At 34.7% G+C, this 72,089-nt stretch overlaps 4 protein-coding genes across 6 annotated transcripts; 1 reads left to right on the top strand and 3 right to left on the bottom strand.

Annotated features, from left to right (window-relative positions):
* Nucleotides 1-26,743: 26,743 nt before the first annotated feature.
* LOC104877958 (disease resistance protein RUN1) lies at nucleotides 26,744-32,442 on the bottom strand. 2 transcript variants are annotated; one of them, XR_002029274.1, is made up of 5 exons: nucleotides 31,770-32,433; nucleotides 28,633-29,734; nucleotides 28,236-28,547; nucleotides 27,416-28,142; nucleotides 26,744-27,307 (listed from the first exon to the last, which is right to left on the bottom strand). XR_002029274.1 is itself a non-coding variant. In XM_010647533.3 (5 exons), exons 2-5 carry the CDS (start codon nucleotides 28,753-28,755, stop codon nucleotides 26,888-26,890), a joined length of 1,632 nt encoding a protein of 543 aa, XP_010645835.1. In that variant the 5' UTR covers nucleotides 28,756-29,734; nucleotides 31,770-32,442; the 3' UTR covers nucleotides 26,744-26,887. The 2 variants fall into 2 exon arrangements, 1 of the variants encoding a protein (XP_010645835.1); XM_010647533.3 differs by having other exon boundaries at nucleotides 27,366-28,142; nucleotides 31,770-32,442.
* An 11,526-nt stretch (nucleotides 32,443-43,968) lies between these two features.
* On the bottom strand, nucleotides 43,969-45,137 carry LOC100242663 (V-type proton ATPase subunit G 1). Of its 2 annotated transcripts, XM_002278536.4 has the most exons (4): nucleotides 45,082-45,137; nucleotides 44,503-44,604; nucleotides 44,316-44,416; nucleotides 43,969-44,242 (listed from the first exon to the last, which is right to left on the bottom strand). In XM_002278536.4, the coding sequence occupies exons 2-4, from the start codon at nucleotides 44,588-44,590 to the stop codon at nucleotides 44,099-44,101; spliced, it is 333 nt and encodes a 110-aa protein (XP_002278572.1). In that variant the 5' UTR covers nucleotides 44,591-44,604; nucleotides 45,082-45,137; the 3' UTR covers nucleotides 43,969-44,098. The 2 variants fall into 2 exon arrangements, with proteins under 2 accessions (XP_002278572.1, XP_019073415.1); XM_019217870.2 differs by lacking the exon at nucleotides 45,082-45,137 and having other exon boundaries at nucleotides 44,503-44,960.
* A 2,943-nt stretch (nucleotides 45,138-48,080) lies between these two features.
* On the top strand, nucleotides 48,081-50,627 carry LOC100853222 (uncharacterized). Its single transcript, XM_019217866.2, has 2 exons — nucleotides 48,081-50,069; nucleotides 50,286-50,627. The coding sequence occupies exons 1-2, from the start codon at nucleotides 48,081-48,083 to the stop codon at nucleotides 50,625-50,627; spliced, it is 2,331 nt and encodes a 776-aa protein (XP_019073411.2).
* A 9,753-nt stretch (nucleotides 50,628-60,380) lies between these two features.
* On the bottom strand, nucleotides 60,381-60,873 carry LOC100853261 (V-type proton ATPase subunit G1). Its single transcript, XM_010647543.3, has 3 exons — nucleotides 60,785-60,873; nucleotides 60,598-60,698; nucleotides 60,381-60,524 (listed from the first exon to the last, which is right to left on the bottom strand). The coding sequence occupies exons 1-3, from the start codon at nucleotides 60,870-60,872 to the stop codon at nucleotides 60,381-60,383; spliced, it is 333 nt and encodes a 110-aa protein (XP_010645845.1). The 5' UTR covers nucleotide 60,873.
* Between the last annotated feature and the right edge of the window lie 11,216 nt (nucleotides 60,874-72,089).

The raw sequence follows: 72,089 nt of genomic DNA, 5'->3' as shown, positions 1-72,089 counted from the left end.
ATAAAACTACAATATCATTTTTATTGAGAATCTACTTTTTTTAATAAATTGAAACTTGTAATAAATTAGCAACCCATTTGTTTAAAATGTTAAATCATTTTTTTATTAAAGAAAAAAAAATGAAATAACAAACATGAAACCTTTTTTTATAAATTGAAACCAGTTTTTTTTTTTAAAAAAAAATAGATTAAGAACCATTTTCTTAAAACTAAAGATATTTTTAGCAAATATGAAATTACCTTTTTAATAATGTTTTTTAAAAAAAATCATCAAAATCATTTTTTTTAAATAACAAGAATTTTATTTTATTTTTTTAAATAATTTTATAAAAAAAAAAAAAACCCTAAATCCCTAACACTTCTCACTCCCCTCCACAGACGCCCGACCTTCCCTTTTCTCTTTTTCCTTTCTTCCATATTCTCTTCTCCAGTCACAGCTCCTTTATTTTTTTCCCACTCTTTTTCTTTCCTTCCATTTCTTTCATTCTTTTCTCTTTCTTGTCTTCTTATTTTGTTTTTTTTTTCTTTTCCCTTCTCTCCTTGTCCACGGCACCTCCAACGTCAACAACACTGCCCCACGCTTCGTCACCAACGGCAACACAATCGTTGACCTCTCTCTGGCCGCTTCTTCTCCATCTATCTCTTATATTTTATTTATTTATTATTATTATTATTATTATTATTTCTTCTCTTCTTTTTTTCTTTTATTACCCTTTGTGCATCTTCATAGGCACGCCTCTATCTCCATTGTCGCTCTCCATAGCCATCGATCTCACAACGGTAAGTTTTTTATTTTATTTTATTTTGTATCATTTATTTTTATTTTTTATGTTATGTTATTTAATTTCTATAATATTCATTTTTGGATTTGGACTTGTGTTTGATGTGTTTGTTCGACTTTGTTATTCGGGTTGTTGGTTTGTATTAGGCTTTATATATCATTGATTTGGGCTATTGACGTTTATTCATATAGGGTTTTCTTACAATTGGGTTGTGTTTTAGCAAGAGTGGAAAGAGCAAAATGGGAGAGTTAGGGTGGTTGAAGCAGGGATGGGCATGTTGCATGTATTTGTTTTGTTATTATCTTGTGTAAATATTTTATTTTATTTAATTAGTCATCCAATTGAATATATATTATTGATTCTTGCCTTATTTGTCGGAGATAATGCACGAACAATGTAGTATTCATTATTCATTTATTTAGTGTCTTATTATTATTATTATTATTATTATTTTGCATGTACAATGAATCATTAATATTGTTTTTTTGCTTGGAAAAAATGATCTAATAAAATGATTTCCTTTAATAAACTGAAACCTTAATTTAATAAAGATTTTTTTTTAATAAATTTCCTTTTAGGAAAAAAAATAAGAAAGGGAAAACTTTTTGAAACCAAAATTATCTTGTTTAACAAACTCAAATTTGTTTATCTATTTTTTTTTTATTTTTTTTGTTTTCGTGTGAAAGTCGAACTCCTCCAAAAATAAAATCTTTATATATATATAATAAAACTGCAATCTCATTTTTATTGAGAATCTACTTTTTTTAATAAATTGAAACTTGTAATAAATTAGCAACCCATTTGTTTAAGATGTTAAATCATTTTTTTATTAAAGAAAAAAAAAATGAAATAACAAGCATGAAACCTTTTTTTATAAATTGAAACCAGATTTAAAAAAAAAAAAGATTAAGAACCATTTTCTTAAAACTAAAGATATTTTTAGCAAATATGAAATTACCTTTTTAATAATGTTTTTTTTTTAAATCATATTTCAAAATCATTTTTTTAATAACAAGAATTTAATTTAATTTTTTAAAATAATTTTGTATAGATTTTTTTTCTAAATAAATTCGTAAAGAACAAAATTCGTATTTTTTGGATAAAATTGTTGAAATTTTCCTTTAAAATAGGCAAAATTCTTTTTGAATAAAAAAAAAGTAATAATGAATTTGTGAATAAAAATTCCTTTTCAACAAAAGTTAAAAAAAAAAAAATCTTTTTTACTAAAGTAGATTATGAATGATCCTCTTTTAGATAAAATTTCTTTTTTAAAATAATTTGTTATCATCTTCTTCTAGTAACAAAATTATCAAAATTCTTTTCCTTTAGAATAAAACTGTCAAAATGCAAATTTTTATTTTTATTTTTTATTTTTAAGCAAATAAAAGTCCATTTAAAAGAAAATGAGAATCAAATTAGAAAATCAAATTTTGGAGCACTTTTTTGGTGAATAAAATTGTATATGTATGTTTAATAAAATTGGATAAACTCTTTTTTTTTTTTTTTAAGTATTTATTTATTTGTAAAATCCAAATCTTTAAAGACAAATAGAATTAAAGAATTTTTTTCTTTTCTTTTCTTTTTCTTTTATTTTTTTATTTTTTATTTTATATTTGTAAGTTCTAATAAAAAATTGAAAAATTGTCCTCTTCAATCAATCTTTTTTTTAATAATTTTTTATTATTAATAAAATAGGAATGTCTTTTTTTAACATTTTTGTAAATAAAGCTATAAAAGTCTTTCTTTTTTTTTAATTAAAAAATATTTTGCAAATAAAGTTATAATTTTTTTAAATAATTTTTATAAATCACTTTCTTAAATGAAAATAAATTGAAATATTTTTGTAAATAAAATTGTAACAATTTATTTCCTAACAAGGGTAAATAAAAATCATTTTCTTGTAAATAAAAATTGTTTTTAATATATTCTTTTGAGAAAATAAGAGCAAATAATTTTCTTGAAAATAAAAATTGATTGAAGAACTTAGTACCGGCTGAGTTTGACATTTATCTTTATTACTCTTTAATTAGTAACTACTTTATTACATATTCATAATTAAAGTTTTGCAAACATATAGTTGTGGACCCCGCATTTCGGCTCAATGTGTTTCCCACTCGAATGACGAACTTGATTTTTGTTTTCGAAAAATGATATTTCTTGATTAAGAAAAATTGACTTGGAGTCGCCACTTATTTTTGTTTTATTTTTAAAGGGTAACAAAATAAGAAAGAAAATCCTAAGTGTGACTCCTTGTTTTGGAAAAGGTGGTCTGTGAAAAACCTGATCGGGCTCGGGGGTCAGGTTACTTATCGGGAAGGTACGGTACGGACCATAGCACCCCTCTAAGTCCCTAAAGTCGGGTCTCTACTAATACAATGAAACTGACGTGGCAATCAACGAGAAAGTCAATGGATACTCACCTAAATCATGCACAATATGAGAATCAAAACAAGTAATAGAGATTGACTGGAATGAGAGTGGATGCGTACCTCGGCCACGAGCCACAATGCGCTATCAAGAAACGGGATTAGCGCACAATTAATGAATACAAAATATAGCTCATACATATCGAAGTGCAAAATGAAGATCAGACAAAATACATCAAGTGCAACAGTTGACAATCGAAAGGGATCAAACATCGGGCCCCCACCAAAGCCCAATTTATGGTTCATGAATTAATGTTACAAATTTCGTGTTCTAGAATTATGAATAATTTATTTTTGTTTATGTAGAATCAAGAAGATTAGAAGATTATTTAAGAACCAAAATGGAATTAAAACTTTTCGAGTGAAAACTGGATTCTTGGAGTTTATTGGAAAATTGGAGTCTTGGGAATTAAATTTAGAAGATTAGAGCTTTAGTTATTAAAATGAAAATTGCCAAAGAAAATGAGAAATGAACTTTAGGGAATTAAACTGCAAGGACATAGATTTTGAAAGTTGAATTTGTAATAATAATAATAATAAGGAATGAACTTTAGGAAATTGAACTGCGAGAATATAGATTTTTAATAATAATAATAATAATAATAATAATAATAATAATAATAATAATAATAATAATAAATAATGATAATAAGAAATGAGCTTCAGGAAGTTGAACGGCTAGAGTATAGATTTTTAATAATAATAAGAAGTGAACTTTAGGAACTTAAATTGCGAGGATATAGATTTTTAATAATAACAATAATAATAATGACAATAATAATATTAGGAAATTGAAGTGAGAGAGAGTATAGATTTTTAATAATAATACTAATAATAATGATAATAATAATAACCATAATAATAATAATAACAATAAATGATAATAATAATATGGATAAACAAAAGGGATTAAAAGGGCTTTGGAATTAGAAGGGCCTAGGATGATAACAATAATGATAATAATAATAATGAGGTTTTGAAAGTTGAATTAATAATAATAATAATAATGAGATTTTTGAAAAGTTTGGATTAATGATGATAAGAGTAATAGTAAATAGGTGATGAAAGTGTGAATTAATAACAATGATAATAATAAGGTTTTTGAAAGTTTGGATTAATGATAAATGGGTGATGAAAGTTGAGTTAATAATAATAATAATAATAAGATTATGGAAGTTTGGATTAATGATAATAATAAATGGGTTTTGAAAGTTGAGGTAATAATAATAATAATAATGAGATTTTTGAAAAGTTTGGATTAATGATGATAAGAATAATAGTAAGTAGGTGATGAAAGTGTGAATTAATAACCATGATAATAATAAGGTTTTTGAAAGTTCGGATTAATGATAAATAGGTGATGAAAGTTGAGTTAATAATAATAATAATAATAAGGTTTTTGAAAGTTTGGACTAATGATAAATGGGTGATGAAAGTTGAGTTAATAATAATAATAATAATAATAATCTACATTAAGCCCAAGTCTAAAAGCCTAAGCCCATGTCCATCTCATTAAAAAGAGCCCATCTCCATCAAGCCCCAAATCTATCAGCCTAAGCCCATGCCCATAAGATATCAACGGGCAAACCCAAGGCAATTAAAGCCTTCATAAACGTGGGCTTCTCTTCATAGGCTTGGGCCTGGGTTCCAAGTTCAAAACCCAAGCCCAAAACCATCATGGGCAAAATAGCCCATCTCTTCACCATCTGTCTCTCCACCCGCGAAGTCTCCACCGGCGGCACGATGAAGAGGAGAGTCGTGGCAGCGCAGGGAAAAGAGGAGCAGTGGCGGCGCAGGGAAGAGGGGAACCGTGGCGGCGATCCGGTGACGTTCAAAAGGTGTTGCCGCCATGGTGGCTGGTGCAGGTGCGCGCGTAGCCGAAGCAGGTGGTGGCGGTTTGTTGACGTTAAGAAGGTGTTGCCAGTTCAGGGAGCGTGAAGGATGACGACGCCACGCGTGCATGGGAGGTCGTGATACTCTCCAGGCCGCCGACAAACGCGCCTCTGATGAAGACGGGGGGGAGTGATGGCGGAAGCAGCTTACATGTTTGGACCCCATGCGTGTAGAAGGGCGGCTTTGGAAGCTCTCGCGGGGATAGGTATGGCGGTTGGAGGGAGAAAAGGTATGGCATCAAGGATCTTAGGTGGTTTAACTATGGTAGATATAGCTTCCTCTATCATCGATGGGTGGACTGGTAGAAAGGTTCGGGTCCAATGCCATTGGGTTGGCATGAAGCACCCGAAGTAACGGAGAAGCTCATTCATTGAGAGGCCAAGAATGAGCACGCTGTAAATCAACACTGACTGTGCCAATTTTCTCTTCTTCATCTCATCCCGTAATTCACAAGCACAAGTCATGTTCTATATTCCCCATTTCATGAACCGATAAACATAAAAAAAATAATACAATCCAACTAGTAGAGTAGGAATCACATAGTATGAAATATAACGAGTATGAAGAGCGAAAATACACAGGAAAAACCATGATAAACGTACCTAAAGATGATCCCCTCCAGCTAGGTTCCCCCGAGAAAAATCCATCAGCCCCTTTTTTTTTCTTTCTGTCTCCCCTCTTTTTTTTTTTTTTCCTTTTCTTTTCTCTTCTTCTTTGTTCTCCTTTAGTTTCTCCCCCAAGCCATGTTCGTATCCCGTCCCATCTGCCGCCTGAGAGCAGCCCACTTCAGTCCCCTTTTTCTCTGCCCCCAAAAACAGCTTTCCCATCATGTCGAACGGCTCGGGAAAAAAAAAAGGTAGGAAAAAAAAAAAAATAATAATAATAATAAAAAAAAAACTGCCTGTTTCCGAGGGGGTCTACAAATATGTCCCTCTTCGGTAGAGTTCATGAGTGTAAGGAATATGAACACTGAAGTGAAAAGAAGGTGTGAATAGTGAGTGTAATGAAATGAACTCTACCGAAGAACCAAGGAGACCCCCATAGGGACACTAGTGAAGCATGAACTCACTCAGACCAAGAGACAAACACAAAAGTTCTAATCCTAAGAGAAAAAAAAAACCTCAAAATGTCTCTGAAGCCGCACTGAGAACCCAGGCTCCCTCCAGGAATGTCTCCAGAAGTGACTCGAAAGACCATATCAAGGATGAGTAACGGCCGAACCACTCTGAAATACGGGAAAGAATGTGCCAGAAGGAGACTACCCTAAGTGAACTATATGAAAATGGCAAGTGTAGGGCATCTAACAACATGACCGAAGTATGTGTCGTGAACTCAAAGGACATCGTCATAAGCAGTGAGAAGAGAGATATGAAAGGACAATGACGAATAGGCTATAAGCACGAGGTGGCAAGGTGAGGAAAACGAGGAAAAACGCAAATCCATGAAGGCAACATGCGCAATGCTAGTGGATATGAATGTCGGGGCCTGTGACTCTGAATGATACAGATGAGAAGAAATGACTCTGAACGTCAAAACACGAAAAGGTGATGACTCAAGGTGCCTGAAGGGATATGTACAATGGCTCTGGATGCCAAACTAAAGAAAGATGGTGGCATCGAATGCCTGAATGGGCATGAAAAATGGCTCTGAATGCCAAAACTAAGAACGAAGATGGCTCTAACCGCCAAACCGAATAAGCGATGATGGCTTTGAACGCCAAACTGAGAATGATGATGGCTCTGAACGACGAAACTGAGAATAAAGATGGCTCTGAACACCAAAATGAGAAGTGATGACGGCTCTGAACGCTAAACTGAAAATAGTGATGGCTCTGAACGCCAGAACTGAGAAGTGATGACGACTATGAACGCCAAACTGAAAATAGTGATGGCTCTGAACACCAAAACTGAGAAACGATGATGGCTCTGAACGCCAAAGCTGAGAATGATGATGGCTCTGAACGCCGAAACTGAGAATAAGGATGGCTCTGAACACCAAATTGAGAAGTGATGACGGCTCTGAACGCCAAACTGAAAATAGTGATGGCTCTGAACGCCAAAACTGAGAAACGATGATGGCTTTGAACGCCAAAGCTGAGAATGATGATGGCTTTGGACGCCGAAACTGAGAAATGATGACGGCTCTGAACGCCAAACTGAAAATAGTGATGGCTTTGACCGCCAAACTGAGAATGATGATGGCTCTGAATGCCGAAATTGAGAAGTGATGACGGCTCTGAACGCCAAACTGAAAATAGTGATGGCTCTGAATGCCAAAACTGAGAATGACCGCCAAACTGAGAATAATAATAATGGCTCTGAATGCCGAACTGAGAAGTGATGATGGCTCTAAACGCCAAACTGAAAATAGTGATGGCTCTGAATGCCAGAACTGAGAAGTGATGACGGCTCTGAATGCCAAACTGAAAATAGTGATGGCTCTGAATGCCAAAATTGAGAACGAAGATGGCTCTGACCACCAAAACTGAGAATGTGATAGCACTCGATGTCGAAATGAAAACACAGCTCTGAACGCCAAATGGAAAAAGTGGCTCTAAACGCCAAATAGGAAAATGAACAATGGCTCTGAACGCCAAACGGAAAACAAACAATGGCTCTGAACGCCAAAACGAAGCAATGGCTTTGAACGCCAAATGGAAAACAATGGCTCTAAACGCCAAACTAAACTGAATAACCATGAACGTCAAGCTGAGAAGGACGACTCTGAACGTCATAACAAGAAAGGCACGAAAACTCTGAACACCAAACTGAAAGGGAATGATGGGAGGAAATATGCCCTAGTGTAGCGTGTCACCACAACTCTCGATCCATCGGAAGGGTCTAGAAGAGACTCCATAAGTCTCGAAAGATGCTCGACTAGTGAGTCAGGATGATCAAACCAAATGATCCAATAAGGAGCCCCCAGAGAAAACGATCTGATAGGGTAATCACTGTGATCTCAATACAACCCTCTACCGAAGAATCATGGATAGCGAGGCAGTCGCAACCCGAACATCATGCTACACTAAAAGCTCATCTCGATGAATATCGCCAAAATAGTGACCCATGAAGCAAATACGATATCTCTCGATCAAATGATGAAAACTGTAACAGATCCGTGACAGAACGACCATCTCCATAGCTGAAGGAAGGAAATATGCCCCAGTATGGCATCAGATGTATCCGATCTGTCCTGATGACTCATGAATAACTCGATAGGGATGCATAGAAGATCTAACATGTGATCCGATGAAATGATGATGTGAGGGTCCACGAGCCTGAGATGACTCCATCCAAAAATCGTAATGATATCATAAAGTGTGAACCCGATGAAACGACTCAAGGAAAAGTCCATCTGAGAGTCATGACAGAATGAAACCGAATCATCAACCCGACACATCTCGTAACTGAGGGCGATCACGCAAAAGCGGCAAATCTCGATCGAGAGTGAAAATATGCCCTAGTATGGCATCAAATGTGTGACAAGTCAGGAAATTCAAATGACGTCGAATCATGCATCAACAGATATGTAATCTCGGTCATCCGAATCCATAACAGCATCACGCTCATCAAGCTAAGATGCATCTGTCAGATAGAGGGGCAAGATGGCATCTGAGTGCCGAGAAGTGCGTGCCTAACTGGATGACTCCCGAGAGGCTCCACTGAGGAATCATCGTAACAATAGCGAACAAATCATCGTCTCGGCACGTACTCCATAAGTGGGAACGATCATGTAACTCTTTGGAGATCTCCAAACCTCATCCGAAATGGAAAGATGCCCCAGTGTGGCATCAAATATACGATAAGTCGGAAATCTGGTAATACAGAGTCATCTATCATCGGACATGTGATCTCTGTGATCCAAATCAAATCCAAACATCCAGGGACCATCTCTCAGAATAGAAAGTATGAAAACAACTCGATGTCGAGAAATGCAGACCTGGATGAGTGGCTCCACCGAGGGATCATCATAAAATAGTGAAAACGTCATCGTCTCAGCGCATACCCCACAAGTGGGGATAGCAACTCCGTGAAGATCGACAAATCTCATCCAAAACGGAAATATGCCCCAACATGGCATCAGGTGTATAGTAGGTCTGGCTGAATGGCCCCAAAGAGGCTCCACTGAAGGATCGTCATAAAATAGCGACCACCCCATCATCTCAACACCTATATCGTAAATGAGGATAAGCATGCAAACCCGTGAGGATCTGTAAAATCATATCTGAAACGAAAATATGCCCCAGTATGGGCTCTGAACGCCGATATTGAGAAGTGATGGCTCTGAACGCCGAAACTGAGAAGTGATGATAGCTCTGAACGCCGAGACTAGGAGAATAATAGATCTGGAAGCCAAATCAAAAAGCTAACTCTAAACACTAAACTAGAAGAATAATGGCTCTGGAAGCCAAACCAAAAAACTAACTCTAAATGCTAAACTGAGAAAATAATAGCTCTGGAAGCCAAACCAAAAAGCTAACTCTAAACACTAAACTAGAAGGCCCATAGGTGAAGACCTACGGTGGTGATAAATCTGAAACAAAGAGGGATGCCCTAAGCAAACTGACGGTAGGGGAAAGCCCTAAACAAGATGAAAATATGGGGATGTCCTAAACGAAATGACAGTGGGGGATGCCCCAAACGTAAATGACAGTGGGGGGATGCCCCAAACGTAAATGACAGTGGGGGAATGCCCCAAACGTAAATGACAGTGGGGGATGCCCCAAACGAAATGACAGTGGGGGGATGCCCCAAACAAAAATGACAGTGGGGGGATGCCCCAAAACGAGAATGACAGTGGGAGGATGCCCCAAACGTAAATGACAATGGGGGGATGCCCCAAAACGAGAATGACAGTGGGGGATGCCCCAAACGAAATGACAGTGAGGAGATGCCCCAAACGAAATGACAGTGGGGGGATACCCCAAAACGAGAATGACAGTGGGGAGATGCCCCAAACGAAATGACAGTGGGGGGATGCCCCAAAACGAGAATGACAGTGGGGGAATGCCCCAAACGAAATGACAGTAGGGGGATGCCCTAAACAAGGTGACAATAGAGGGATGCCCTAAACAAACTGACGGTAGGGGGATGCCCTAGGTGATAACTCGCAAAGATCGACAAATGCGTTTGTCAATCATGAAATCAACACGAGGCATGGCAAACCCAAAGAAAGGGGTGTATGACCCAGTAAGAAAAGCGCTAAAGGGGTATGCCTCGATATGATGACTCACAAAGATCAAGAAATAGATCGAGTAGTGAGAAAGTACACAAAAGACTTGATAAACACAAGGATGGGGGGTATGCCCCAGTGTGATGACCCACAAAGATCAAGAAATAGATCGAACAATGAGAAAGTCCGCAAAAGATCTGGTAAACTCAAGGATGGGGGGTATGCCCCAGTGTGATGACCCACAAAGATCAAGAAATAGATCGAAAAGTGAGAAAGTCCGTAAAAGATCTGGTGGACTCAAGGATGGGGGTATGCCTCAATGTAAAATAGTAACCAAGATAAGGCGCAGAATGTCATCAAACAAGACACTCTAGGATATGCTCAATGATGATGCAACGAAAAAACACATACATAGCCTCAATGAACAAATGCTAAAACAAGTCCAAGCATCACTGAAACTATGCTGACAAAGCAAAACTAAAATAATGGATCAAACAAATGCTGACCAAAACTCTAGGTCTGAAATGTAAGCAAATCAAGACACGACGTGTCAACTATCAATATGAGAACATCATCACAAATACATCATCAATCTAACAGGCGCTACCATCACGGAAGATGTTGAACCTAATGTCCAAAGACGTGTGGAAACTCAACTAGAAAGCTCAAGACTTGTCCATATCTTCCTCTGATCAAGATAAGAGGATAAGGTCGTGTAAGATGGTGGAATATACGGGCTCAAAAGATGTAAGGCTCTGATAAGATGAGTGTAGGTATAACAGAGTCCAATGTAGGATGTATAGGTGTGTAACAAAGGAAAGTGGGTACCCAAGTCGGACCAAGTACGTCGGGAAGATTGAACCCAGGGTGCCAATGACTCTATAATCCATCGAGAGCAGCAATCATCAACAGGAAGTGGAGTCTCAATGTCAAAATCAGCAAGGTAGGTATGCCCCAGTATGAATGCATCATCTCAAAATGGGTAAGTCCTCAGTGCAAGATAAACCCTGGGAAGTATGTGTCTGGCATAAACTGTCATCTCACAAAATCATCATCGATGAGTGGGCTATGCCCCAGTGTAAGCATCTCTGAATCAAACATCAATGAGAGGAGTACAACCAATCATACATCATCTGATCAAAATGAACATCTGCTCATCAAAGCCATCGTGGTAATGTGAAGAGAATATCTGACCTCCCCAAAAAAAAAGAGCATGTCCCAATGTGAACTGATATCTCTAAGATCAACCGCCAATGAAAGGGGTATGCCCCTGTGTAAAGTACACCAGATGAAACGCGCCAATCATGTCTCATGCTCCAATGTGAAAAAGGACATCTGATATCCTCCCAGGAAGAGACATGGCTCAAAAATCCGTCATCGACTGAGAAGAGTATGTCTCGACATAATGGTCATCCGATAATAAAACTCTCTGAGATGGCTATGCCCCAATGTAAGGTCATACCCTAACTCCCGGTCCATCACCATCAGAATGCTCTCGAATCAATCCCAAGTACCGCTCACATAAGAGCTAACAAACACAATGCATGATGGGTCAAAAGAACCAGATGAGTTCAGATCACCCGTCATCGAATGCGCGATCCAAATCATCCACGTGTACAACTGAATCAGACCCATAGATCAAAAGGGCGTCTCTCGGAAGGAAAACATGATGACATCGAAGCGTCGCGAAGTGCAGGCCTAACTAGGTAACTCTCGAGAGGCTCCACGGAGGAAACATCGTGTCAATGTGTATCTCGTAAGTAGGGATGAGCATACAACTTCATGAAGGTCCGTAAATCTCAATCGAAACGGAAATATGCCCCAGTATGGGCATCGAACGTATGACAGGTCAGAAATCGGGCGACATGAAATCGTTTATCATCGGTCATGCGACATAAGTGAAGATCCATAAATCACATCTGAAACGGAAAATATGCCTCAGTATGACATCAAGTGCGCGACAGGTTCGAATGACAAATGTCATGAAATCATCTATCGTCGCACATGTAACACTGGTCATCCGAATCCATAACTGAATCATGCACATATATCCAAGATGTCCTCCCAGATGAAGAAGCATGATGGCATCCAAGCGTCGAGAAGTGCGGACCTGGCTGGGTGGATCTCAGAGGCTCCGTAAGGTAACGATCATGTCCATGTCTCGGTGAGCATCCAGTAAGTGATGATCGTGCAAGTCCGTGAGGATCCATGAACCTCCAAATGAAATGGGATATGCCGAAGTGTGGCACCAGAGGTATGATAGGTCAAAAAAATCAGGTGACACCAAGTCAATCATCATCAAACTCACGATCCCGGTAATCCGAACACAATTGAATCAGTCCTACACATCAAAGGGGCGACTCCCAGAAGAAGAAGCATGACAATATCTAAATATCAACCAGATCTCAATCGCCTGTCCAAGTAGAGGCTGCCGAAGACGACATCTGATCCCATGGCCTCAAGGTGGTCTTAAGACACGGGACGTAACGTAGGCCAAGGTGATAGGGTGATAGAAACGAAAGAAAACTAGGCTCAAATACCCAATGATCAAAACTCATGCCCTCATATATGAAATGCAACATGTATAGTGAACTCCATGAGCCATGGACCTGAGAATGCCTAACGTGAATATGATATCGATAAGGAGACAAATGAAGCAAAATGAACTGATAGTGATATGCGTAATGATGATGCGAAGTGAGCATCGAACCCGAAATGGGTCGCTGTAAGGAGAGAATAAGACGTGAAGGGAATGAGATGAATCACAAGCAACGATAAAAGCGACAGCGAAACAACGAATATGTGAAGAAAGGTGGTGATCGACTCAGATCAAACATGAAGTGAAGTCACATCAATAATGAATGTAATGATGGAAAGGACAATGACTCAGAGTCCTTAGGAGAAGGTCACTCATCTCTCTCACAAATAGATATGACGAAGCAATACAAATAACATGGGATCTCAGAGAGTTCACATACGAACTCCCAATAACGAACATACTCGATAAAAATGACCCCCAGACGTCAATATACATACCCAATGATCGAGAACACTATGCACATACACACATGTGCTAATAATAATAATTTTCTTTTTCTCTTTCTTTCTTTCTTTCTTTCTTAACAAATGAACCCCAAAGATGATATCGATAACAAATGGACACACCCCCAAGTGCTAAGGTAACAAACAAACTCTCTCTGACAAGATGACCTTCTCAAACTAAGGATCTCTAAACCAGTGTCCGCAAGATAGATGGTGGAAATGATGTGACTACCCTCCATGTGATGAACTGAGAAGGCTCACCACTCAGGGTGGAGAGAATATGAAACCGAAAAATAGTAGATAGGATAAGGAAGAAGAGATGAATAACACAACCAACAAGATGAGATGAAAATGCAGAGGTGTAGTGATAGGAAAAGATAATGAGAAAAATGTGCTCCTAGGTCCAAGGCTCATGAGACCCCCAAACAATGCATGCATACATTAAAGGGCCCCTATTTCGATGTGAAAATGTGAGCAAGGCGATAAGAAAGAAAGGCTATAATTCGCATTGCGAGGCTCAATGGGCTAGCAACGGACTATGTATCAAAAAAGGGAATAACAAGGTATATAGCTAACCGAAATGATGGCCACCCATCCTGCGACCATGGTCTCAAACATAGTACCTCTTTAGCCGATCCACATTGGTCGGCTCTGAGAGTCGGTTTCCATCTAAATCCATCAACCATGCAGCGCCTTCTGAGGTGAACTCCCTGATGAAATAAGGTCCGCTCCAGTTGGGTCTGAACTTCTCTCTAGGATCATGTATCAACCGTACTCCGAACGCTCCATAATAATCTCAAAGATGATCCTCTCAAAGCAAAGTGAATGGTGATCTCATCAGGCACGACTGCCCATCATAAGCCAACTCTCATCATACAATATCAACCTCTGTACTCACGGAAAAAAAAAAATGACAGTCTCATCAAGCAATCGACCAATCCTCACATCGTAAGCCACCCAAAGATCATAAGCCAACCCTCGCCATGCGAGATCAACCCTGGGCTCAAACTCCTCATACTCTACCTGGTCGAATCAGAGAGGGGATGTGTAAAGCTAGAAAAAACCAAGGATGGGAAGGTCATATAATGGTCTCAAGGGTAGTGCTGTGCAAAGCTCACAATGGATGGATGTAGGTCAAAACAGAGTCAAAGTGCGGGAAGTGAGCAAGGCACTGCTCTGATCATAAGAAGCTGTGTCACAGTCTCGAACTCCCTAAGTCAAATCTCTGATCCTAGGCTAATAAGCTCAATATCCTCCATGATAGGTCAAGCCTCAAGACCACAATGTGCAAGTGAAGAGATGCCTCAAGTAAAAAGAACAACACATCATATCACAAAACACAAGCATATGTCCATAAAGGAAAAGACATCCAATGGGATAACCGATGAGTATATCATGCAAAAGAAAGATAACAAAGACAATACTCAAGAATCGAGTTATAGTCTCTAAAAGTCAAAAGTAAAACAAGACTAAACAAACAAAAACAAAAACAGTGACTGGTCCTGTCATCACATCGGTCGAAAATCGAACCAAGGACCAAACAAAGAATGAGGTACTGAGCCCGTGATAGGTGTGCAGTGTAAAAAGATGATCAATGAACATATCCTAAAGTATTGAGTGAGTGATAATCAAAGTGAAGGGGTGTGTCGAGCCAAGAAATGGGAACGAAAACCCTAGAGAGAAAACATGCTAAACTCGTCAAGTGAAAAACACAAACTAAGGCGACCAGACGAAGGTGATCCAACCGATACTCAAACTCATACCGATCTCCGAACACTCTCAACTGGAGACTAAAAAGAGGGAATACTGGATCTAAACTGTAACTAAAGAGGCTCTGAAGGCCCTCAGATGCACCCACGTGTAGGGAGGGAGTCCTAATCGAAGGATCTACAGCTTAACCTACGAGGTCAAGGTGGCTCTAAATGGGTATGGGTGGACTTTAAAGGATCCCTAGCAGAAGCGATCATACCCTCCGACGGTACGCAACCCTCTGCACGCCTCCAAAGAGACGGGGCGCTTCCACGTAAGGTGGTCATCACCTCCACACGTGCACTACCTCGACATCCTAGGGAGTTTCCTATGGTGAAACCTTTCAAACTCTTAACTCTCAATAGTCAACTAGAGTGCACAATGAATGGTGTGGGTGCATCCGAAAACCCTAAGAAGCTAAAGCAGGAAGGGAAACACACTGGCCGCACAAATATCCATGAAACCTAGCTCGGGGCTACACAGGTCTTCAATGATCGGACTCCAATCTGCATCAACGTGTCGCTCTCCTCCAGAATGCTCCCAAACATCGGTATAGCCCGTCGCTAGACCCTATTCCTAACCTCTATCTCGGTCAGAGTACAAGCACACACAAGGCCTCACACTTGCAAAAGTGAGAACCAGAATGAAGGAAATGACTGAGACTAGAGAGTCGGAGATAAGGGGATAGATGTGCTACCCACATAGACAAGCAACATACAATCACGCAGAGAAGGGCAGTCATGCAGCACACAATCAGGCAAAGCTCAGAGATATCATCATGTACACACAAGATAAGCGAGAATACGACAATTAAGACGAATAGTGATACAAACATCATGCTCAAAGACGATCAAAATAGTATACAAGTCACATAATCAACATGTCAAGCTGAGTGATGTACAGTGGTGAGTGTATGCATGTGAAGTGATCAGAACAATCATGGCAAAATCAGAGTCAATATGCTAAGCAAGGCAATAAGATCAATCAATATAATCAGCATGTCAATATCTCAAACGAATATATCAATGAAGCACAGGAGAAAACACGGCATCGGAATCCTCAATCAAGACAAATCAGTCAACATAATCAACATGTCAAAATCCCAAATGGATATAACATCTAAGCATGCATCAAAAGCTCTCAATGTGCAATCAAGAAATGAGCATCCACTGATCGTCCAATCGAATGCCACGTTTGCTTCACTCTAAGTTCAAGTTTGACCCTCTAAATGATCCCCAGTGGAGTCGCCATTTTGTGGACCCCGCATTTCGGCTCAATGCGTTTCCCACTCGAATGGCGAACTTGATTTTTGTTTTCGAAAAATGATATTTCTTGATTAATAAAAATTGACTTGGAGTCGCCACTTATTTTTGTTTTATTTTTAAAGGGTAACAAAATAAGAAAGAAAACCCTAAGTGCGACTCCTTGTTTTGGAAAAGGTGGTCTACGAAAAACCTGATCAGGCTCGAGGGTCAGGTTACTTATCAGGAAGGTACGGTACGGACCATAGCACCCCTCTAAGTCCCTAAAGTCGGGTCTCTACTAATACAATGAAACTGACGTGGCAATCAACGAGAAAGTCAATGGATACTCACCTAAATCATGCACAATATGGGAATCAAAACATGTAATAGAGATTGACTAGAATGAGAGTGGATGCGTACCTCGGCCACGAGCCACAATGCGCTATCAAGAAACGGGATTAGCGCACAATTAATGAATACAAAATATAGCTCATACATATCGAAGTGCAAAATGAAGATCAGACAAAATACATCAAGTGCAACAGTTGACAATCGAAAGGGATCAAACATTGGGCCCGCACCAAAGCCCAATTTATGGTTCATGAATTAATGTTACAAATTTCGTGTTCTAGAATTATGAATAATTTATTTTTGTTTATGTAGAATCAAGAAGATTAGAAGATTATTTAAGAACCGAAATGGAATTAAAACTTTTCGAGTGAAAACTGGATTCTTGGAGTTTATTGGAAAATTGGAGTCTTGGGAATTAAATTTAGAAGATTAGAGCTTCAGTTATTAAAATGAAATTTGCCAAAGAAAATGAGAAATGAACTTTAGGGAATTAAACTGCAAGGACATAGATTTTGAAAGTTGAATTTGTAATAATAATAATAATAAGGAATGAACTTTAGGAAATTGAACTGTGAGAATATAGATTTTTAATAATAATAATAATAATAATAATAATAATAAATAATGATAATAAGAAATGAGCTTCACGAAGTTGAACGGCTAGAGTATAGATTTTTAATAATAATAAGAAGTGAACTTTAGGAACTTAAATTGCGAGGATATAGATTTTTAATAATAACAATAATAATAATGATAATAATAATATTAGGAAATTGAAGTGAGAGAGAGTATAGATTTTTAATAATAATACTAATAATAATGATAATAATAATAACCATAATAATAATAATAACAATAAATGATAATAATAATATGGATAAACAAAAGGGATTAAAAGGGCTTTGGAATTAGAAGGGCCTAGGATGATAACAATAATGATAATAATAATAATGAGGTTTTGAAAGTTGAATTAATAATAATAATAATAATGAGATTTTTGAAAAGTTTGGATTAATGATGATAAGAGTAATAGTAAATAGGTGATGAAAGTGTGAATTAATAACAATGATAATAATAAGGTTTTTGAAAGTTTGGATTAATGATAAATGGGTGATGAAAGTTGAGTTAATAATAATAATAATAATAATAAGATTATGGAAGTTTGGATTAATGATAATAATAAATGGGTTTTGAAAGTTGAGGTAATAATAATAATAATAATGAGATTTTTGAAAAGTTTGGATTAATGATGATAAGAATAATAGTAAGTAGGTGATGAAAGTGTGAATTAATAACCATGATAATAATAAGGTTTTTGAAAGTTCGGATTAATGATAAATAGGTGATGAAAGTCGAGTTAATAATAATAATAATAATAAGGTTTTTGAAAGTTTGGACTAATGATAAATGGGTGATGAAAGTTGAGTTAATAATAATAATAATAATAATAATCTACATTAAGCCCAAGTCTAAAAGCCTAAGCCCATGTCCATCTCATTAAAAAGAGCCCATCTCCATCAAGCCCCAAATCTATCAGCCTAAGCCCATGCCCATAAGATATCAACGGGCAAGCCCAAGGCAATTAAAGCCTTCATAAACGTGGGCTTCTCTTCATAGGCTTGGGCCTGGGTTCCAAGTTCAAAACCCAAGCCCAAAACCATCATGGGCAAAACAGCCCATCTCTTCACCATCTGTCTCTCCACCCGCGAAGTCTCCACCGGCGGCACGATGAAGAGGAGAGTCGTGGCAGCGCAGGGAAAAGAGGAGCAGTGGCGGCGCGGGCAAGAGGGGAACCGTGGCGGCGATCCGGTGACGTTCAGAAGGTGTTGCCGCCATGGTGGCTGGTGCAGGTGCACGCGTAGCCGGAGCAGGTGGTGGCGGTTTGTTGACGTTAAGAAGGTGTTGCCAGTTCAGGGAGCGTGAAGGATGACGACACCACGCGTGCATGGGAGGTTGTGATACTCTCCAGGCCGCCGACAAACGCGCCTCTAATGAAGACGGGGGGGAGTGATGGCGGAAGCAGCTTGCATGTTCGGACCCCATGCGTGTAGAAGGGCGGCTTTGGAAGCTCTCGCGGGGATAGGTATGGCGGTTGGAGGGAGAAAAGGTATGGCATCAAGGATCTTAGGTGGTTTAACTATGGTAGATATAGCTTCCTCTGTCATCGATGGGTGGACTGGTAGAAAGGTTCGGGTCCAATGCCATTGGGTTGGCATGAAGCGCCCGAAGTAACGGAGAAGCTCATTCATTGAGAGGCCATGGATGAGCACGCTGTAAATCAACACTGACTGTGCCAATTTTCTCTTCTTCATCTCATCCCGTAATTCACAAGCACAAGTCATGTTCTATATCCCCCATTTCATGAACCGATAAACATAAAAAAAATAATACAATCCAACTAGTAGAGTAGGAATCACATAGTATGAAATATAACGAGTATGAAGAGCGAAAATACACAGGAAAAACCATGATAAACGTACCTAAAGATGATCCCCTCCAGCTAGGTTCCCCCGAGAAAAATCCATCAGCCCCCTTTTTTTTCTTTCTGTCTCCCCTCTTTTTTTTTTTTTCCTTTTCTTTTCTCTTCTTCTTTGTTCTCCTTTAGCTTCTCCCCCAAGCCATGTCCGTATCCTGTCCCATCTGCCGCCTGAGAGCAGCCCACTTCAGTCCCCTTTTTCTCTGCCCCCAAAAACAGCTCTCCCATCATGTCAAACGGCTCGGGAAAAAAAAAAGGTAGGAAAAATAAAAAAATAATAAAAAAACTGCTTGCTTCCGGGGGGGTCTACAATAGTACTACACAATATTACCTATAAAAATTATGTAATAAATATGAAGGTGTACATATAAAATGATATAGAAATATAAATAGTAAATAATTAATGAAATGAATTTAATATTAAAAATATGGGCTATGAAATTATCTTAACAAACATGATTAATGTATTTAATGACTTAATAAAATTATCAAGTAAAGAAATTCTTCAACAAACTTGGAGAACGACATGAAATGAGAATGAGCCATTATTTGTCCAACAACCAATATAAACGGAGGAAAAACAAAATTTAAAAACAAGAAACATGTGCTGATAAACTACGAAATAACCAAAATTTAAGTTCAATACATTGGAATTTTAATTGGAATGAAATGCATAATTACATGTCCCGAAACGTATATGATACTATTTGATGAAAATAGTTACAATGTAAAAACTTAAAAGAAGGTTGGTATCTTATTATCCAACTCTTAACATAGATTGGCCCATTGTGTATCCCAGTTTGTTCACCATCACATACTGGGGCATACCCTCCTTTCCTGGATCATCGGACCTTCCGTAGGTTTCATTCACTTTTGATCTAGTTGTTGACTCCCTGAGAGTTGCATACTGAGGCATACCCTCCTTCCCTAGGATCATTAGACCTTTCACATGCTTCATTATCTTTCGACCTAGTTGTCGATCCTCATGAGTTGTCATACTGGGGCATATCCCCTCCTGTCGAGTTTGCTTGCATCGTCATCTTAGTATCATCTGGCTTTGAGTCACTCAATCAGATCATCATCATCATCATGTCAGTTCAGTTCGAGTCGGGACCGCACCTATATCAATCGATCATCATCGTGTCGGTTTGAGTCGGGACCGCACCTATATCAATCGGTCATCATCGTGTCAGTTTAAGTCGGGGTCGCACCTATGTCAATCGGTCATCTCCTTGTCATGTTATCGAGTTTTCGGGACCGCACCTATATCGATCGGTCATCATCCTATTAGTCAGTTTGAGTTCGAGTCGGGTCCGCACCTATATCGATCGGCTATCTCTCTGTCATGTCAGTTTTCGAGTCGAGACCGCACCTATATCAATCGGTCATTCGTCGTGTGAGTCGAGTCGGGACCGCACCTATATCAATCGGTCATTCGTCGTGTCAGTCTGAGTCGGGGCCGCACCTATATCGATCGGTCATCTTCCTATCAGTTCAGCTTGTGTTTTCGGGACCTCACCTATATCAATCGGTCATTCGTCGTGTCAGTCTGAGTCGGGGCTGCACCTATATCGATCGGCCATCTTCCTATCAGTTCAGCTTGTGTTTCCGGGGCCGCACCTATATCGATCGGCCATTTTCCTATCAGTTCAGCTTGTGTTTCCGGGACCGCACCTATATCGATCGACCATCTTCCTATCAGTTCAGTTCGAGTCGGGACCGCACCTATATCGATCGGTCATTCGTCGTGTCAGTCTGAGTCGGGGCCGCACCTACATCGATCGGTCATCTTCCTATCAGTTCTGTTTGAGTCGGGGCCGCACCCATATCGACCGGCCATTTTCCTATCAGTTTGTGTTTAGTTTGAGTCGGGACCGCACCCATATAGATCGGTCATTCATTCTTCCTATCAGGTCAGTTCGACGTCCAGGTCTTTGTTTCAGTATGACATTCAGAGTCACTTTCCTCACCTGGCTACTCTGGTGCTTATTGCTTATTCATCAGGCTCTTCTAGATTTCCCCTTTCACTGCACATGACATAGTTCTTTGAGTTCGTGACACATACTTTTGTCATGTTATTGGGCACCCTACACTCGGCATTCTCGTATAGCTCGCCTAGGGCAGTCTCCTTTGAGCGTAGTCTTTTCTATATTCCAGTGTGGTTCGACCGTTACTCATCTTTGACATCGATTTTCGAGTCACTTTTAGAGATATCTTAGAAGGAGCCTGGATTCTTAGTGTGGCTCCAGAGGCATTTTGAGACATCTCTCTCTTTTAGGATTAAAGACCTTGTTGTTCATTTTGCTAGCCTGAGTGAGTTTATATCTCACTAGTGTCCCTATGGGGGTCTCCTTGGTTCTTCGGTAGAGTTCAGTTCATTGCACTCACTATTCACACTTACTTTTCACTCCAGTGTTCATGTTCCTTACACTCGTGAACTCTACCGAAGAGGGACATATTTGTAGACCCCCTTTAAAGAGCTAAGGGGTATTTAGTTTTATATATATATATATATATTAGAGGAGCTGGCAGCACCCGAGAAGTGTGGGGGGGACCCCTCTCCATGCGTGGGACCAGCTGCAAGAGACGCCATGCTGCTAATGAAGGAAGCCATGCTGCCGACTGCTGAAAAATAGAGAAGCAGGTGATGGCTTGCCCGGGAAGGTAGGAACCGACTGGAGAGAAAAAGGCTGGGCTTGCCAAAGAAGAAGAGGGCAGGCAACGGCTGAAAAAAAAAAAAAAAAAAAAAAAAAAAAGGAACCTTGAGAGATTTCTTTTCCGAGAACAGCCGCATGAAGTGAAGGAAGAAAAAAAGTGATCTGGAGAAGGGCACCAAGGGAAGAAAAGAGAAAGCTGGCTGGAGAGGGAGATAGCTTGAGCTGGGTGAAAGAGAGGAAAACGGGTGGCAGTTGGGAGGATTCTTTGAAGAGAAAAAAATCTGGAGAGCAGAACAGAGGAACGGGAAGAGAGAGAGAGAGAGAAGCTGGGAAAGAGGGGTTGAAAAAGGATTTTCAGCAAAAGGGATTTTCGGGATTTTCCAGGTGCGAATCAGAGAGCATATTTAACTGATTCGTGAGTTGCATTGACTGAGCTATAGTTCATTTCGTTTTCTTCATTTTGGTGTTGTTGGAATTATTTTTGTCTCTATTTTATTTGAGTTTGATGCCCGAAATCATGCTTTTCACTTCTATTAATTCCACCCACCTTGGCCACGGATGTCGCCTGAAAATGGGTCTCTCCATCCATAACCAGTCATGCCCAGAAATTTCAGCGTTGTTTCAAAAAAATCAGAAAATGGGCTTCTCTACTGTGAAGGTCTCTAGCAAAGGTTGAAGCAAAAACAAATAAAAAAACAAAAAAAAAAACAAAAAGTCAACAAAGTAGTACACAACCCATTATAAAATATTGAAGCCCGCAGACAATGGACCCATTTTCTTTTTTTATTAAATGCTCTCATCTCTTTCTTAATTTCCACTTCACGTTTTCAAATAAAATTTTTAAAACTTAGGTTTTTAAATCTAATTTCCAAAATCTCAATTCTCAACTAATTTTTCAGAAATTCCAAATTGTTTTCAAATAAGTTTTAAAACTCCAATTTCCAAATTTAATTTCCGAAACTTTAATTCTCAAAATCTAATTTTCAAATCCAATTTTTCGGAATTCCAATTTCCACATTATTTAATTAATCATTATTACTTTCATTATTATTATATCCATTTATTTGTTGATTCATTCATTTTTAAAAGAATTCCATTTTTAAATAATCCCTCAAAATTCCATTTTTCACATTTCTTTATCTAATCATTATTATTTTCGCTATTGTTATTATTTTATTCATCTTAATTATTTATTTTTGAAAATTCCATCTTTAAATAAATTCCAATTTTTAAATAAATCCAATTTGTGAACTTAACTTCCAAAATTCCAATTCTTAAATTTAATTCCTAATACTCCAATTTTCAGACAAATTTCAAAAATCCAGTCTTTACCCGAACAGTTTTAATTCCATTCCGGTTTTCAAATAATCTCATGTTTCTCTTAATTTTACATAAGCATGAATGAATTTTTCATAATTCCATAATAATGGAATCTGTGACATTAATTCATGCAAAATAAATGGGTCTTGGTGGGAGCCCGACATATATGATTTTATAATTAATTGATTGATTGATTTAGTTGCTATGCATGATTGTTTCTATTCTGCCCTATGACATGCTTGAAATTATTCTTTAATTGTGCACTAACCCCCTCTATTGATAGCGCATGGTGGCTCGTTGCCCAGGTATGTACCCATTTTCCTCTAATCGTTGTCTATGCATGTCTCGATTTTTTATGTGTGCATAATCATTCAGGATATTCATTGATTTACTCGTCAATTGCCACGTCAGCTTCATTTTATTAGTAGAGACTCGACTTTAGGGGCTTAGAGGGATGCTACGGTTTTTACCGTACTTTCCCGATAAGTAACCTGACCCCGAACCCGATCCGGTTTTTCACAGACCATCTTTTCCAAAAAAAAGGAGTCACATTTAGGGTTTTTCTTTCTTATTTTGTTTACCTTTTAAAAATAAAACAAAAATAAGTGGCGACTCCAAGTCATTTTCTTAATAAATAAAAATCATCATTTTTCAAATAAAAATCATCATTTTTCAAATAAAAATCGAGCTCTCCATCGAGTGGGAAACGCATTGAGCAGCTGAAATGCAGGGTCCACACCTTCTTATCAATTTTGAGACTTAAGTAACATGTTTTTTGGTTGAATAAAAAAAGTCAAAATATTTGACTTTTTCTATTTAGCCAAAAAACAAACACCACCTTAATCTGAGTGTTGGGCTTAATTCTGTAACATATATGGATCATTTGTTAATTTTTGGGCTCTGTAGGCCCAAAACACAATTCTCCCTTAAGTGAATGGTAGAGGAAAAGTGTCTTTTCTCTCTGCCACCCAATGGATTGATGTGAATTGTGGAAGAAAGTTTCTCCTTGTTTTGTATTCATCGAAATGCACGTGACCATGTGACAATGTCAGAGTATACAGTCTGAATTGTTGAAGTCTTTTCTCCTTATTTTGTATTCATCGAAATGACCATGTGACAATGTCAGAATATACAGTGTTTCTTCTTTGTTTTAATCTGCCGTTCAATCGATTCCCGTGAATTATGGAAATACATGATCATGTTTTAGTCTGCACGTACTCAATCAATTCCAAAAATATTCCAATTGTATTACTTATAAATAACATTATTGCAAAACTATATATCATGTATATGTATTTTATCATGAACATCATATTTTCTACATTGAAGATTATCCTCACCACACAAAAACTAATTTATTTATTTTTGGGTACTTTATGTTGTTTTTTAAGATGAATAATAAATATTTCAACTTTAAAGTTTATTTAATCAAATTAATTTTAAAATGGCAAAGAAACAATTTTTATTTAAAAAATAATTCAATACACTCAAAATTAATAATGAATTTATTAATGCTTCGTCCCTTCTTTATTATAAAAAAAAAATAAAAAATCAGGTGAAATATATAACAACTTCATTTCTTTAAAACCTCTTTAAAATTTCTCATCTACGAGAAGTTAGATACAATATAACTTTATTTTTCATTATCTTATACATTATTTTTTAAAGAGCAGATTTCTTTATCAAAATTGTGAGGAAAGTGATTTTTTTTTTCCTTTTAAATCATTTATCTTAGATATAAGAATTCAATGCAGACAACATTTTATGACAATCTACAACTTAAAAAATAATTAGAAAAAATTGAATTAATTGATTTTTAAGATAAAATTTAAAATTAATTGAACTATAATTTTTTTTTAAAAATTATTGAAATTTATTATAAAAAATAATATATATTGTTATAGTAAAATTTAACTTTTTATTGTTTAATTATGTAAATATATAATTTAATACCATATAAATGTTTTATAGCAAAGAATTGATGTGACCTATACTAAATAAGGTTGCAATATATTAATAAACTCAAAATTAACACAAAGGTTTTTTCCTTTTTCTTTTTTTTTTTTTTTTTCATTTTTAAGTTTATTTTAATGGACTCCGAAGGAACAAAAAGTAATGTTTTGTTGTTCAAATAAAAATTTAAAACTTGAATGAAATAAAATCTATAATGATTTATTTTTAAAAAAAAATTAAAACTTTTCCCCGACAAGTTAAATACAATAAAATATATTTTTAAAAATTAATATAATTTCTTTTTAAAGTTGTGATATTTGCGATCTGTAGGTCCTTGTAACAAAATTAGAATTTTATTTATTCTGAAAATATATTAACAAGTAATATAAAAGTGAAATGGATTGAGTTTTTACAGCTTTTGATTGTGTTTAAGTAAAATAATTGTTGCATAACTTTTATTATAATTTGCAAATAGTTTCGGATTATAAGAATAATTTTTACATACCTTTGGACTGCATAAGAATTTGCGCATTGCATCTACCAATGATAGTATTAAATGAGAATTGAATGTAATTTTTGGCCATAACCAAACAAGATATTGAATTCATTTATTATTAATGCATTTATAACATAAATGATTTATTTACGCTAAAATTCCCTAATATGTTCCATAGATTCTTTTTAAACCTTCTAATTTCATATTCCTCTCATTCTTTCTTTCTTTCTTTCTTTTTCCATGTTTCTTGATTCTTTAATATATAGGGAGAATTATGTTTTGGGGGTAGATGGGCCCCCAAATTAACAAAAGGTCCATGTAACTCTTCAAATTGAGCTCAAGACCCAATGAAAGTATGGAAATTGAGTTGAAGGATATCATTCTTCAGTATTTCCAAAAATGCCCTTTGTTGATTTTGAGAAAAAAAATTAATATTTTTGAAAAATACTTTTATTTAATTTAATATTTTTTATTTAATTTAATATTTAAAAAAAATACTTTTATGTAATTTAATATTTTTTAAAATACTTTTATTTAATTTAATATTTTTTTAAAATAAATTTATTTAATTTAATATTTTAAAAAAATATTTTTAAAAAATATTTAATTTAATATTTTTTTAAATACTTTAATTTAATTTAATATTTTTGAAAAAAAAATTGAAAAAAAAAATATTTAATTTAATATTTTTGAAAACTACTTTTATTTAATTTAGTATTTTTGAAAAAAAATTATTGAAAAAAAATTATTTAACTTAATTTTATAAAATATTTTATATGTGTTCTTAAAGGGTATATTTGTCCGTTACTATTTCATATCCTTCAACTCAATTTGAAGAGTTACATGTACCATTTGTTAATTTGGGGGCCCATCTACCCCCAAAAGATAATTCTCCCTAATATATAACATATCTTCTTCTTCTTTTTTAATAACTTTTCATAAAAATTTAAATAATTACTTATTAAAAATTCCTAATATATCCCTTAAATATTTCTCATTCTCTTGTATTACCTCTTGTGGGAGGGTTTTTCCAGTCTAAAAATTCGATGTTCCTTGTGTTGATTTATTTTTGCCTGCTCATATTAGGATGTTGTCTACTTATTTCGATAGTTGGGGGTATGAATAATGCACAAATTAACAATTTGTTAAATAAAATAATGTATGCATGAAACAAGAAATAGGATAATTGGAAACATGGAAAATCAAAGAATATTAAAAAAACAGAGATCCCTAGAAGAAGAGTTCAAATAATGTTGTGGCCATTGTAGAAGACCTTTCCCTTGAGTTTATCCCTATGGATGGGTATTACAATTACTTTTTAATGACGTCATTTGTAGATAAGATGAAGGCCACACTTTATCGACAACGCATCAGTCACACCAGACAGTTCAAAGGAAGCCCGAATGCTATTCCATGCCTCTGGGTGGCAAATATCGACTCCAGAGCGTGGTTGATATGCCAACCACATGTGGCGATCATTTGATGAATGCTCACCACTCCACTTGTCCCAGTAGGGATAGAAAAATGAAAAATTGTTCAACTGGCATAATATGTCGTTGTGGATCTGAGGCAGTTGATCCTTGAAAGCAAAGACAAAGCATACAGAAAATCCTAGGAACTTGTCACGGTCGTACCAATCTGAAGGCAGCTCCATTGTTAGTGAAGAACCCATTTCCCGATGTTCAAACCATTCAGGAATTCCATCTCCAGGAATGAGAATGCAGAACTCACTCTTTGGAGCGTGGTCCTGCCATGGAAAATCATTAGAGAGGGAGAGAGAGAGAGAGAGAGAGAGAGAGAGAGACCTGAATCCTCTCTAATATAGTATTGTGCAGCGACATCATCCGTGCGGTACCTTCCACAACATATCTTGATGAAGCCAAGGAAGTTTGCAGGGATGCGCATTCGTGTGCATCCAGTTCTTCTAGACTTGATGGAAATTCCGGAATTTCTTCGAGCCTCTTGCAACGCCCCAACACAAGAACTTTTAGCATTGAAAGTTCTGTGATTCTCCGTGGCACCATAGTAAAATGGTTTCCACTCAGATTTAAGTTTTCCAATGAATATAAGCCCCAAAAATCATCGGGTATTTCTGCATCCCACCAATAACAATCACTTAGATCTAATTCCCTTAAGAGGAATAAACCTGATAAAGAAAACAATGATGGGTGAGCTCTTCCTCCTGTACATCCACTAAAGGATAGTATTTGAAGTTCTCTTAAACGACCAATTACAGGAGGGGGCGCTCCTGTAGCTGTTCTATTTGCATAAAGCTCAGTTAGATGTTGCATGTTTCCCAAGTCTTCGGGCAAACAGTTGAGTTCTGAACAGCCACTAAGATAAAGAGTTTTAAGAGATTTCAAGTTGCAGATGCTGTCTGGAAGACTACCCAGTGACTTGCACTCTTTCAAATCTAACAAACTAAGCCTTCTCAGATCTCCAATAGATGGGTCAATCTCGCGCAAGCTTGTACAACCTTCAAGAATTAGTTTCTCCAACTCTGGGGTGCTGGAAAAGTTTGAGACTTTTATGAGGTATTTAGAGTGACTGAGAATGACGGCTGTTAGTTTCTCAAACCGAACCTGTTAAAAAATATGTTGCTCGAATAAATAAGCTACGAATAACACAAAGAAAAGGCGCATATAAAAGGAGACGTATAAAGAAAGTATACATACCATATTCCCTTCCCCAAATTCTCTTATGTTGCTATACGGCATGTTGAGTTCCACTAGTTTCTGAGTCTCAAATTTTGATGGCAAAGAATTCAAAGGGTATCCATGCCAATGGACATAGGATAAATCCCATGTAGGAAATTTAAAATCCCTAGAAATGCGCACTTTGTAATCCTCTTCACCAGTAACAACTTCAGAACCCAAGAAAATTTTGAGCAATCGAAGTCCAGACATCTCTTTCATTGCTTGAGTAGTTAAATTTATGTTGTTTAGATTCGATAAATTTAGGAATATGCCTTCAATTGAATTGGTTCCCTGTCAAAAGAGCAGATGATAAGCAATAAGCATAACGTGCATATAATTTTTCCTAGTTGCATAGATCATCGAGGAGCATTCATACCGTCCTTTTCTTCAATACATCTTTCACATCCACATGATCCCACAATCGGCTGCGCATACCTTTGTTCCTGGGACCTTCATCACGAACGATTTTATGACCCAATCGTTGTATCAAATTATGCATGCCAACCTTTCCATTTGAAATTGTTAGAAGACACCTATTTATGAGAAATCCTATTCCAGTCTCCGCAGGACAATCCCAATCATCTAGTATTTTTATAATAAAATCTTTATACTCTCCCTTAAATTAGAAACATGCAATGTCAAGGAATATTGCCTTATAAGTTGATGGTAGTCCATCAAAACTTACTTTAAGCACATCTAAAATTTTCATGTTAGGTTCTTTATCAAGGTCACGTAACTGAATTTTCCATTCATGGCTTTGCTTTTGGAATAGACAAGAACCCAATATTTTGAGAGCTAAGGGAAGACCTTGACAATACTCTACGAATTTTTTGGAAAGAATATAAAAATCATGATGTGGATAACTCGTTTCAAAAGCATGCCAACTGAAGAGTTCAAGAGCTTCGTCGTTGTTTAATTCTGGAAGCTGATATAGTACATCCACTTTGTGCTGGACCAGCAATTCTTTATTTCTAGATGTTATAAAAATTCTACTTCCTTCACCAAACCAATCATGTCCACCAGCTAAGTTTTGTAATTGCGTCTCATCATTCGCACCATCAATGACAAGAAGAACCTTTTCACGGCAAAGCATGTTCTTTAACACATTAATTCCTTCAGCAAGAATCCTTATTTTTTTTTTGCTTCTGGGTGAGATATCACAAAAAAGTTGTTTTTGCAAATCCAGTAGACGATGACAGTCTTTGGAAACGTCTCCAGCTACTTCTAGAAAGCTTTTGCTCTTAAATTGATAAGAGAGTTCATTATAAATAGCTCTAACCATTGTGGACTTGCCTACTCCACCAAGTCCACATATCCCCACCATGAGAACAAATTTTGACTTATCGCCACTCTTCAACTTCATTATTTCATTCAGACGTATATCCAGTCCAACCAGGTGTGTGCCGACATGTAAAGGTTTTTGATCTATGCAATCTGAAATTTGACTTGCAATCTCTTCAATAATGTTGCCTTCATGTCTATGCACAATTATAAGATACAAAAGAAGATGTGAAGATTTAGAGAGTGAACTACAGAGATGTAAATATTTGCAAAGTAAATTTGATGGTATTCACTTTTGTTCAAAGCAATTAAATTATGAACAAAATAATATAAATTAAAGGAATTGAATCAAATTTAATTAAAATCCATATCTAGCTTCATTTTGTACCTATGCGAAAGAGAAAAAAAAATAAGGAAAAAATAACTGGAATAAAATGGAAAATGTGATTTTGTATTCAGTTATTGCCTTAATCAAGGTGTCACAATGTTATGTCCCTTCTATGGTAAAGGATGCTATTATTAGAATCCTAGAAAAAATTACCACCAGAATGTTGTCTAATCTTTCCAGTGTAGTATATGCAGACTGTAAATTGAAGCATAAACTATCCTCCACTCCATTCATCTTTTCCATTTCAAACAAGTTGTTCATGAGAACACTTCTCTGACATTCTAGTGAATTAAGGCAGCCAAGAGTGTTTGTAAAAGCACTCCTTGCAACTTGCCAATGTATTAATTATAAGGGACTTTTTTACCTTCTCAATTCACTTGCCAAAACTTCAGCTTACCTTAGGGTCTTTGCGTTTCCTCAGTTCCTTATTTGCCAACTAATATGGGAGAGATTTTAGGAACTGCTTAATCCTTGAGTCTTAATCATCTCTATTTTGTGATCATTTGACATACTCTACTCTACAAAAAATATATGTCAAATTCCACTTTATGAATTACTATGATCACAGATTACATTATCACAAGTGCTTAGGATCACCTAAAAAGGACATGTTATCTCAATATTGTAAGATATTATGGTGTCAATCATGAGAGTACTTGTAGCCACTTTTTAGGACATATAAGGAAAAAAAATATGTTCCATCATATCCTAGCCAAAATTAATAAATAAATAACTCTAATGGTTTCGAATGCCAAGATTATTCTCTCTATTAGCCTTAGACTTTGTCATAGTATGCTATTCAATTGCATAAATCTCCTAAGATTATGGCATATGCCTTAGCCAATCTTAGCTTGCTATTCAATTGTATAAATATGCACAATATCATGTTGTAATGAATTGAGGTGTTTTTGCTTTGTAAAGATCGTTGCATTTCCATTCCTCATGAAATGAATGTATATATATCTATATATATAAGTTTTAAACCCCTTAATTGATTGGATTGAAAATGAGCTTTTTTAGGTCCTAAATCTCTCTCATTTGCTTCAAAAATTTTATGCTTAATGAAACATATAATGAACCACTTCAACATAACAAAGAACTTTTAAATATCATATCAATGGGAAATTCGAATGAGATGACCATTTTAATTACAAATGCTCCTAATTAAATTAAAAGGATTTAGATTAAAATGTGAAAGGAATACATAAAATTGGGGTTGGCCTTGTTGTTTAGGCAAAAGATCTTATACCAGTTTCTTATAAAGGCGAAAGTTTTAACATCAAGGAGATCACACACGAAGGTATATAAGGTTTTAATGTGACGAAGGAGATCATTTTACTGTACTAAGGAAAATATTGCAAATAACATAAATTAAATATAAATATTAGGTGTTGAAACATTCCATGTTTTGTCACTTTTTTTATCTACACATTGAATTACAAGCCCTCACTTTATTGGGTGTACTCTCTCATTCTTCCTCACATCTCTATCTACCATATATAATCTTCACAACATCATTTTTGTATCATAATTTTTTCCCCGATATTCCTAAAAACTTTCATTCTTCAATAAAAAGAAAATTAAATAATAAATTTTAAGTTAACAACTTAAAAATAATTTAATTTAAACTTCAATTATTAAGTTTTATGGAGCGTGGTCTAAGTGTATAAGTAGATAATATAATTTAGGAAGAAAGGTGGGAGATGAGATTAATTGCTTCCACGGGACAAAATTGCATATACCAAAATATTGGTTGTAAAACTTGTTATAGTTTACTAGAAAATAGATCAAGAGACAGAGAGGAGAAAATTTGCAAACAAGAGATGAAGGAAAGTTATACTTACGTTTTTGGGTCCACATGATATCCACTCATATTGGCTGCTGCAGTCAAAGCATTTCCCCATTTCTCTATCATCTCAACTTTCTCCTTGTCTGCGTCTCTCTCAGGATAAGTATACCTTGTGCAATAACTTCCCGTCTGATGTCGTACATGTGAAGGATCCACGTGATAGAAAATCGGCAAAACAATTCTGCCATCATCGCTTGCAATTGACTCAATAATAGCCAGTAATTCATTTAAACACCATCGGGAATCAGCATAGTTCTTAGAGAAAACTACTATACAAATACGTGATTCTTCAATAGCATCTAAGAGTTGAGATGAAATCTCCCCACCACGTTCAAGTTGCTCATCATCTCTAAATGTATTAAATCGATTTCCAACTAAACCTTCATAAAGATGATCGACAAAATTCATACGGGTATCACTCCCTCTAAAACTCAAAAATACATCATACTTGTGTGGGAGCTTGGAAGAAGAGGACGAGGTTTCGGTACTGGTTGAAGCCATTCAAGACAGGTGGTGTGCTAAAATTGCAAAGAACTGAGATTTCTCTGCTACGATGCTGAGGCTTCAGATAAATATAACATTTTAAGCAGTTTCTTATCATCTTAACCTGGTGGGTGGGAGCAGGTTTCCAGGAAGGAGCATCGGCCCTCAAAAGTCAAACAAATTCTATGGGGTTATTCTCTGCTACATAGTTTTGAGTTATAAAATACCGTATTTGAATTTATTTTTTAAAGCCCTTGACTTTAAATTAAAAACTTTTCTTTCCATAATATTTTTGTCATGCTAAAATTTCATGAAAGTAACAAGGATATGTAGAGTGTAAATACATTTTTTATTTTTTTATTTTTAAAAATAAAAAATTATAATAAGTTTTATATAAAACATTACAGCTCTCCAATAAAAAAGCATTTACTTATTTTATATTCTTAAAAATTATTTTTTTAGAAATTTTATAATTTATAATAATTAAACATTTTTAATACCTCACTTTTGTTTTTTTTAAATGTAAGTAGTTAATAATTTTTGAATTTTAGGTAGGAGTTATTATTATTTTTAAATAAAATTAAAATTAAAAATATGAAATATTATCAAACAACGCCATACAATACTAAAGTTATCAAAATATTCTTCATATATTTGATTTTTTTTTAAAATACTCTAAAAATATACATGAAATTTATTCTAAAAAATATCTTTATGAAATCGGTTCAACCTCCTCAATAGGAATATAATAGTCCTCACTTGAAAAACATTAAATCAATGGTGTGAATGTAATGGTCCTCAATAGGAATAGGGTGCTAAGGCTTAAGATAAAAGTAACATTTTAGGCAGTTTCTTAGAATCTCAACTTGGTGGGTGGGACCGTGGGAGCAGGTTACTATCAAGCAGCATCGGCCCCAATACATCAAAAGCCATCAATTTTTGTCTTTTTGCTGCTTAATTTCCAACGTTGTTTTCAAGGTAGTGGTTTTCCAGCCTGTTCCACTTCTGTATGTCCATTTTCTCTTGCCTCTTTATCTTTATGGTGTGATACTCTGCTACATGGTTTTGAGTTATAAAATACCGCATTTGAATTTATTTTCTAAAGTCCTTGACTTTAAATTAAAAACTTCTATTTCCTTAATATTTTTTGTCATGCTAAAATTCAAGAAAGTAACAAGGATATGTGGAGTTTAAACACAATTTTTTATTTTTTATTTTTAAAAATAAAAAACTATATTAACATTTGTATAAAATATTACAACTCTTGTATAAAAGGCATTGACTTTTTTATGTTCTTAAAAATTATTTTTTTTAGAAATTTTATAATTTATAATAATTAAAAATTTAAAATACCTCACTTTTGTTTATTTTATTTTACATGTGAGTTTAAGAATGCTTGAGTTTTACATTAGGAGTTACTATTATTTTTTTAATATAAATATAAATATGAAATATGAAATATGAAATATTTCCAAACAACACCATATTTTTGTATTTATTAATTATGATTTCAAATCCATCTTGCATTTAACTCATTAAAATCCTGGAGTGGAAATAAAGGAAGAGAATTGAGGAGCAGGGCTGCTTAGCACCCGAAGCCTTGTGACAAAAATTCATTAAGACATTTTATTATTTGGAAATGATATTTTCCTTGTAAGTTTTTTCCTAACATTTTATTTTATAGATTGTCACAAACCATTAGATAAAATGCTTGCACATGCAGTGATGCGCTTTTCTTCCACAATTTATGGAACCCATCGAGTGGTAGACCAAACAAAGAAGAAGACATTATACACTCTCACGTTGTCACATGGTCACATGGCAAACGATGAATGCAAAAAAAGGAGTGCACATGCAATGATTCGCTTTTCTTCCACTATTTACAGGAATCAATTGAGTGGCAAAATTAAACAATTGGGTTTTGGAACCAATTGGTTCCAAGCTTTAGTCCATATAAATTCACCATTTATTTTATAGATTGTCACAAACTATTCGATAAAATGCTTGCACATGTGGTGATTCACTCTTCTTTCACAATTTATGGAACCCATTGAGTGGTAGACCAAACAAAGAAGAAGACATTATACACTCTCACGTTGTCACATGGTCACATGACAGTCGATGAATGCAAAAAAAGGTGTGCACACGTAGTGATTTGCTTTTCTTCCACAATTTACGGGAATCGATTGAGTGGCAAAATTAAACAATTGGGTTTTGGAACCAATTAGATCCAAGCTTTAGTCCATATAAATTCACCGTTTAATTCCATGATCTAGAAGAAAAAGTGTAAAAATTGAAAAGAATGATATGAATTTTTTATCTTTTCAGAAATAACCTTTGCTTACTATAAAAAGAAAGAAAAGTATTAATTTAAATTTTATTCCTTTTATATACCTCAATAAAATTTAATATAATTTAATCATTTGGAAAAAAAATACACCTTTTTTAAAAAAAAATAAAAAAATTATTATTATTATTTAAAAATCAAACATATTGAAAAATATATATTTTTAAAATTGTATATATAAAAAATAACTAAAAATATGTCAATTTTTTTTAAATTAGTTTTCTAAAAATAATAAATTTTCAGAATAATTATTAAAAAAATTAAGATAAAAAAGTTTGTCAAACATTATGGTAGAAAATAGTTTTAAAGGATATATTGGTCTCTTTATATTTTATATCATTCCCGTCAATTATATAATTTATATAGACCAAAACTTAATTTTTGGGTTCAATTTGATCCAAAACACAATTATCTCAATAAACAAAGAAAAAGACACATACTCTCACGTTGTCACCTTGTCACATGGTTACATACCATTCAATGAATACAATAAATTACATTAATACTTATATTTTGTATGACATGTTATGGATAATAGGAAATTTCAATAAAACCTAGAATTGAAAGACTAACCTAATAATTATCATCTTCAAATTGAACCTAAAAGTATGAGTATTAAATAAAATATTTATAATAATTAATGTTATTTAATATTAATAAGTAATAAATAGTAGTGTTCTTCTTTTCATTATATTTACCATAATTTTTATATATTGTTTTATGTGGTAAGTTGTGACTAGAAGCATTGAAAAATGATTAATATGTATTGTATGAAATATTTTAGCATTCCAGTACAGTTAGCAGTCGATAAGTGGGAAAAATTGTCTTATTCAAAACTTTTATAAATTAAGGACAACAAACATATATCAATTTCAAATGGATCCGGGAAATAATAAGACATACTTCTTATTTGATTGAATTTGTTTTGATTTTTAGATATTTCTTATTATTTACATTTTATAAGAAGTGAGAATGATTTTGTTGGAATTTGACATTATAGTCTCCATTACAATAAATACTTGTTTTAGGTGAACCATCTCTTACTTTAATACCATTTTAGTGAAGTTTGAGAAACTAAAGAGAGAATTGAGAGTTAAATCGTGAACTTCGGAGATGAAGATAGAAAATTTTGTGGAATTTGTCATCTCATAATTAGGTTGTTAGCTTGATTCTTAACTTCAGTGAGTGTGACTACAAGAGCAAACACTTACCTTATCATTGAAACTAGTGAGACTAAATGGGTATTAAGAAGTAATTTTTCAAATATGAGTATATTTCAATGAATAAGGCCATGTAGGAAAATTTTTAACTAAATTTGGGACTTGTGGATAGATATATCCATAGATTTTTTGAATATATGAAATGTAAATCCTTGTTTTGTTTAAATAATTTCGAGTTTTGAATTAATATCGCCTCGTATTTACTGTTAATTTTGAAAATGTAAATGGTTTGAAATGATTAATTAAGGGTTCAATATTTGTTTATTTGTTTATTTTAGTAGAGCTAGAATTAATAGGGATGTATTCCTTGGTTTGTGGGTTCAATTTCATTCTTATAGCATGATCTTTTCTATTTTTGTTTGTTTACAATTAACTACAATATTTGTTGGTCATGGTTACACATAAATGGAGGATAGATGGTGAAGATCTAAAGTTCTAACCTCTCAAGTTTTTAGGCATCATACAATTAGGCCTTTGGAATTATTTACTAAAATTTTATTTTTATATTAAAATATTTAGGAAACGAGGAATATATAACATTTCATGACTTAATATATAGGCAAAGGGTAACATAGCCCAGATGGTGACAAGTTGCTTTCCCATGCGAGGGTACTCGAGTCTAAGCCACCTCCATGCCCTTTTAATTTTAAAAGCTGACACGTGACCTCGCACCTACCATCCCACCACATGGCCTAATAAATCAGTGATAAATTGAGAAAATTTTAGGAACAACTATCCTTTCTATTTTGAAAACCGGACCAGCCGGTTCTCCCAGACTTATCCACTTCATGGGCTGGGCTTGTTTTCTTCCGAGCCTTCACATCCAGCCCACCTGTTTGTCCAAAATTTAAGGTGTAGGAAAGAACCTTGTCCAAAATTGAACCATTGGGTACTAAAACTTGACATTATTTTCTAGTGTCAGAAACCAACATATAAAATTAGTTTGTCTTTCAAAAACCCTTAAATAATTAATATTAATTATTTTCTATATATTAATCTGTATGAAAATAACACATTAATTTTTTTAAATTATAAAACAATAAGATATACAACTTTTGATATGTATACAAAATTATATATTATATATTTTTTCCATTTTAAATATATCTTCACATTAAAATATCATACATTTTTTATTTAATAAAATTTAATATATTTATATATTTATATATTTATATTTATCTTTATTATTTATTTTGAAAAAAAATAAAATATTATTATTTTTAATCTTAATTTCTTATTAAAAAGTTAATTTATATAAAATATAAAATATATATTTATTATGTCGATTTAATTTATTTGATTCTTGAATTATGAATTAAAAATATCTATACTTTCATACCCGATCTATAAAAAATTTGCCTTTTATGAAGTCAAACTTTCATATTTCATCCCACAAGTACGAAAAGAAAATTATTCTGATAATGTGAACTTTTATGGGAAATCAATTCTCACCCGGTATCCTTTTATTTTAATTTTTTTTTCTGCCTCACCTCACTTTTACTTGCCTCATTCCACACACCTTACACTTGACTTTTACACGCTTAGCACATGTCTTTTCTTTTTCTTTTTCTTTTCTTTTTTTCATTTCTTTTATAGGCCGACATGTCCTTTAGTAAAGCATTTTTAATTTCAAAATTTTCACTCTTTCACCATTTTATATTTATTATTTTTAATTATTTTTGACAATTAAACATAAAATTATAAAAAAAAAAATTAGTTACAACAAGTTAAATATAAATATATAATAAACAAATAATGAAAATATCATCCTACAAATAATATATTTGATAATTTTAAATATTAATTATAATAATACATTTGATAATTTAGAATTTGGATTTAAAAAATACATTTTATTATTTAAAGGTTCATGATATGAATTTTTTTTTTATATAAATTGTAAAAAAAAAATACTTATTTTATTTTTAAAAATAATAAAAATATATTTATAATATTATTTTATAGTTTATATTATTTTAATTTAAAATTTAAAATTTTCATATCAAAATCACAAGAAGTGATGGTGGTCTTAGTTTTTTTCTTATGATTTTAACTTGATATTGGTTTTAACATTTTCTTTGGTTAAAAATTTTAATTTTTAAATTTACATAAAACAAGAAAATATGTTTTTTCATTAAAAAATTGTATTTAATATTTTATATTAATTTTCTCTTAATTAATTAATTTTTTTTTTTTTTTTTGTAGAATTGTTGTCATACTTACATGTTTTTAAAAAATGTACATTCTTGTTAGAAAAATGGGTACATCTAGTATCAAATATGTACATTTCATCAAAGTTAAATCTTACCCTAGTTTTGCCTAATTTGGGCATAAGATTTTAATCTTGTAGGCCTTAAGATGCATTTAAGGCCTTCCATCGTCCCTTCAAGATGGTAGAACCTTGGGTACATTTTCTAGAAAAATACATATAAATTTTAAAAAAGTACCTACATTTGATTTAAGTTGAATTCGTTCCCTCATTCGACTTAATTTAGATCTAACAAAGAAATAAGTGCATTTGAGGCATTCTCATACCCCATTCTAAATAGTAAGACCCTGGGCATATCCTTTAGAAAAATGCGTGATTAGAGTTAAATAGTTCCCTCATTCAGCTTCGAGTCTAACTTTAACTTATGTATGCCTTGGGATGCATTTGAGGTCTTCCTAAACCTTGCCCGACATGGTAAAACCCTAGGTACATCTTTTAGAAAAATATGTACATTTTAAAGAAAAAATGTACATATGATTTGAAGTTAATCATGTTAGAAAAATTGGCTAATCCAATCAAAGGTAATCACCCTAGAAGGGGGGAGGGTGAATAGGGTGATTGTCTCTTTTTGAAAATTTAAATTATGTAAATGCAAAAGACAATTATATGCAATTTATATAATAAAAATAATATAAAGATAATTGCATATAAAATAAAATAAAAAAGTAGGGAAAAGAAGATGTAAACACAAAAGTTTTATAGTGGTTCGACATAATCCAACCTACATCCACTCTCTTCAAGCTTCAATCCCAAGCTTGAGGTTCCACTAATTCAAAGCTTGCAAATCAAACCTTCAAGTAATACAATTGAATTATAGTTCCAATCCACTCTCTTGGACTTTTGGTTTTAAGCACCCTTTACAATCCTCAAGAGATACCTTACTCTTAAACAACCCCTCAAGTGATACTTCCACACTTGAGAATCCCTAAGTGATACCTCACACTTATATTTTTCTTCTCAAAGATTTACAAATAAAGATAGAAAATATTCTCAAACAAAATCCTAGTACAAAACTTTAGACTAAAATGATACAAGATAAACTAGGATTGAATTGTGCACTAATTAATGATCTACAAGTTTTAGAATAAAGGTGCATTAAATTTCACTCTTTCAAGGCTCAAATAAATTTAAGAAGGGTTTTGAAAGGTCAAACTCTTAAACAATAAAGACTTGAGCCTTTTTATAGAGAAGAGAGGTCAAACTAGTCATTAGGGGTTTGTTCGGTTGAGTTCCAATTTGATCAGTTCACTAGTCGTTAGCATTTAATACATTGAAGGTGACCGTTGAACCTCGACCGCTGTTCGATCGATACTCGATCGATACTCGATCGGATGAGGTTCAATTTCAATCGGTTGAACAAACATTCTAGAAGAGAGAGAAGGTTTTTGTACCTTTCAACCGATTGAGTTGAACATGTTAACCGGTTCCTCAGTTGGTTCAATAGGTTGAGTAGATTCCTTAATCAATTGAGTAGATTCCTTAATCAATTGAGTTGATTCCTTAATCGATTGAGCCAATTTTTACTCAATAACCATCTTGTTCAACTTAAAACTTTTTAAATGAGTTTGAAAAGCATTTGACACAATGTTTTAGTTGAAAATATGAAATCATCTAATTTTAAAATATTTAAAACCAAATAACTCTTGGATGATTCTGGTGCATAAATAAATAATGTAACGCATGAAAAACCTAATGTACCAACAACCTTATAAAGAGATCCTATAAAGCTTAGGTCTTGAAAAACACTTCTCTTTGAAATCTTTTTTTTTTTTTTTTTTCTTATTGATTTCCCTTTGACATGATTTTGTTCTTTGTGATTGCCACTTTGGAAATCATCTTGCCTAGTGATCATACTTGAAATATAATTATTAGTTCCATACCTTATTTAGTAATAATCAAAATCAAGATTAACCAAACTTTGGTTTCACAAATCATAACCTCATTCGGACTAATTTGAGTCTAAAATTTGACTTATGTATGCCCAAGATGCAATTAAAGGCTTCCCAAACCCCATTTAGCATGGTAGAACCCTAGATACATTTTTAAGAAAAATACATAGGTTTTTTGTAAGGCGGACTGTGACCCTACTATGCTTAAGTTGGGTCTAAATATTCACCAATGTAAACCGTAGAATGAATTTGAGTCCACCCCCTTCCTCCTTGGCCATTTCAAAACCCTACATACATTCTTAAGAAAAATATGCATATTTTTTTTGTAAAGGAGGATCATAACCCTCTTGTACTTAATTTGGGTCTAAATATTGACTAATGTAAGCCTCAGAATGAATTTGAGGCTTTCCCCTACCCCTTAGCCATGTCTGCACCTTGCATACATCCTTAAGATAAATATACGTACATTCTTTTAAGGCTAACCGTGGCCTATTTTAAGCCTTATTTGGGTTTAAATATTCACATATGGAAGCCTCAAAATAAATTTAAGGCCTTTCCCCTACCTCGTTGGCTATTTATAAACCCTACATACATCCTTATAAAATATACATACATTCATGAAAAAAATGAGCAAATTTTTTTAAGGTAGGATGTGACCCTATTCAACATTATTTAAGTGTAAATATTCACTTTTGGAAGCAGTTTTGTTAAGAATGCACGTAAGGTTTACAAATGGCTAATGGGGGAGGGGAATGCCTTTCAATCATTCTAAGGTTCACATTAGTAAATATTTAAATAAAAAACTTAGGCATAATAGGATCACAGTTTGCCTTCAAAAAATGCATGCATTTTTCTTAAGAATGTACATATTTTTCTTAAGAATATATGTGGATTTTAGAAATGACCAACGAGCCAAGGGAAGATAGATTTCCTTATGAAAATATTTAGGTCTAAATAAGGTTGAATAGAGTTACAGTCAAACTTTAAAAATGTATGTATTTTTTTTTTTTTAACAAATGTTTATATTTTTCTTTAGAATGTACATATTTTTGTTAAGGAAGTAAGTAGGGTCTAGAAATGGCCAAGAAGGTAACCTCAATTTCATTTTGAGGCATATATTGGTCAATACTTAGACCCAACTAAGGCATAATAGAGTCACAGTCCACCTTAGAAAGAAGTATGTATTTTTCTTAAAAATGTACCCATTTTTTTTAAGGATCACCCAAAGGAATATACTATCTCAAGCCTATGGGATATCATGGTGCTTCTACCAAGAATATTTGTTGTCACTTGCCCTAACCACTAGTTAGCTAATCCACAGGGAATGTATGATAACTCAGGATCTCACCCATAGGTCAAGTAATTGATGACCTCATAACTAATGCAATATTCTCTTAAGGTTGATAAGTCATGCAACATAGTAGGTTTGACTAGTCATGACAGCCAAATAGCCATTAGTCACAACTCCCTTAAAGTTATCTTCAATGGTAATCATATACACTAGTATACTCACCATTGGAAACCTATCCTGATGATTAAGACAAGTCATCCACCAATTGGGAGATAGCGCACTATGTCTTTTAATGGATTGCTCAAGTCCATAAGTCAATTATGAACTAACTCATTAATTTGTAAGAAACCTATAACTTAAATCTTCTATACAACTCTTAATATACTCAAGTCATTTACAATACAAGTGATCATAACATAATGCTCAAATCTATCACACTACAAACATAATAGACAAAAGAAAAATTGTTATCATGAAATCAAAATGTTATATCATGTCACTACTTTTAAGGGCTCTATCCTAACACCTATATCACTACATATGTTATTTTTCTTAATGACAATCTCATTTCCTAATGCTAAAAAAAATCACCATTGCAAGGTCATGATCTAATGAAGTAAGAGTATAGGTTTGTTGACTTTACAATTGCAAAAGTAACCTAGATACCTAATATTTTGTGTTAGCTTGGTTTTAGTCCCTTGAAACCACTAAATCTTGTCTCTAAACAATCTAAGTGCAACTTACGTATGTGTGAATCCATTGCTTCAATGATGCATGAAACGTGTTGCACTTGACTAGCACTTTGTGGGTGATAAATTAACTAGTGGCTCACTATGTCTAGCTTATGTTTACACTAACAATCAACTTGTAAACATCATAACCAAAACCCTGAGTAAACACCTTTTTTTCTTCTTGGATTCAAGATTGGTATCTTCAATGTGGGAAAAAGATTCACAATGACATCAAGCTCAAGTCATTCCATTATTGATGGTCCCTTAATTCTCATGCAAGTTTTTAGGACCTTGATCGTATAATTTCTTGTTATTTCCATACTTCTATGAGTCAAGATGATTTTTTTTTTCCACATATCTTGTATGCCCAATGGCATTATTTTATAAATTTGTGTGCACATGAATAAACTGTGTAAGCACAATTTTACAAACAATTCTTCCTAATTCTCTTTATATTTAACATCTTCATGCGGTTAAAGAATAAATTCATAGAAAAATAATAAAAATTATCATTAAATGCCCGATATGGTAAAGTTAATTGGTATCATATTCAGAACATATATATTGATGTTATGGTATATATATATATAGAATTGAATTCTTGCACAAATTAAATACTAAAATAACAATGCAAATAATTTGTTCGAGTTTAATCTATACTTTTGAACTCTAAAGCAAGGATAAATAATTTCTATTAGGCCATGTTTGGTATGCGAGGATAAGGAGTAAGAATGAACATCTCATTCATTTTCTCATTCATTCCTATATTTGGATAACTTAAATATTAATGAGAATGAAGTTCATAATGATTTCAAAGGAAATGAAATTTCACTTATAAATAAAAATTTTATTCCTCTCTAATAGAAGGCATTTTGATTTATTAGTGCAAGTTATTTTTAAAAATACTTTTCAAAAATTTTTGAAAACCCAAAACTTTTTTTAATAAGCTATTTTTAAAAATAATTTTTTATTTTAATTTTGTAAAAAAAAAAAATAAATTTATTTATATAACATTAATTAGATTTAATTCAAGTCTTACTAAAAATAAAAATAATTTTGTGACTATAAATAAATTAAAAATAAGTAATTTTAATAAAATATGAATAGTAATATTATAATTAAAATCATAACTTATATTTTTTTTTTATGAATATTAATTATAAAAATATGGATATTAATATCTTATAAAAGCATAAATATTGATTTATTTTATTAAAAATAAATATATATATAATTGAACATGTAATAAACAGGCCTTATATTTTTTCAATATTAATCAGTTTGGTCTGATTCCTCCATTCTAAGGATTAAGTGAAGCTAACATAGGATAAACAACATTATCTATCCAATTCTTAGATAAAAAAATAATATATAGTGAGTAAAAAGCTTCCCTAAAGAAATGTAGGGGAATCAATTCATGTCATTAATTTTGTTAAAAAATAATAAAAATTACACCTTATGTTCTCAAGGGTATCAAAGAAATTAACTAAAGAATCACTTGATATGATCTATATTTATCTAGAGAGAAAATATAACAAATTAAATAAAGAAAATTAAGTTCTTTTAGCCTCTATTTAATCTGTCCACACATAAATTTTCAAAATTTGTAACGTCCAGTCTTATGAGATTTTCTAATCGATCCCTCAAAGAAATCACATGACAGTTGTTACAAATCATTCAAATTGCAACAACTCATCTACTACTTCGCTCTCCATGGAATTTATATTAAGTAATCAACTCATCAAGGCGACTACATGAATTAATTTCAAAAATCTGTCTGGAGAAGGCTGGCAGCTTATTCCATAACTCTCATCTCTCATTCTTCCTTTATTGCAATTTTCATTTTTCATATGCCTCATACTCTGCAACTGAGAACCTAAAAATAAATAAGAAAGAAAAACATAGAGAAAAGTGGTTACTTAAATCAGGATCGTAAAGTTAATAACATTTAATCGGCTACTTCCCTGATCCAAATGGAACTCGGGGTTTCTACAAATTTAGAAAACACCATAAAAGTAGAAGCCCTAGACCTAAAGTAGGTCGAGCTTTAATCGATGTAACTGATGAAGTAGTTGTACTGACCACCACATATCAAGCTTTCACCGTTGTGACATGCTTGATGAGCATGGCAACAACATCTGATGAAACCCTAGAAGCAGACTCTTTCAAGCTTTGAATCCTCATTGCAGTTTCCTCATCAAGCCGTTTTACATTTGACCCACTGCTCCCACTTGTCTACATAAATCAAAAGTGAAGTGAGACCTTGTCATTCTAAAACCTTTGGCAATGACGATATTTGTGCTGATACCTCAGAAATTTTCTTCTGGTGGGCAGCTTCCATATTGGAGTGGTAGAGTTTCACTTCCCTCTCAGCTTCTTCTTTAGCTTGTTTCAACCTCGTCAACTTTACTGAAACACATTGTTCAATCATAGCATCATTTCGGATTACGAGTACTGTAATTTTGGAAAGAGATATGTAAGGATTGGGGTTTTACAGTTTTTAGCATTGGAAATAATCTGTCGGGCCTCCTGCTCTGCAGTCAGCAGCATCTGGATGCCTCCTTGTCCTTTCATGGAATCCATGGAAAATATGCTACCTAAAATACAAGAATAAGTACTTTTCAATCCCATATATAGAGAAATATATCACTGAATTACTTCTGTATAATTCAGGATATATTTCTGAGAAATTTTAATCAGAAAGAAAAAGAAAACAGAAGTAGCATCATTTCATAAAATTCTGCCGAAGAAGATCATTCAATGTCTCAATTGCAGAATGATCCTGCAATTTGATGTAAATGGATCATTCTATTCCAATGCTTTCCAAATGATTCTAAAATACTTATCTCAAATGCGTTCCCCAACCTGGTGGATCTGAGAGATGAAAAAACAAAATGTTGCAACTCAAATCGATGTATTTAAGTGGGTCTTCCAAATTCCATATGCCAAATAAAAGACCCAATTCTTCAAATTGGATTGTGAATAATAAAAAATTTTAAAGGGAGGAAATTGAATTAAAAAAAAAACAAAAAAACAAAAAAAAAAACAAAAAACCAAGGAAATGAACCCCATACCTGTGTTTAATTTCTTCAAAGGGAGAAGGTTGCAGTTGGTTTTTCAAGGCAAAAATACTGAGGTAGAGGAGGATATTATTTGGCTCTGGTAGTATTGAGATAAAAATGGATCATTTGCCACCTGTTCACCGGCTTCCTTGGTGGCTAGTACTAATTGGATTAAAAAATTATTACATTTAATTATTTATTTTACTTCAATTCTTTTTTGGGACTAGCCACCTCCTATATTCCTTTTACTACGATTTATTTATTTATTTATTTTGGTGGCACTAGTGATAGGATGTAAATTAATAAGTATTAAACATATTAATTGTTACGTCCCATCACTACTTATCATATAAGCAAGTGTGGCCATCATAGTTTTGTTAACGTTTGGACTATTATTATGATTATGATCACCCTTAAAGAGATTGACACCTAAATCATATTATATCTAATCCTTTGCATCTTTTTGCATCCTTATTAATTTATAACATGTTTTAGATGACAATTCATAAGACCTAAGTTAGAGTTGAAGAGAAACTTTTGAAAGTAGATTCAAAACACTTTCGTATCTTTAAAAGCGATTTCAAATCATCTTTCAATCTCGAAAGTTTTTTCAAATTATCTTCAATTTCTTCAAAGTTTATTTGAAATATAAAAATCTTCAAAATTTTCTAACTTTCAAGCTTCATCTTCAAATCTACAAAAATAAAAAATAAAAAAATAAAAATAAAAATCTTTCAATCAATGTTGTATAAATCAAGGTTTAAGTCATATTAAGACCCAAGTTGCAGTCAAACTTAGGTCAAATCAAAACTCAATTCAAACCAAAACTAAAGTCATGTGAAGGCTCAAGTCAATTCAAGATTCAAAACAAATGTCCAACCGTAAAATCATATTATCAAAAAATTTTATTTGATATCAAACTTCTTCAAGCTCTCATAAATAAAAAAAAGTAATAAAATGGAGATTGTACTTATAACATTCTCCAAATAAATGAACTTTTAACTTAACTTCATAACTTTTGAACATAAATTTTATTTGTACATGAGGAAAATTCATGGACTCTTTTCTTAGACTAGAGATTGTGCTCACTTCACATTCCATATTCTCATTCCCATAAAAGAAGATAAATGTATGCGTTTAAGGGGGTATTTGTCTTTATTTATTTTTTGTGCACATACCTACCAAATTAGAGTGACATCAACCCACCAAAATAATATCAGCATAGTAGGAGCTTGAAATTTTAAATTTGAAAGTGGATTGGACATGTGGGCGCATCTCTTACGTGGATCTAACCTCCAAAGACGTGTTCTACACTCGGTTCTTTCCATAACCACACCCATTTGCCTCCTAAATCACTAACCCTTAATTTCCCAAATGTGTTATCCCTCCGTAGCCAGCCTCTGCCGCCATTGATTTGATCTCTTGAGTCGCAATTCACTTTCTCCCTTCCTCGAAAAACTCCTCGTTTCTCCCTCTACACCCTTCATCTTTAGGTGGATTCACTGCTTTGTTGGACATTCGAAGAACAGCCAGACCTGGTATTCTCAAAATCTTTTCCTTTTTTTTTTTTCCAAATATATTTTCTTTCGGCTTTAGAGGTTTCGATATCATGATTTTGGCTTTTTTATCCATTATGTAGTCGAATTTTCTATTTTCCATGCTTTAATTCATTTCCATTTTTGCATGGTTGCTTTCTTTGATATATTTCCTCATCTAGATTTGACTGATCTTGATAGCTTGAAGTTCTTAACCTTTTACAAGATTTGAGTTCTTTTATTTTTGGTAAATTTAGTTTTAACGGGATTTCATTTCTTTCTTTCTTTTTTTCAGTGGATTTGTTTTTAATGTGCTTAATTTTCTTTGATTTTCTTCCACATGCAATTTGCAAATATCATTGTTTAGGAACATAGGGCCTGACATATCTCTAAAATTGCTTTTCTTTTTTTCTTATAATTTCTTTTTGTGTGATGTACCTGTGGTGAATAAAAAAGGGAATGGCCTAGGTCCATGCATCTTGGCATAACCTAGATCATATTTGAGGTGGGACAATGTAGCAGCAAGATTCTAGTTTTTTTTAATAGATGGGGATGAAGTCCAGACCCTAAGTGGCCTTGGGTTTGGTCTGGTGGTGGGATAGTGTTATCCTACAAGGGCAGAGCCGAAAAAAGGGAGACCCCAAGACTTGCCCCCATATTCCTTAGTGAAGCCTAGCCACTTGGGAGGCATTCTTTAATGTGATGACTCAGTTTAAGAAATAAGGGTAAGAGATTTAAACATAGATGTACTTGATCTTCCCAAAATATTCCTTTGAAAGCGTTTACTATTTCTTCTTTTTAGTTTTTAAGGAAGTTCAGACTAATAGAAAGCAGCCTTAAAATGAACTCTTAATTTGGAAATAGGACTTTTTTAAATGGTATTCTAAAACTTACATATTGATTATGAAGAAATGCATATCAATCAAGCAAGAAGTTTCATCCTTGATTAATTGAGCATTTGGGTTTTGTTGAAGATATAATAACAAATTCACTAGTCAAGACTAAGCTTTGATTAATCAAAAGCTCAAATTGACCATTTTTACCTTTATTTCCTGAATCCAAAAAATTCTTCTTAAAATAAAGTTTGAAAGTTCTCAATATGTTTTGGGCCTTATAAATTTTAGTAGATTTTCCAAAGCAAAATCCTAGGGTTTCCAAGTGACATGCCTATTTGATGTGCTTGGGACAACTATTTGTTATATCTTCCATTTGGATATGACTAAGTCCTTTAACCTTTGAGAGGGTTAGGGAGATGGATGTGTCATTTTCTCAACCTTTTTTACACATTGTTTGATACAAGATTTGATGTTATGATTTTGATATATATTCAAAAGTCCCTTCAATATGATAATGAAAGTGAAATTATGGTTGTTGATAAAATTTTCATTTCAAAATTTGACTCTTCTTTGTGTTAGTGTTTTAGGTGATAATTCTCTTATGTATAGCATCTTGTTTAGAAACACTAAGGATAAGAACATGTCACCTTCATCTAGAGGTATGGGCTCTTTTCCCAAGAAGTGCACCTTTGGGGTGACTTCTGGAAAATTGCTGGGACACATTGTTAGTGAGCGAGGTATAGAGGTTGATCCAGAGAAAATCAGAGCCATAATTGACATGCCTACCCCGAGGACTGAGAAAGAGATAAGGGGATTCCTAGGTAGATTGCAGTACATCAGTCGTTTCATTGCTAGACTGACAGACATTTGTGAGCCTATCTTTCGCCTTCTGAGGAAGAGTCAGCCTACAGTTTGGAATGATGATTGTCAGCGCGCTTTTGAGAGGATTAAGGAGTGTCTCCTTTCTCCTCCGGTTTTAGTGCCTCCCACACCGGGGCGTCCTTTGCTTCTATACTTATCAGTTTCAGACATGGCCTTAGGATGCATGTTAGCTCAGCTTGATGATTTGGGGAAGGAGCGAGCCATCTATTATTTGAGTAAAAGGATGTTTGAGTATGAGTACAAGTACATTATGATTGAGCGCCTTTGCCTAGCAGTGGTTTGGGCCACTAGGAGACTTAGACATTACATGACAGAGTATTTTGTACTCTTGGTCTCACGATTGGACCCGTTGAGGTATCTATTTGACAGACCTGTTCTGACCGGTAGGCTCATGAGATGGCTGGTATTGTTGACAGAGTTTGATATTCATTATGTCACGCAGAAGTCAGTAAAGGGAAGCATTGTTGCAGATCATCTAGCTTCTTTGCCGATATCCGATGACCGATCAGTTGATGATGATTTCCCTGATGAGCAGATTGTTTCAATGACTAGTATTACGGGGTGGCGGTTGTACTTTGATGGTGCCGCCAATCAGTCGGGGTTTGGCATTGGTATCTTATTGATATCACCACAGGGTGATCATATCCCCAGATCAGTCCAGTTAGCATTTTCTGATCATCACCGGTTGACGAATAATATTGAAAAGTATGAGGCTTGCATTACAGGTTTGGAGACTGCACTTGATCTTGGCATTAGACAGTTGGAGATCCACGAGGATTCCAACTTGGTTATAAAGCAGACTCAGGGTATCTGGAGGACACGGGATGAGAAGCTGAAACCCTACCATGCTTACTTGAACCTGTTGATTGATAGATTTGATGTGTTAAGGTATATACATTTGCCCAGGGCGGAGAATCAGTTTTCTGATGCATTAGCCACCTTGGCTTCTCTGATTATGATCCCTCCGGGGGTGAATGTTAGGCCATTGCTGATTGAGACTAGGTCTGCACCAGCTTACTATTGTCTGATTGGAGAGATAGAGGATCAGATTGAGCTGCCATGGTATCATGATATTTATCAATTTATGTCATGCGGCACTTACCCAGAGTCAGCCTCGGTCAAGGATAGGAGAGCATTGAGACAGTTGGCCACCAGATTTGTTGTTTGCGAGGATGCGCTGTATAGGAGATCACCTGATGGCTTGTTATTATTATGTTTAGACCGTACATCTGCAGATCGAGTGATGAGAGAGGTTCATGCAGGGGTCTGTGGCCCACACATGGGAGGTCATATGCTAGCACGTAAGATCACGAGGACTGGCTACTTTTGGTTGACCATGGAGACAGATTGTTGCCAATTTGTACAGAGATGTCAAGAGTGTCAGATGCATGGAGACTTGATACACGTGCCACCTTCTGAGTTGCATGCACTTGCATCCCCTTGGCCATTTTCAGTATGGGGTATTGATATTATTGGGAAGATCTCGCCCAAGTCTTCCAGTAGGCATGAGTACATTTTGGTTTCCATTGACTATTTCACCAAGTGGGTGGAAGCTGCTTCTTATGCTAGGTTGACAGCGACCAGAGTGGCCAAGTTCATCAGATCGCATATTATCTGCCAATACGGGGTCCCTCATGAGTTGATCTCAGACAGAGGGGTGCATTTCAAGGGTGATGTGGACACGTTGATTCAAGAGTATGACATTCAGCATCATAGATCGTCTGCATACAGGCCGCAGACTAATGGAGTAGTTGAGGCCGCAAATAAGAATATCAAGAGGATTTTGAGAAAGATGGTCGAGACCTCTCGGGATTGGTCAGAGAAGCTCCCTTTCGCATTGTGGGCTTATCGTACATCTTTTCGTACCTCTATTGGAGCTACCCCGTATTCTTTGGTGTATGGTATGGAGGCAGTGCTACCTGTTGAGATTGAGATGAGATCTTTGAGAGTAGCACTAGAGCAGCATATATCCGAGGCCGAGTGGGCCCAATCTCGTTATGATCAGCTTAGCCTGTTGGATGAGAAGAGATTGAGGGCGGCAGATCATGTTCAGGCCTATCAGAGGAAGATGACCCGTGCATTCAGAAAGAGGGTCAAGCCTAGGAAATTCCAGAGAGGTGACCTTGTCTTGAAAGTCCTCAGGGGATTGATCAGCGACCCTAGAGGCAAGTTTAGACCGAGTTGGAGCGGGCCTTATGTCATCCGAGATCTGACTCGAGAGGGAGCTGTCTGGTTGACAGACCTAGACGGAAATCAGTTAACAGAGCTAGTTAATGTGGATCAGCTGAAGAAGTTTTATGTGTGAGATCATGGTCAGAGGATGGGTGGCCGTCACTTCGAGTAGCCATATTCCCTATTGCACACCCATACATTGATATATACTATTGCTAGCCCTTTGAGCCTCACGTGGTTTATTATGGCCTTTTCTTTCATTCAGCCTTGCATACCTTTTCTGACCTAGGTTGGGGGCCTACCCTTGCGCGCTTTGTATTTATTGATTGGATCTATGAGCATTGTGGGCATGGTTTCATTCTTCGTTTGTTCTTTCTTGCATCATTGCCTGTTTCTTTTCGTCTCCATTTTGCATCTTCACACCGTCTACCTATTAGTCTAGTTTCTATCATCTCTATTCACTTCGCTTTTGTTTTCCCTTGTGTGATGATAATGCGCTCTCGTCCCAGAGCTACCAGTCAGGTTTGTCACACCCTTCGTTCCGCCTGTAGGCTTTGATCCAAGATTCTTAGGTTGAAGGGGTCAGTCAAGATTGGAGGTTTGGGGTTCTTTTTGTTGGATTGTGATAGTATGGAATTCGGCCCAAAAAAAAAAATGAAAAAAAGGAAAAATTGTGCTTGTTTGGTATTCGTTGATATACTTGGGATCATCAGAGGTGGTTTTGGGTTTGAGAGATTTCTTTTTCCTTTAAGAGTCGGATGAGAGCATTGTACGATCCTTCTCACCATGGATCTGGGCGACACATTGGGAGTGAGGTTTGGGTTTCCTTGGCACTAGGCCCTTGGATCATTGTCTACATCACCATTCCCATCATATAGTGACTTGCTTTGATTTGGCGTTCTTAAGATGAGTTGTTCGTCGTTGTCACATATTGCTATATTTGTATCCCAGTTGGTTTCTCCATTTTCTTCTACACCCATTCATCATTCATCTTATCCCTTTTTCGTCTGCTTCTATCCTCGTCAATCGTCGTTTCACTTCATGAACGATGAGTTCTTTGGTGCGTATCACCTATTGTTTGTTTTTTTATTTGGATGCAGGGTTGAGTCACCTTGCTCACATGGTTCTGCGATGTTTGACATTGCGCACATAGGGGTTTAGCATTATCTATTGGGAGATTTGGGCCTTTGTTTCCCATCGTTTCATTCACCTTTTACCCCTGGCCTACATTACAGTCCGAGTCGTAAGACCACCCTGAGGCCATGAGATCTCGTGTTTGCTTCGATGCGGTTCATTCGGACAGGCTTCGTCTACTGATTGAGTATGGGATGTTGACAGGTCTCCATTACTTCGGGGGATATCGAGGGTCACATATTGTCTTTCCATTCAGTTTACTTGCCTCAGGTCCATGATCAGAGATAGATGATACAAAGAATTGGGACCGTTGAGGGCACCTTTGCCTGATGTTTTGACACGTTTATACTAGGGCATGCCCCCATCCTTGCATGCTGGCTTTGGCTCTTTATACATGTACGCAGGCATTCCGTTTCGCCTAGCAATGTTATGGAAATCAAAGTTTGAGTAAGACCCGCATTCAGCTCAATTTCTTCATATAACAGAGTGCTTCTGGGGTCTGACCCGAGATCAAATTCACGGTATTCATTGACCCAGCAGGGGTGCATACCCCATTCATTGTCTTGTTCGTTAGTTCAAATGAGTAGGTCTTCAGTGATGTATTCCAGAGTTTTCATTAAGATATTTGAGTTCCAGATGTACACACTGGGGCATATCCCCTATCAGTTTTTGTGGATATTGGATGTTGTGGATTAGAGTGGAGGGTTTTTTTCCTTAGAAATGGATGATTGTGATATTTTCAACTCTCTGGCTTTAACCATATGTGCGGTTATGGGATTCTGACATGATATTGATATCTTAGACTGGGGCATAACTCCTTCCTTTCACCCTTGGTCACATTTGTGAGTTTGTCCTATAGGGGCATACTCCCTTCTTTCCATTTGTTAGTGGTGATTGTGATTTCTCGCTTGTCATTTATCGGCATTTTCTGGTGTTACACCGGGGCATACCCCTTTCTTTTGTCATGATGAAGGTGTTTGATTTCTGGCTTCTTCGAGTCATTTGTTGGCAGTCCCTGGACGTCATACTGGGGCATACCCTTTTGTTATCATGGTTAGTATATCAGCGGTTGCATCTTGAGTCCCCCTATTTTGCTCTGAGTTTTGTTTTAAGGCATCCTCTGTCTGTTTAGGTGTTTTGAGTCTTAGTAATGGCATCCCTACCCTCTTTTAGTTCGGTGGTTCCTCGGCATCGTGCCTGAGTTCGATCGCCCGGATTCCACCATTTTTCAGTACTCGCTCGGACCCTTCTCCGGTACTTGCTCGGAGCTTTTCCGGTACTTGCTCGGAGCTTCTCCGGTACTCGCCCGAAGCCTTCTCCGGTACTCGCCTGGAGCTTTTTCGGTACTTGCCCGAACCCTTCTCCGGTACTCGCCCGAATTTTACCCGTTTCCGGTACTCGCTCGGAGCTTTTTCGGTACTCGCCCGGACCCTTCTCCGGTACTCACCCGGAGCTTTTTTGGTACTTGCCCGAAGCCTTCTCCGGTACTCGCCCGGAGCTTTTTTGGTACTTGCCCGAACCCTTCTCCGGTACTTGCTCGGAACCTTCTCCGGTACTCGCCCGAACCCTTCTCCGGTACTCGCCTGAATTTTACCCCTTTTCGGTACTCGCCCGGATTCCACCATTTTTCGGTACTTGCCCTAACCCTTTTCCGGTACTTGCCCGGATTCCACCATTTTTCAGTACTTGCTCGAACCCTTCTCCGGTACTTGCCCGGATCAAATCCCTAATCTTTCCCGGCATCATGATCGGGTCTCCTTTTATCTTTCTCCGGCATCGTGCCTAGATCCCATAGTCCATTCGGTCAGCATGACTTATTTCCCTTAGCCTTCTTTATTGTTGGGTGGGGACAAAATTGTTGGTCATTTGGGTTCTTCACTAGAGTTCATTTCACTCTTGCATTACATGCACTTCGCACTCACAATTCACTCATTCATTCACTCTACTGAAGAGGGGCATATTTGTAGACCCTCAATTTTGTCCCTCGACACTGGCATTTATCATTCGGGTGTCACATCCACCCATCGTTCGCATATGGCACCACTAGGGCCCCTTTTGGGCTTAGTCGGTGTCCGAGCCTCGTGTGGGTTTGTCTGTGGTCCATTGTGGTGCATATGTGGTTCATTTTGGAGGGTCACCATGGCCATTTTCCTAGTTGTTCACATCACGCTATAGGAAGGAAGTGGGGTCATCCCGATGTTTTAGCTTAGTTGGGGTTTATAGGGGCATGTTGAGGTTCGGAGCACTCAGGCTTGTTTTGATCGTATCACCCTCATCCAAACTCGGAATCAAGAACCGTTTCTTTTTATGGATTCCTTATTCTTCTAGGAACATTCTGTAAAATTTTCAAAATTTTTTGCAACTGGTCGGCTGGTTGGCAGCCGGTTCAGCCGGTTCATCGAGTCAGCCGGTGTAGAACACTAATTTTTGGTAATTGTTTTGATCATATCTCCCTCTTCTGAACTTGGAATCATGCACCGTTTTTTTTAATGAATTCCTTACTCTACTAGGAACATTCTGTAAAATTTTCATAATTTTTTTCCATCGGTTCGACCAGTTGGAATCCGGTTCGGCCGGTTCAGCCGGTTCATTGAGTCAACTAAGGTAAAACACTAATTCTAGTAATTTTGAGGCCCAAATCCTACATGGCTCAGGCCCGTAAGCTCCAGATCGGTTTTGGGCAATGTTGTGGGTCCATTTTGGGCCTTGGTTTGGGTTCCTTGCAGCCCACCACGAATCCATATGGATTCTTGGTGGTGAAGCAAACTGAAAACTGAAGGAGTGAGCTGGCCTTGTAAGTTTAAGAGAAGTAATGAGGGGTGTGGTTCCCATGCTGATGAAGGGGATTTCAGTGCTGAAGGGGAAGGAATCCAGGAGGCTCAAATGCTAAGAGGGGTATGAGTATAAAAGGTGAGAGGATAGGAGAGCAAAGGACAAGAGGGGACATTTTGGAGAGGGGAAATTTTGCTGGTAAGAAAAACAAAAGGTCAGTAGCATCTTCTGAGTTGAGAGCGTGGGGGAAAGCTTCAGCACTGTAGTTTTTTGAAGAGGAGAGTGACAACATCTCAGTTTTGGAAGTCATCATCTGCATACACGGATCATATTTGGTGGAGATTCTGAGGTAAGCATGCTGAATTTTCTTTACTTACAGTTTATCTTCCTCGTCTTCATATGCTTTTTCTCCTTCCTCATCATCTTTTCTTCCCTTTGATATGAAGATTGTATTGCTTGGGTGTGGATAATAAAGTCCATACATGATTGTTGTTGTTTACTTTCTTAATCACTTAGGAACTTTCTGACCGAATTTGGGATTTTTTACCAATCGGCTGAACCGGTTTGGAACCGGTTCAACCGGTTCAGCACCATAGCTGGCAGCCTCTGTCAGCCATGAGGAACACTTGCCTTTCTTTGTCTGGTTCTCACTCAGCCGGGCTCGGAATTGAGAACCATTTCTTTTTTTTGCTTCCTTAATCACTTAGGAACTTTCTGACCGAATTTTGGATTTTTTATCAACCGGCTGAACCGGTTTGGAACCGGTTCAGCACCATAGCTGGCAGCCTCTGTCAACCATGAGGAACACTTGCCTTTCTTTGTCTGGTTCTCACTCATCCGGGCTTGGAATTGAGAACAGTTTCTTTTTTTTTGCTTCCTTAATCACTTAGGAACTTTCTTACCTAATTTGGGATTTTTTACCAACCGGATGAACCGGTTTGGAACCGGTTCAACCGGTTCAGCACCATAGCTGGCAGCCTCTGTCAGCCATGAGGAACACTTGCCTTTCTTTGTCTGGTTCTCACTCAGCCGGGCTCGGAATTGAGAACCGTTTCTTTTGTTTGCTTCCTTAATCACTTAGAAACTTTTTGACCGAATTTTGGATTTTTTATCAACCGGCTGAACCGGTTTGGAACCGGTTCAGCACCATAGCTGGCAGCCTCTGTCAACCATGAGGAACACTTGCCTTTCTTTATCTGGTTCTCACTCATCCGAGCTCGGAATTGAGAACCGTTTCTTTTTTTTGCTTCCTTAATCACTTAGGAACTTTATGACCAAATTTGGGATTTTTTATCAACAGGCTGAACTGGTTTGGAACCAGTTCAACCGGTTCAGCACCATAGCTGGCAGCCTCTGTCAGCCATGAGGAACACTTGCCTTTCTTTGTCTGGTTCTCACTCATCCGGGCTCAGAATTGAGAACCGTTTCTTTTTTTTGCTTCCTTAATCACTTAGGAACTTTCTGACCAAATTTGGGATTTTTTATCAACAGGCTGAACTGGTTTGGAACCAGTTCAACCGGTTCAGCACCATAGCTGGCAGCCTCTGTCAGCCATGAGGAACACTTGCCTTTCTTTGTCTGGTTCTCACTCATCCAGGCTCGGAATTGAGAACTGTTTCTTTTGTTTGCTTCCTTAATCAATTAGGAACGTTCTGACCAAATTTGGGATTTTTTATCAATAGGATAAACTGGTTGGGAACCGGTTCAACCGGTTCAGCACCATAGTTGGCTGCCTTTGTCAGCCATGAGGAACACCTGTCTTTCTTTGTCTGGTTCTCACTCATCCGGGCTCGGGATTGAGTGTCGTTTCTTTTGTTTGAATCCTCACTCATTTAGGAGTTTTCTAGAAAAATTTGGGAATTCTTCTCAATAGGTTGTACTAGTTGAGAACTAGTTCAACCTGTTCTACTGGAGGACTTTAGGTAGCCCTCGATTTTGGCATTTTTCGAGCCCTTATCCATGGGGGCTCAAACCCATTTGCTATAGGGCACTTGTGAGCCATCTTGAAGGTTTAAGTCAGTGTTTGATTTCAGTTAGTATGGGCAATTTTGAAGTTATGGGTGGTGTGGTCTAGATGAGTCTAGTTCGATTTGTATGACATTTGGGGAGTCCCTTACCTCATTTCAACCAGCTATCTTCCTTTTTGGCACAAGCTTTGATGCTTGATTTTGAATACATGTTGCGTGACTGACTCACCCTCTGCTGCAGCGCTTGGCTAGGGACCACAAGTACGCATCGTTGGCTTTGGTTATTGAATTCATATGCATGCATGGTGTTTAATCTTGAATGTTTGTTATGTGTTTATCTGTGTTTGGCTGACCTTTTATACAGCGCTTGGTTAGGGACCACAGGTACGCACCCATTGTTTTGCTTGGTTGAATTCATATGCATGCCAAATACCAATTAGGATTGTGTGATTCATGACATCTATTTAGCCTAGGGTTTCATTTGACCTTTGACCCATATGCTCCCACATACCCAATTCATTAGTAGAGACCGAGTTTCGGGCCTAGAGGGGTGCTACCTCGCATGAGGTACCTTCCCAACGGGTAACCTGATCCCCGGACCTAGAATCTAGTTTTCGTAGATCGCTTTTTCCATACTGGGGTCATTAGGGGTTTTTGTTCTTACTTAATTTTCCCCATTTTAAAAACAAAAATAAAAAGTAAGTGGTGACTCCAAACAACACCGTTCCTCACCGGGGACGGGTTTTTCAAAACTGGAAAACACCAACTTTTTCATTTCTTTCTTTTCTTTTAAAAGCAAGTCGCGCTGGTCCGGTGGATCGGGTAAGGGTCCACACTAATGCCATCAAAGTATGGCATTGGCATCAGTTTTTAAGGTTTGTCCACATTCAATTGCATGTTCTGCAAATAAACAAGTGAAAAGTATTTTTGTATTTCACTCTCAAAGCCTCCTTGTAAACCCACATTTGGAGATATTATACTTCTATTATAAGATGTTCCTTCCTGCAATAATGTCCTACCTAATGACGAAAATATCGATAATCACAGATATATCAGTAGTTCAATTTTACGGATATATTGGATATATTGGCAGATATTTTGATACAAAATATCGATTGATTTAAAATTGATCAAAACTTTTGAAAATATAAAATAAAGCTGTTAGAAATGAAATTAGAAGTATAAAAGACATTTTAAGTTGTTTTGTTGAAGAAATTAATATATATATATATATATATATATATATATATATATATATATATATATATATATATATATATAAGTGTACATTGATTATTAAATCACATCAAATATTATTCTATAATAATATTGTGATATTTGATTATAATATGTTTAATTTTAAAATATATTTAATATTAAAATTATGAATATTTAATTTAATTGTATTAAATGATATAAAACAAATGATGATAAATGTATAATTTTTTAATATTTAATTAATATATTAATGATATGTATTAAATGATATAAAATAAATGATGATAAATGTATAATTTTTTAATATTTAATTAATATATTAATGATATTAACAACTTTTTGTTACTCAATTAAATGAAAAAAAATTATTTAATCATAAAATAATTATAATTAATTTGTTATTTAAAGTAGTGTTTTAATATTTTGTGTATATGAAAACTTTTAATATATGTATATATGGTGTAGGAATATTAACAAGGATGCTCCCCCAACCAAAACTCCCTGGGCAGCATGTAAATAGCCCATTTTTGAGCTTTGACTTGGTCAACGCTGAGATTTGCCTCGGTTAACACTGGCGTTGACCACCGTTATTTATGTGGAAAATTTCGTTTCCACATGCATCGACACACAGATGTTTTGGCGATATATCGTCGAAATATCCCGATATTTTCCTCCATGGTCCTACCAAGGTTGGTGGGATCAAATTAATCCTTTTTCTATGGTTTTTGAGTAACAAAAAATCCCAAGCCAACAACACTGGACAAACTTCCTAGGCTAACACCAAATCCCAAGAACATGCTGAAAACAGGGGATATTGCATACTTTTCCAATAAAACTGGGGATAACTGTAGTATCCTAACAAATCAGTTGATCAAAACAGGGGATAATTGTGGTATCCTAACAAATCAGTTGATCAAAACGGTTTTCCTCTCCACTTCAAGAAAGAAGAAGATTACATTGCATACGTTTCCAACAGAACTGGCTATTCCTCTAAAATTTAATTTCTCAGTATCTACGTATCAAAACAGAGTGATTTTTCTTTGGGAAAAGACGTACTTGGTTGTAGATTTTGGTGATTTAAAAATAATTTTTTTTTTCACATAAAACATTTGATTTTCAGTGCAGTCCAGATCAAAGCTCTTAAAATGCAAAGATGAAACAGAGATTGTTTAAAATTATCTCAGATCAATGACATAAGAACATAATTCACTGTCAAAACTACAAGAAAAAACCCAAGAAATTAATATTACCTGTCTCAAACCTCAAGAATAGAAAGAAAGATATGACAAGAATCGATGTATAAGAGCAGCAATGCGATCCGTTGATAAGCCTTACTACCAACTGTCATATAATGAAGAGGCAAACCTCCATTATCTCAGTTCTAAAACTTTCAAATGCGAATCAGAATCTGAATGAGTCATGGTTAGAATCAAAATGGCCTGTGATTGAGGTGTAAAGTACCGTAACTTATTAACCCAACAATGACTCTAAATTAGAGATTAAGAAGGTGTTATGCAGTTTAATATAATTTAATGACTTAAGTTATTAAGTAGTTTAAATATGTTTGATAAAATAATTTAATATCACAATTTTAAATAAAAATTAACTTTAAATATTATGTTAAAATTGTTAACTTATTTTTAATCTCAAATTTCTTTTGCCTTATTTATTCATGTTTAGCGAACGTATATTTTATGACTATGATCCTACATTCACAACTCATCTTTTATAATAAATATCTTTGTAGTTAATTTATGTCTCTATAATACTTTGAAAAATATGAATGTTTAACAAATAAATTTATTACTTAGAATTAGTATTTTTTTTTATGAATATTAATTATAAAAATATGGATATTAATATCTTATAAAAGCATAAATATTGATTTATTTTATTTAAAATAAATATATATAATTGAACAAGTAATAAACAGGCCTTATATTCTTCCAACATTAATCAGTTTGGTCTCATTCCTCCATTCTAAGGATTAAGTGAAGCTAGAATAGGATAAACAACATTATCTATTCAATTCTTAGATACCGCAGCAGCAGCAGCTGTATTACCAAGAAGATAAGCAACATTATTTATGAGGCATTATATGTCTGATTTACTTCTTCAAACATATATAGTGAGTAAAAAGCTTCCCTAAGAAATGTAGGGGAATCAATTCATGTCATTAATTTTGTGAAAAAAAAAAAAATAAGTTGATATGATCTGTATTTATCTAGAGAGAAAATATAACAAATTAAATAAAGAAAATCAAGTTCTTTTAGCCTCTATTTAATCTGTCCACATAAATTTTCAAAATTTGTAACGTCCAGTCTTATGAGATTTTCTAATCGATCCCTCAAAGAAATCACGTGACAGTTGTTACAAATCATTCAAATTGCAACAACTCATCCACTACTTCGCTCTCCATGGAATTTATATTAAGTAATCAACTCATCAAGGCGACTACATGAATTAATTTAAAAAATCTGTCTGGAGAAGGCTGGCAGCCTATTCCATAACTCTCATCTCTCTTTCTTCCTTTATTGCAATTTTCATTTTTCATATGCCTCTTACTCTGCAACTGAGAACCTAAAAATAAATAAGAAAGAAAAACATAGAGAAAAGTGGTTATTTAAATCAGGATCGTAAAGTTAATAACATTTAATCGGCTACTTCCCTGATCCAAATGGAACTCGGGGTTTCTACAAATTTAGAAAAGACCATAAAAGCAGAAGCCCTAGACCTAAAGTAGGTCGAGCTTTAATCGATGTTACTGATGAAGTAGTTGTACTGACCACCACATATCAAGCTTTCACCGTTGTGACATGCTTGATGAGCATGGCGACAACATCTGATGAAACCCTAGAAGCAGACTTTTTCAAGCTTTGAATCCTCAATGCAGTTTCTTCATCAAGCCGTTTTACATTTGACCCACTGCTCCCACTCGTCTACATAAATCAAAAGTGAAGTGAGACCTTGTCATTCTAAAACCTTTGGCAATGGCAATATTTGTGCTGATACCTCAGAAATTTTCTTCTGGTGGGCAGCTTCCATATTGGAGTGGTAGAGTTTCATTTCCCTCTCAGCTTCTTCTTTAGCTTGTTTCAACCTCGTCAACTTTACTGAAACACATTGTTCAATCATAGCATCATTTCGGATTACGAGTACTGTAACTTTGGAAAGAGATATGTAAGGATTGGGGTTTTACAGTTTTTAGCACTGGAAATAATCTGTCGGGCCTCCTGCTCTGCAGTCAGTAGCATCTGGATGCCTCCTTGTCCTTTCATGGAATCCATGGAAAATATGCTACCTAAAATACAAGAATAAGCACTTTCCAATCACACATGTAGAGAAATATAAAATACAATTCAGTGAAGAATAAGCACTTTTCAATCCCATATATAGAGAAAAAACAAAAATAAAAATTCAGTGATTAATCTATAAGATAATTGTATGGATTTGGAAAAGAAATATATCACTGAATTGCTTCTGTATAATTCAGGATACATTTTTGAGAAATTTTAATCAGAAAGAAAAAGAAAACAGAAGTAGCATCATTTCATAAAATTCTGCCGAAAAAGATCATTCAATGTCTCAATTGCAGAATGACCCTGCAATTTGATGTAAATGGATCATTCTATTCCAATGCTTTCCAAATGATTCTAAAATACTTATCTCAAATGCGTTCCCCAACCTGGTGGATCTGAGAGATGAAAAAACAAAATGTTGTGACTCAAATCGATGTATTTAAGTGGGTCTTCCAAATTCCATATGCCAAAGAAAAGACCCAATTCTTCAAATTGGATTGTGAATAATAAAAAATTTTAAAGGGAGGAAATTGAATTGAAAAAAAAAAAAAAAAAAAACCAAGGAAATGCACCCCATACCTGTGTTTAATTTCTTCAAAGGGAGAAGGTTGCAGTTAGTTTTTCAAGGCAAAAATACTGAGGTAGAGGAGGATATTATTTGGCTCTGGTAGTATTGAGATAAAAATGGATCATTTGCCACCTGTTCACCGGCTTCCTTGGTGGCTAGTACTAATTGAATTAAAAGATTGTTACATTTAATTATTTATTTTACTTCATTTTTTTGGGACTAGCCACCTCCTATATTCTTTTTACTACAATTTATTTATTTAGTTTTTAGGTGGCACTAGTGATAGGATTTAAATTAATAAGTATTGAACATATTAATTGTTACGTCCCATCGCTACTTATCATATAAGCAAGTGTGGCCATCATAGTTTTGTTAACGTTTGGACTATTATTATGATTATGATCACCCTTAAAGAGATTGGCACCTAAATCATATTATATCTAATCCTTTGCATCTTTTTGCATCCTTATTAATTTATAACATGTTTTAGAAGACAATTCATAAGACCTAAGTTAGAGTTGAAGAGAAACTTTTGAAAGTAGATTCAAAACATTTTCGTATCTTTAAAAACGATTTCAAATCATCTTTCAATCTCGAAAGTTTCTTCAAATTATCTTCAATTTCTTCAAAGTTTCTTTGAAATATAAAAATCTTCAAAATTTTCTAACTTTCAAGCTTCATCTTCAAATCTACAAAAAAAAAAAAAAAATTCTCTTAATCAAAGTTGTATAAATCAAGGTTTAAGTCACATTAAGGCCCAAGTTGCAATCAAACTTAGGTCAAATCAAAGCTCAATTCAAACCAAAATTTAAGTTACGTGAAGGCTTAAGTCAATTCATGATCAAGATTCAAAACAAATGGCCAAGCTAAGTGCCCGTAAAATCATATCATCAAAAATTTTTATTTTAGATCAAACTTCTTCAAGCTCTCATAAATAATAATAATAAAAAAAGTAATAAAATGGAGATTATAATTATAACATTCTCCAAATAAATGAACTTTTAACTTAACTTCATAACTTTTGAACATAAATTTTATTTGTACATGAGGAAAATTCATGGACTTTTTTCTTAGACTAGAGATTGTGCTCGCTTCACATTCCATATTCTCATTCCCATAAAAGAAGATAAATGTATGCGTTTAAGGGGGTATTTGTCTTTATTTGTTTTTTGTGCACATACCTACCAAATTAGAGAGACATCAACCCACCAAAATAATATCAGCATGGTAGGAGCTTGAAATTTTAAATTTGAAAGTGGATTGGACATGTGGGCGCATCTCTTACGTGGATCTAACCTCCAAAGACGTGTTCTACACTCGGTTCTTTCCATAACCACACCCATTTGCCTCCTAAATCACTAACCCTTAATTTCCCAAATGTGTTATCCCTCCGTAGCCAGCCTCTGCCGCCATTGATTTGATCTCTCGAGTCCCAATTCAGTTTCTCCCTTTCTCGAAAAACTCCTCGTTTCTCCCTCTACACCCTTCATCTCTAGGTGGATTCACTGCTTTGTTGGACATTCGAAGAACAGCCAGACCTGGTATTCTCACAATCTTTTCCTTTTTTTTTTTTTTTTTTCCAAATATAATTTCTTTCGGCTTTAGAGGTTTCGATATCATGATTTTGTTGATGTTGGCTTTTTTATCCATTATGTAGTGGAATTTTCTATTTTCCATGCTTTAATTCATTTCCATTTTTGCATGGTTGCTTTCTTTGATATATTTCCTCATCTAGATTTGACTGATCTTGATAGCTTGAAGTTCTTAACCTTTTACAAGATTTGAGTTCTTTTATTTTTGGTAAATTTGGTTTTAACGGGATTTCATTTCTTTCTTTCTTTTTTTTTTAGTGGATTTGTTTTTAATGTGCTTAATTTTCTTTGATTTTCTTCCACATGCAATTTGCAAATATCATTGTTTAGGAACATAGGGCCTGACATATCCCTAAAATTGCTTTTCTTTTTTTCTTATAATTTCTTTTTGTGTGATGTACCTGTGGTGAATAAAAAAGGGAATGGCCTAGGTCCATGCATCTTGGCATAACCTAGATCATATTTGAGGTGGGACAATGTAGCAGCAAGATTCTAGTTTTTTTTAATAGATGGGGATGAAGTCCAGACCCTAAGTGGCCTTGGGTTTGGTCTGGTGGTGGGAAAGTGTTATCCTACAAGGGCAGAGCCGAAAAAAGGGAGACCCCAAGACTTGCCCCCATATTCCTTAGTGAAGCCTAGCCACTTGGGAGGCATTCTTTAATGTGATGACTCAGTTTAAGAAATAAGGGTAAGAGATTTAAACATAGATGTACTTGATCTTCCCAAAATATTCCTTTGAAAGCGTTTACTATTTCTTCTTTTTAGTTTTTAAGGAAGTTCAGACTAATAGAAAGCAGCCTTAAAATGAACTCTTAATTTGGAAATAGGACTTTTTTAAATGGTATTCTAAAACTTACATATTGATTATGAAGAAATGCATATCAATCAAGCAAGAAGTTTCATCCTTGATTAATCAAGCATTTGGGTTTTGTTGAAGATATAATAACAAATTCACTAGTCAAGACTAAGCTTTGATTAATCAAAAGCTCAAATTGACTATTTTTACCTTTATTTCCTGAATCCAAAAAATTCTTCTTAAAATAAAGTTTGAAAGTTCTCAATATGTTTTGGGCCTTATAAATTTTAGTAGATTTTCCAAAGCAAAATCCTAGGGTTTCCAAGTGACATGCCTATTTGATGTGCTTGGGACAACTATTTGTTATATCTTCCATTTGGATATGACTAAGTCCTTTAACCTTTGAGAGGGTTAGGGAGATGGATGTGTCATTTTCTCAACCTTTTTTACACATTGTTTGATACAAGATTTGATGTTATGATTTTGATATATATTCAAAAGTCCCTTCAATATGATAATGAAAGTGAAATTATGGTTGTTGATAAAATTTTCATTTCAAAATTTGACTCTTCTTTGTGTTAGTGTTTTAGGTGATAATTCTCTCATGTATAGCATCTTGTTTAGAAACACTAAGGATAAGAACATGTCACCTTCATCTAGAGGTATGGGCTCTTTTCCTTTCAAATTCTACTTCTAGAAATGATGAGACATTTATCATTTTTTTTTTTTATTTCATGAACTCTAATATCTAGTCTACATTTATCTTTGGGGTTGTGATGCACTAGAGGAAATATGTACTTTGCTAGAAGATGATATTAGTGCTTCTAGGCTAGATGACTTATTTGAATTGTTACTTGGAAGAAGGACCTTATCAAGTTGAGTCTATTGTCATTTCTTCTTCAATGCATAAAAAAATTTTATATTTCATAATTCATCACTCTATGCATTTGATAAGGTGGTATGTTTTCCCTTTTAGTGTAAGGAACAAGTAGTTGAATAAGACAATTTACTTCATGCTATAGAAGTATGATGTAAAAGGAGTATAATGATACTAGTATAACAAGATAAAAGACATAACCATTTGTTCATCAAGAAGAGGTATGGAGACAAAAGCAATTATGTCAATCATCCTAAGAAATTAAGTAATTCCTTCAATATGGTGATGCTACAAATCATTGTTATCCTAAATAAGATAAAACATATATTTTTTTTTTCATTGTTTAGGTTTGCTTTTTTGGAAAGTACAATAGGATGAGTGGAGTCGGAAGAAGGTATGTATTTTACATTTAATTTTATTAGCATATACTAAAATTATAGAAAGGCCAATTTCTTTTTACTAAGTTTTTATGTCTTATATTTACTAGTTTGTAAGACATTTTTACTCGGACTAATCCAATTAACTCATTGATCTACTTACAATTATCATTATTATTATTATTATTATTTTGGGGGTGGGGAGGGGGTTGGGGAACAATTTCTTTATAGCATCATTAATTTGACCATGTATTTCATTTACATTAGCTAGGTTCTAATATTTTCCAAAGATAGTCTAAATATCCCACACAACATACCAAATGGCAAGTGAGTGTTAACTTGTTAATTAACATACCATACTAATATAACTTGTTGATTAACCGTAAATGGACTTGGGTCACCAAAAGGATTTATTTTTAACAAGGTTCAATTGTGGCAACCCTAACCTTGAGGATGGGCTACAGAGATAATGGGCTCACATGAGACAAACCAATTGTGTAGCCACCAGCTCAACATCAAATATTTAATAAAATATGACAAATAATGGAAAGAAAGTTTAGAAAACAACAAAAAAGTTCCAAACTAATGAAAACAAAAAGACTAAGAGATTAAGCCTTATGTCTCTAATACAACCCAAGTTTTAAATTATGTCTAGTAGAAGAAAAGACAAATGGATTCTATGTCTAGAGGCAAAGACACAATAGTTTTAGGGGCTTGTTATGGTACTGCTCATCCTCAACTTGAAGCTTTCTAAAAGCTAGGTTTTGCTTGACAAAAATTAAATTAGTTGTATATATCTCATGTTTCCCTAAGTCATTAGTTATATAGACGTAGGGAAGGGATCACTTATATGGTAAATAAGTATAAAAGCATTCACATGATAAGAGTACGCACATAAAACTCATAGTCAGGGTTTCCACCCAACTCACAGTTATTTGAATACTCCCCTAAATATAGTTCAAGCACAGAATCAGAATGGGGTAGAAGGAAGGAAAACTATAGTATGGAAAACTGGACCCTAAATAGAAGCCTTATGTCCTTAGGATTGTTAAAATTTCCAAAGAAAATTAAAGCTTTCAATTTTAAAACTAGGAACTTTGATTTCGAAACATATGTTGTTTGGGTTTTTGGAAAAACAAATTTTTATAAAAACAAAATCTTTATTTTTATTTGAATAGATGTAGAACAAAAGTTTTAGATTCTCTTCTTATGACTTGCATGAAGAAAAACAACCAAGAAAGCTCAACTCAAGTAAATATCTAAACAACTATTTAGATGTTACCTTATGGTCTTTGAATGTGATGAAGATTTGTAGCTCACTTTGAACTTCAATCTCTCATGATCTATGAAATGTTTCAACCAAGGATGCAAGCGAAAACCAATAAAATTGATCCAAACCAACCAAAATAAAGAAAATTGGTTTGGTTTTAAAAAACCATTAAGATCGGTTCGATTTGGGAATTTTAAAAATTGTCTTAATTGATTTGATTTTTTGTTTTATTATCTCCAAATTGATAAAAACTAAACCAATTGGATTTAAAATCTAAATTAATTTGAGTCCAACAGATCATTTAACTAAACCAAACCAACATTAAACAATCTTGGTTTGACTCAATTTTTCATCACAAAATGGTTGGTTTTGTTTTGATTCAAATAAACAATGTCGGTTTTGATAAATTCTTTTCCAAAATTCAATCAAATCACACCTTTTTATGCCCCTAGTTCCAACTCCAAAAGTTTTCTAAACAATGTACATTCTTCAAGATCTTAGTGCACTAGGGGATGTTAATTAGTTCTCCTCAATTATTCAATACAAGAGAACTAAGGTTTTCTTGAAGGGTTTTTTCAATTCCATGAGTGCATAAAAAAGTACTTAGGATGCTAGGGTTTATGAAAAAGAGAGGAGGTAGAGAGATTTCCAAAATCTTCAAATTGTCTTCCACTATTCTCTTATATAGAGAATAGAAGTGAAACTCATCAGCTCATGTCTTACATTAGATAGACTTACCCTCAAATTTGATAGTTTTGACTTGTTTTCTAAGAGAAAGTAACTTGTCAAAGTTTAATAGCTTTATTTCTATATTCATATAGTAGTCCACAACCAATTTAGTCCATGGATAAATACAATAGATTCAATTTTTTGTTACCGCTCAAATGTCTATCTCATACCTAAACTCTTCGTAGGACTCTAAGAATGGATTTATGATGAGAAAAAAAATACCAAACAAGCCCAATAGTTTTGTTTGATTCACAATGAATTAGGGGTGTATTCATCTTAGAAATTATCCACAACTAGATGGTGGTTTGAGTTCATCACAATGAGAAAAATCCACCAGCACTAGATTTGTGATGAGAAAAAACACAAATCAAGCCTAATAGTTTAGTTTGATCCACAATGCATGAGAGGTATTTGTCTTAGATTCACAATGAGACTATAGAAAATTTTCAATAAAAATCCACCTATGCTAGATTTGGATGTCCATTGCATTCTTATCCAGTTCTCTTTCCTCATTTGACTCCACTTTTGATTGATTTACATGCCACTTCATTGCTAAAATAAAACCAAAATCCTTTTATAACTTGAGCACTAGACCATATGAAGCCACTTATGGGGATCTTTTTTTTTTTTTTTTTTTTTTTTTTATAGGTAAATTTTTATCCCTATGGGGACTTGAACCTAGAGCTCCCAAACTTGAGCTAGGCCTCAAGGGCTCTACTACTAGGGATCTAAGTATCATTCTACATTTGGTTTCTTATCAAACACCAACTTTCAAAACATACCATAGGATATAGTTGATGCAAATAATGGAAGCATAGCCTATTATGATGCCATGGTTGTGCTACCAATAGCATACTAAGATCCAACTTGTTAAATACTTACATTTATGCATTTCTCAAATTTATGGGCCATCCACATATTATCACCAACAATGTTGATGAGGCTTTTGATCTTTATTTTACTATATTTACTTAATATATTAGGCACTAAAAATTTTAAGGTCACCATAAATTTTTTAGGTAGCTATTATATTTAGATTTGTTTATTCACTTAAACTAACATATTCTTGACTCCTTATATGCTAAGTATAGATTTTGTTGCTTTTGTTCATTCTTAGGACATATAATTTAATCTTTTTGCCAACTATAACTTCATTTGAATACCTGCTTTTCATTTTTCCTTAGTTGGCGGCATTTTCCCCAAAAAATAGTTGTTTCTATAGATCTAATTATATGGGAAAAAATTTGTCTAAGAAATACATAGTATACATATATGAAAACTTTTATTCATTTATTTTTAATTTTTATGAGACACTTATTTTAGTTACACAACATTACGAAATATATGCAAATGTGGGGTCAAATTAATATGTTCTAAGAAGAAATATTTGAATATCAATGTCATCAATGTTATCGATCTCATAAGTATCATACCAAATCCTATCAATTGAATCACTTTATTGAGAAATATGAGATGTCTAAGTCATATAAGTAAAGATATATATTCATGGATAAAAAAGGGAAAAAAATGTAATCAGTGATTAGATTGATAATAGAATAGAACCTTGGGTTGTGAATAGTAAGAAAAATTAGATGGCAACCATTGAGTATTCAACAGGTCCTACATATTTGCATATAAGAATATATTTAGGATAAATATTTAATAATATTAGTGATTATTACCATAGCATTAAATTCCATTAACATTCTAATGAATATATTGTAAATTTGTAGATATAAGTCTAGTCATGATAGTTGTTTAATGTCCAACAATCCCAAATTTACAAAACTATATTGCACTAGTCTTTTGTCCCAACCAAAACAATTTAAAATGAGAAGTTATATGGTACATCTTTTCAATTATCGATCCATGGGGACTCATGTGAACAAGTCAATAGAATTGAAGTTAAACTATCTCATTTACATATTTAGACTTTTTTGAGATAAAATTCTAAAGAAAAATGGAGTAAGAAGTGTAAAGTAAATAACAAGATGGTGAAATTGTTCATAAAAGGCCACACATCTAAGATCAAATTTCTACTAAGAATAGAATCTTGGCATTCTTCAAGATGATCTATATATCTCTTTCAAATTTATGTCTTTGCAACTTCTAAGTCCAAATTCATCTCAAGATGTAATATAAGATTTTGCACATCCTTAATCAAAGTCTATGATTAATAAATCAAAAAAAAAAAAAAGGCATTCAGTGAGCCAATTTAAGCATCAAAGATATCATGTCTTGATAGATCCAAAGAGAATTTTGTCTTCATAACCACATATGGAAATTTTGATTTACTAATTCCTCATAGCTTTTCTAATATCAAACTAAAATGTCCTCTTGCACTTAAAGTACACTTCTAATCTTCAAAAATCGCAAGATTATGTCATGATCCTTTCATACTATAATTTTTCCTTCATTAATACTTAACCACACTCTTTGTAATCATGTTAAGTCATCTTTCCTTCAACACTTTCTTAGTTATCTTTCTCCTCTTTATTTCTGCATTTTCTTTAAAATAAAGAATTAGTCCACTAAATTGTGCCTTAGCATAAATTGAAGCCAAAAACATTGATTTGTCCACTAAATTATTGATGACAATAAGGTAGATTTCTTCGAGTACTGACCTCACCCTACCCTTCCTCTAATGGGATGGGTTTGGAATTAAGATAAAAGGGTTAGGGGTGAGTTTGAGATTTTTCTTTAAACTAGGGATGGGTTTAGGGCAAGTTTGATTATTGTCTTGTCCTAATTATATATAACTAATTTAAAAATAATTTAATTTTTTTTTCCTATTTTAATACATATAAAACAAAAAAAATTACTTATTAATAAAATAAGTTACAAAAATCATAATATTTACTTATTTATAAAATTATATTAATTTTAATGTAATTTTAAAAAAAAATAAAAATCAAATGGGGTAGGACGAGTATGGGAAATTTTCATACCTGCCTCATTTTGCCCTGTTTATTTATTTTTTTTTTTTTAGGGTGGCGATAGGAATTACTTTGTGTAGATGGAATGGGTTTAGGATGTGGAAGGTGACTCGTTTGAACCCACCTTGTTGCTATCCCTAGCACAAATTCAAGGTAAAAGCATTGATTTGTATTCATATACTCAAAAACATGTCTTTAATCAACTTTTTATACAAACATTGAGCACAAATCAAAGCCTTTTTAACTGTTAGTTATAATTTTAATTTTTAAGTTCCTATGTTAATTTGATAATACATATTATACCCAAATTTTCAGTTCCTAAAAATCTCTAGTCAAAATGAAAAACTTAAGTTATAGTTATGTAACACCCAAATATGATCAGTTTCCCTAAATAACAACTGATTTTGTATTATTCAGAAACTATATTAGTATCTACATGTTTTTTCTTTTTTCTTTTTTTCAACATTATAGTGGATAAGAAAGGAAAGCATTAGCTAGACGATTGATTGGACGCAGAAGCATCTTTGGCCTTGAGAAGAATGGAAGTTGAAGTCGTATTTCCAATGGATCAATAGGAAAGATGGTGTGAAGAGGGCTCATCCCAACAGATAAGGAGGGTTCAAATCAACAACTAGTGAATAATGGGCCTTGTAGTTGAATTTAACTTATTCAATGGTGAAGATATGATCATAAAAATTGAAAATGCCTCATATGGCAAGAAGATGGTAAGAGTAAAGTTTTCAAATTTTATCTAGAAGCATCTTGAAGTTCTTTTTTTCTAGTAGACATTAATGACTAAATGGTTTTAATAGCACACAACTTTTGTGAAATGTTACTATAGATGATGAAAATGCATTTCATTTTTTCCATTTCTTAGTTCAATATAAATTGTTTTTAGAAAAACTGATAAATGCCATGAGAAAATGATGAGAATGGCTTTCAAGCATATGACAGTTTTTGTTTTGAGGTCAAATACCAAAAGGTACATTTTAATGTTCATTTTTCTCTTCAAAATTGTATGAAAATTTTTTCTATGTTTCTTTTTTATTTTTAGCTAAGAAATACATAAAAGATAAATGTAATTATTTTTCTTAATTACTATAAATGAGAATAATCTAAAATACAAAAACATAAGAAAAGTAATGAAAGGAGAGACCATTGGAAAACACCAGAAGAAAAAATATAGATTAGTAGAACTTAAAGTAACAAACTCAACCCTATCTTTGATAGAATTCAATTCCTCTTTGTGATTGGAAGAGCTACATGTCCAATGCTGCCTTTGCCCCTACAAAATGACTCTCAAACTTAAGGTTGCTAGGAAGTTTTGTTGGCATCACATAGATTCCAAATTGGCCTTGTTGGCATCTCAAACCTAGCAAAGTGAAAGTAATAACGATTCAAAAATAGGATCTTTAAGTTTCATAAACCATACCATTGAATTTGGATGTTCCCGCACACTATTTCTCTTCAATTTCATGAAGCTCTTGAAGACCTCTTGTATGTCTTCTACCCAATGACTCCTATTTGGATATTAACTCTTAGATTAAGGAAGATGGAGACTACAATTCTTTTAGAAGATGTGAGATTAAGAGTTAGCCTAACCCTAAACTCTAAAGCTTTTATATAGGCTAGAAATGGACAAGTGGCTGGGGCCCAAAATATGGACTAAGGTCACTTAATCTAGCTCATTGGTCCTATTTCATTAATTAGCCATAAGATGGGTTTTAATTAATCAAAAAGCCCAAATAAAACCCAAGAATTAATTATTGATATGTTATGGTGAAACCTCGTGAAAGTTAAGTAGCTTAACCCATAGAATATAATTAATTTAATTAAAATATAATTTAGTCAATAATAAGTACCACAAATAATATGAGCTTGAGCCTATGGCATATTGTCTACAAAATTCAACTCTAGCCGCCTATCTACTCAGATATGCTTAGGTAGGCCTAAGTTAAGAAAGGTCCAAGTGGCCTATATATTCACCTAAGCCCGTGTCATCATGCCATTCTAAGCCTTTTCAAGGCTTCCTTAAGAAGGTTGAGTGGGGCCCATACACA

The sequence above is a fragment of the Vitis vinifera genome, chromosome 18 (genome assembly GCF_030704535.1).
Source record: "Vitis vinifera cultivar Pinot Noir 40024 chromosome 18, ASM3070453v1".
Classification (NCBI taxonomy): Eukaryota; Viridiplantae; Streptophyta; class Magnoliopsida; order Vitales; family Vitaceae; genus Vitis; species Vitis vinifera.
The sequence above is the reverse complement of the archived record's forward strand: the minus strand, read 5'-3'. Positions and strand labels throughout refer to the sequence as shown.

Excerpts from the sequence above, each read along its gene's own strand:
- LOC104877958 (XM_010647533.3), bottom strand. The coding sequence starts at position 28,755 with ATGCATAATTTGATACAACGATTGGGTCATAAAATCGTTCGTGATGAA. Across the intron at positions 28,143-28,235 it reads AATTTGGGGAAGGGAATATG|GTTCGGTTTGAGAAACTAAC; the intron begins GTATGTATACTT and ends ATTTTTTAACAG. Across the intron at positions 27,308-27,365 it reads CTATATTAGAGAGGATTCAG|GACCACGCTCCAAAGAGTGA; the intron begins GTCTCTCTCTCT and ends TTTCCATGGCAG.
- LOC100242663 (XM_019217870.2), bottom strand. The coding sequence starts at position 44,638 with ATGGGATTGAAAAGTACTTATTCTTGTATTTTAGGTAGCATATTTTCC. Across the intron at positions 44,417-44,502 it reads TATTTCCAATGCTAAAAACT|TAAAGTTGACGAGGTTGAAA; the intron begins GTAAAACCCCAA and ends AATGTGTTTCAG. Across the intron at positions 44,243-44,315 it reads ACCAGAAGAAAATTTCTGAG|ACAAGTGGGAGCAGTGGGTC; the intron begins GTATCAGCACAA and ends TGATTTATGTAG.
- LOC100853222 (XM_019217866.2), top strand. The coding sequence starts at position 48,081 with ATGTCACCTTCATCTAGAGGTATGGGCTCTTTTCCCAAGAAGTGCACC. Across the intron at positions 50,070-50,285 it reads ACAGGCCGCAGACTAATGGA|CATATATCCGAGGCCGAGTG; the intron begins GTAGTTGAGGCC and ends GCACTAGAGCAG.
- LOC100853261 (XM_010647543.3), bottom strand. The coding sequence starts at position 60,872 with ATGGATTCCATGAAAGGACAAGGAGGCATCCAGATGCTACTGACTGCA. Across the intron at positions 60,699-60,784 it reads TATTTCCAGTGCTAAAAACT|TAAAGTTGACGAGGTTGAAA; the intron begins GTAAAACCCCAA and ends AATGTGTTTCAG. Across the intron at positions 60,525-60,597 it reads ACCAGAAGAAAATTTCTGAG|ACGAGTGGGAGCAGTGGGTC; the intron begins GTATCAGCACAA and ends TGATTTATGTAG.